Genomic DNA, 72,089 nt, shown 5'->3' with positions numbered 1-72,089 from the left:
GGAACCTAAAATATGTATTTTTATTAATTATATAACCATACAAGCAAGCAGTGACAAACTGAACTGTTTGTCATGGGATTTATTTTTTTTTTAAATACAAAAAGTACTTAGTAAAGATGAATTTAGCAATTATTTTGGGAACCAAAGAGAAATATGTTTCCACAGAAAACTGTTGTTCCTACCTTTTTTTTTCTTATTTATATGACATCATAATATAATAAACATTTTTAATATTTTTGAGATTGTAGTACAGTATTTGTTTTTATTATTCTTGTAACTGTGTTGCATTTTCTTGTACTAGATGAGACCACATAATTTTATTTTGCATATTAATTTGTGATGGACATCCATTTAAAATTAATTTTTATAAAAGCTTAAAGAATAATTTTTCTTCTGTAATAATTTGTTCAAATATAAATAGAATTTTGTTTGTCTTCTTTCTTTATATTTGTAGCTTTTCCCACTACTGTTTCTAATTTGTAATGAGCAATATTTGTGCAGAGATGTTTTGTTATGAGGACAGCTGAGCTCTGCCAAATGTTATCCTACCAGCTCAAACTAGAATTGCAAGAAAACATTCCAGACTATGCCCTTTTGAGTAGCTGCTTATTGCAAGTAGTGATAAAATAACTTCTTTCTAGCTGGTGTTGCATAACTCAGACTACTTCTCTACAAGGGTTTTTTTTTCTAAATCTGGAAAAATTATAGTATGTTTCCCCTCCAAAGCTTATTTTCTCCTCTGGAAAAGCAATAACATTCTGAAAAAAAAAAAAGATATTGTAAATGATAAACAGTCATTGGAGAATCAATTGGTAAATGCAAGATTGTACAGATGACACAGTGAAGGCACTGTTCATGCATCATCTGCTCTTAACACCCCAATCTTGAATTCCTTATTGAAGATAATGGGAATTTTGTCCTGACTGAGGAATATAGGAGTATGACAGCATTTACCTAACAGAGATAATCAAAAGTCCAAGTTACACAGATAATTGCTTTACTATGAAGGCACTCTTGTTGTTCTTCTTTTTAAAATTTATTAATTTTTTTAATATCCCTAATGGCAGTGACAGTGGCAAGATAGAGCTGGTTTTTGTAATCGCAGTCTGAAAGACCATTTAAAAGCTATCAATGTTTTGATACCGGACACAAAAACAATATATTTCCAGAGTATTCATAATTTCTAACAGTATCAGAATATATATTATTTTTTCAAAAAGCTGATCTGCTTGCAGTTGATTTACTATAAAAGACAACATCTGAGAAAATTCACAATTTCTATTGTGCAGCATTGACTAGTTTATAGTAGCAGTAGACTGGATTAACCAATATGGGATGACTCTACTCTCAGGAGACCAGCTTCCCATTCATCTTGTTATGGTGCTGACACAGTGGTCAGTTGAAAGGATCTGCAGAGAGAGCCCAAGCTCTTTGAAAAGTCCCTAATTACAAAGGAAGCAATTGCAATAGCTAAAGTTACATACCTTTGAAATTGCTCAATCATCAAAATTGTCATCACAACTAAATGATGCATTTTTAACTTTGATCTTTTAGTCTTACTACTGAATCAGTCTTAAGTTTGTGGTGCTTTACACAGAAATGTCTGCTCAATAGTTATGTCAACACTTGTTGTGATACTGACCATTATAAATAAGAAAACAAACATAAAAAAAATTCCATATACATACTAAAACTTCAAAATTAATGTTTTGTCTATACTTGTTCCCACCTATCTCAGTTTTTGAGATCCCTTCAAATAATCACTTGATCGCTGGTGGAAGTTAGGGGAAAGTAGAATACAGAATTGCCTCTCTATTTTTGGAAAGTTTATATGAAGGTTTTGGAAGTACTGGTATGTCAAGCCAATTGGAGAACAATTACCTATCAAACCTGGAAACAAAGCCCAGCAACTTTCCTTGCCCATAGTTAAAATATGTATTTGCAATCAGTCTGTAGAATTAAGCAATTTCACCATATTGAAGAGCCCCACATTTGATAGAATTGGATTTCAAATGTGTACAGCAACAAAGATGTGCTGGATGGGATGGAGTTATCTATCTCTTCTCATAGCAGCCCTCACAGGGCTGTGCTTTGTGATTATAAGTAGAAGAGTGTTGATAACACCCCAGTGTTTTGGCTGCTGCTGCCCAACCCTACTCCAACCCTACTCCAACCCTACTCCAAAGACCAGTAGGCTGAGGATGGGCAAGAGATTGGGAAGGACATAGCTGGGACAGCTGACCCAAAATGACCTAAGGGGTATTCCATATCATATGGCACCATACTGAGCAATAAAATCCAAAAGAAGGGGGAAGGAGTGGAGGGTGGTGTGTTTTTTATTAAGGTGTTTGTTGTCTGAAGCAGCCACTGAGTGTACTGAGGCACTACTACCCAGGAAGGGGCTGGATATCACCTGCTGATAGGAAGTAGAGAATAAATCTCTTTGCTTTTCTTCTCTTCCATATAGTCTTTGGTTTCCTTATTTGGCTGCCTTTATCTCTGCCCATGAGTTTTTCATCTTATTTTCCCTCCCTGTCCTTCTGAGGAAGTGGACTGAGAGAGTAGCTTGGTTCACCTGACAGACAGCCAACGTCAACTCATGATGAAAGGACAACACGTTTTTACAATGAATTATAAGTTGCTATTCTAAGCTTTAGTCCAGTCATCATGGAGAAGGCTCTGACCAATGGGTAACTTGAAGCTTTTCATGTAAGACATTCCGAAAAAATGTTGTCATGAAGTCCTACAGCTGGGGACTACACTTCCCAGGAGACTGGTAGACAAGCACCTTAACATAAGACATGTGCCTTAGATTAATTTTGGCCAATAAATTCTAAGCAGAGTGATGAAGGGATTCATGAGATGGGATAGGAAGAGTATTTTGAGGAACAAATAACTTGAGATAGTAGATTTATAGACAAAGTAAAAAATATCTTAAAAAAATGCCAAACAAACCACATTTTCAGGAATTCTCCAAATAAACTAAGAATGTAAATATTTCTAAACTATGATGAAATATTTCAGGTCTTGTTAGAAAGACATCCACTAAAAGGGATAGTTCCACCCATTCCTAATCTCATGTAGTCCACCCATTCCTCATGTCATGTAGTTTCTCCTTCCAATCCATGGGACTCAACTAATTTTCATTGTATTGGGGTTTCTTTGAACTGACACCAGCTCCTGGCTAGTTTTGAGTGCATCTGGACAAATGTTTGCTGCAGCCCAAGGGGATACATGGTGTCATGAAACTGAGCAGGCTGGTGGTAAGAAAAGGGTAGGATGGTCCTTTTCAGTCACAGCACTGTATCCTGTCATTTTAAACAGATCATGGAACTGGACTGTAATAGACATTTCCCTCAGGACATAGACATGCTGTGGGATGACAAAGTCCAGTCTCTTGGTATTTAAATGGTCTGGAAGAGTGCACATATCTTCTGCTGGACTGTGACCAGTGTTGTCAGCTCAAAATTGTATTTGCTCCAGTTGAATTGTGCTAGCCGAAACACATGACATACTATCCCTTGCTTTTTTGACTGAATCAGTATGTCTGATAGAGATGAACCAGGCTGCCATGTGCAGAATTTTGGTTCTATTCCCCAGCAAAATATAGAATGAGTTTTGATGTCTTATGGGGTAAAGTAATATGAAGTTGGATTAATCTATGCGCATCAAATTTATACAGTGTTAACCATGCAAAATACCCATTTGGATTATTTGGGAGCAGATTTTTGTAGACAGAATGGTATTTCCTCTGATAAAAATTTACTGTAATCTAGAGTTAGAATATGTGAAGGTGGATGCTTATGTTTAGAACTAAATAATATAAATTTTGACATGTAGGCCTTATATAATCATGGTCTTTTTCTAAGTATAATGCCCTGACTATGAACATAATTGAAAATAATTCTCATTTCTAAGTATTTTTATTAAGTGAATATGTTATATTAAGAAAAGATAATAAGTTTATAGTGACAGTGAGTTATTTATATTTTAGATGATGACCTACTAACCACAGTACTGACCTGCTTCTTAGATAAAGGCAAATCACTCCTGCATGTGCCTCTTCTCTTGCTATTTTTGGTATGCCTTTTTTGTAGAGTACAGATCTGAGGATCTGTTATGTACCATGTGTACATAACAACTGGTGAAATGGAGCCTGACTTTTACTTGGGGACTCTAGACATGAATAAATAATGCTAATACTTTATAGTTGCCTGACCTAATTGTTTTTCATGGGTTGAAAAATAGCAGCTCATCAGGAATCCCACAGGTTTTTTTTGTGAAACATAGGCTGGGCATGCAAGTAAACACCTGGAACAGGTGTCTGCATCTGCCTAGTAACCCCTTATCAACCCCATATCATGTATGTATCATTCTCTCTGATTTAGGAATGGGAGGTGCACAAGAATTGCTCAGGGTCCTCATGAAGGATTTCTCCTATTACATGCTGGTTTCCTAATTCACTAGGTACTGAGCAGTATACACATATGGGTGAGAGAGAGATATTTGCTGGAAAAATAGAGTTTCAAAATTAACAAGCTGTCTGCAAGAAACCTTCAGTGAACTAACTGGGTGGAAAAATGAAAGCAGTAGGTCAATGGGAAGGAGAATGAAAAGTTAGAACGCTTTTAAAAACAGGTTTTTTTCTCATTTAGCATAAGGAGATCAGCTGTTATGCACAAGTAATGCACAAAACAGAAACAGAAGTAGTTTCCTGTCCTAAAATAAGGCATCATTATGAAAGCAAAAATAAATAACGGCAACAGCATGAATGTTCATAAATGTGTAAGGTTCCCATTTCTTCTGAGAAAACTTACATTTTCTGTAAAAATGTATGCTTTATGTACTTTCAAAAATTTTCACTACAGAAAACTTGATTAATTATTTCCAGGGAAGAAAATAATTGCCTTTTCTGCTCTCTTACAAAACCTATAAGTAATTTTATAGGAATTTATGTTTCATAGAGAATGCCTTTTATTACCAAGAGTTCTTTCCACAGCAGGACTGGAAAGAAAGTTAACAGGCAAAAAATCAGAGGTAGAAAAGCAGTTACTGTTCCCTGTCATTGAACTGGCTGCTCTCCATGGCAGAACATATCACGCTTTTTGCTGAATGCTTCTAAGGGCTCAACACACCCATCTGTTATGGGGAGCGGCATAAACATGCCAGTGATTCAGTTCCTAAAATGCCCACACAGCACTGTGTTGATCTTCCCCTGTTTCCTTTCCAGATATTAATTCTACATATATATCCAGTATATTCAGACTGCCTTTTTGTCTCCATTACACTGTTTCTGAGCCAGTCTAAAGTTTTAAAATTTTTCTTAGTAAATTAGTAGTTAATCATATTGCCCTTTTCTGAAAATTCTCTCTTGTGAAAAAATTTTGCTGGTAACATGGATGTAGGAACTGAACAAGCTGTTTGAATTTCCCCTTTCACTATAGTTGCACAAGAGAGGAATTCTCTGCTTTTTCTGACTCTGTGATGTGTACATGCATAGGCATCCGCAGAATACCATTTCTAGTAGTTTATAACTTCAGCTGCTATAAAACATAAATAACTAGGCAACCCTTTCACAGTGAATCAATATTTGACCTTCTTAGATCTTCAAGATCAGAGATGGGGAAAAAAACCCACCATGCAACCTGTTTTAAGGAGTCATTTTTTCCATAACTTGTTCTTTCAACCAAAGGCTTTCTGACCTTTGGCTGTGTTGCTGATGATAATTTGTGATCCAATGGCACCCAGAATGTGCTCATCACTTTGAAATGCAGAGGTAGAAATAGGAGCTGTCTGGATCAGTGATTGAGTAATAAAAGATGGAGCAATTAATCTCCTGGTTCTAATTTGGTGAAGTGCTGGCTCAGCCTGATCATTTTATTTAGGAGTAGTAGCAAGAGTTGAAGCCACTGTGCATTCTGACTTGCAAAGCAGAAATATCAACTAGCTACATGTCACTGGACCTCTTTTGGTCCAGCCAGTTGCTTGATGGTCCCTTTTCCACTGAACCACTGCCATTACAAATGTGTCTTCCTTTTTCCTTTTCACTGCTGTCAAAGAGGATATGGCAAATCTAAGGAAAGCCACAGAATAAAAGCCTGCTCCATCCTCAGTATAAGGAATAATAATCAGAACTCAAAAAAGTGAGGAGACTCAGGCAAGTGCTTAGGATCTTTTATATATTGTAAGAAGAAAATGCAGTTACCCTCTTCAATTGCCAAAATGAGGTCCCTTGGTAATGTAGTTGCATTTATATCATTTTATGGCAATGGCTACTGAATAGAGCATTTTTTTCAACCATCCTCCTTAATACAAGAAGCAGCATAGTCTTAATGCAGATTTCTTTGATATACTGCAATATCTTACAAATCTCTGTAGGAATTTAAATGTTCAGTAATAAAACTATTTTCTCAATTCTGAACTCTTATATGAAAACTAACCTTTGTCACTCTCCCAAACACTGCAAATCCTAATGAATATCAAAAATTAAAAGCAGATAAGCTGTTTTAATTGAAGGGTAGATAACAATATTTTTTTCACTTACACATTTCTTCGGAATATGAGCATTCATTTCAGAAATTGAAATTGTCTATTGTTGCATCTCGGTTAAATGGATATTGGATTCATGGTGATAAAATATTACACTAGTCCAGTGGCGCTAGTATTTTCTAATGTAATTGAAATCTGAATTGTATATAGCATAAAGTGTAACTATCATTGTAGATAATTCCAGTGATCTTACACATTTGTCACAAAGAAAATATGTTAAAATAGCCTTAGATGACTTAGAGTGATGCATAGTTGACCTTATTACATGGTTTCTTGAAGTGTGACAGCAGACTAATACTTTCATGTGAGCAATGCAGATAGTAAAGGTCAAGGAATGAAGATGACAATAACAAATCTGACTTTCAGCACTGTAAAGTGAAAGCCATTAATGATAATGTATATTATTACAGCCAAGACATAATGTAGAGCTTGAAACTGTGCAATGTAATTTATTTGATTTATTTCAATTTACTCTTATTTTATTTGTGCACTGAAGAATGGGAATTGGTTATATAATAGGGAGGAGGAGGATATATTGTTCCCCACCTTCTCCTCGTCTACAAGGTAGTTTAAATTTTTTTTGTGTCATCTGAATAACTTTATAAAACAACGGTGCTAAAAAATTAATTTTATTTTTTCTGTGTTCAGTACAGCTTAGAAAAACTTAGTGTGATACAAAAAAGCCTTATGTTCTGTATATTAGAAGTAATGCTGTTTTCTCATACTCCGGGGATGCCATTTCCTTCTTGGATAATTACAGCAATGTTTGGCTTGTTGAATTGTCCTACCCTCTTTCAGTGTAAAAGCAACAGTCTATGGAGGAACAAAAGATAATCCCTGCATCCTGAGAATGAGCATCTGGAGGGGGTTTCTGTACCACTTCAGGCTAAAAATCAGTTCCAGTTTTTCAGCTTTTGAAGTGTTGTCAGAAATCCCACACAAGCAATGACTATTTGATTAAGTATCAGACACAGGTGTAAGCTGCAAACTATTACAACTCATATTTTACTGACTTTTTTCCCCAATTTTTATTCAAGCAATTCTGGTTAGGAAAAAAGTGATTGGTTCTCCTCTGAGTGTATGTATATGATTTCTGCAATGATAGTGGCAAATGGAGGGATGAAGGGAGATGAGAGGAAAGGGAAGGCATGGATCTTTGGGTTGCTATGAATACAAGACATAGTTTGTAGCAAAGCCTAAGCAAAACTACTGGAACAGGACAGAGGACAAAGGTCCAGGTTGTCAGTTCTGGAAAATGGCTATCAGGGCTAGTCTATCCTTTTAGCAGCATGCTCAGACCCTGTCTGTGTTTCCAGGTAAAGAGGAAATCAGGAAAAAAGTATTGCCAAAACAACAACCAAAAAGCAATCAGAAAGCAACCCTGGAGGTGTGATAATGGGATTCATCCTGTGGATAGGAATTCAAAACCACTTCTCCTACCACAGTCCTTTGCTACCCAGCAACATTTTTTGTAACTTATCTCCCACAATAGCTTGATCAGTCTCAGAGACATCTGCTCTTTGAGGCAGCAAACTACTCTGGAGTCCCAAATCATATTGTACTTCCAACTATCTTTGTATCCTGATTCAAGATACAGAAAAGATTCACGCAAAATAAAGTAATGATCACAAACTCTGGCTGTGGAATTAAATTAAACATATCTGGGAATATTCTAGATACGAGGGTCAAGTGCTAATAAAGACACTCCACCTGCAGAAGAAGGCAGACAAACGGTTGATGGGGAATTGTCGCTGGCCAGTTACAGCTGCTAAATAAGATCAGAGAATTTGAGAAGATTGTGATAGCTGGAATGTGTCAAATCTGTGCCAGGGAATATACTAATGGTTTACTACCACAGGAGCTCAGATTCACAAACACAATTTAATTTATTTGTATAGAAAAATCTAGGGAGTTCAGTGCCATCCTTGTCTCTGTTGCACCTCCATATAGAGCCTTGATTCTGTGTAGTCTGGCTTCCTTTGCTGTCCATACTAAAACATTTATATAAGAATGAGTTTAATTAAGTTATTTATTCATACTGCCAAATTGAGTCATTCCGTATGTTGAATCTGTTGGACATATCCCATCCTTCTTCCTGGGACGATTTTGAATGATAGTATATGTCACATAGGTGACATAAACACCATTTACATACACATGCTTTAAAATATCACTGAACACAAGTGCAGTGTTGTTGTTTGGATTTGTGGGATGCTGAGGCTGGGTCTTAAGCAGAAAACCAGTGATGTCAGCAAAATAGGAGGAGAATATCCAAAGTAGAGTGAGTGAGTTTGCATTAATCTCTGAATATTTTGCCCAAAGAACTCCAGCATGTCTGTATGAGGGAGGATGCTTGACTGTGCTTTCATTTGAGATGTTCTGTTTGTACTTAATTGTGTTATACAAGTAATGATCCAGTGAAGTAGAACCCTGGCCCAGACCCTAGCTGCAAAACATTGGAGAGTGTAAAACATAGAAATAAAATAATTTACTTTGCCTTATTGGGAAGAACTTTTTCACTTTAAAGAGCTTTTATTGATTAGTAGAAGAAATAGAGAGAAGAAAATCCATGTACAGTTGGCTTCACATACTTCTTCTAACCCTCTTACCGAGTAGCCTAATTTCAGTTTCCAATAGGATGACTCACAGAGTAACAGACTATTGTCTCTTTTGTCTCACTATGGCTGGCAATTTTGAATAAAAAAAATTTTAAAAAATTATTTAGAAATATATATTTAAAATATGGAAAAATTCCCACAGATTTTAAATAACTCCATATTGCTAATATTATTACTTGGAGTAATTATTCAATGAGCTCACACACCCTCTAATCTATTTAATTTGAAGGTTTTACTTGTCCCTGCGCAGAAGTGATTTTATTGTGCTACAGTTGCCTGTTTGTAATTGAATTTGTTCCTCCTATTCAAAAGCAGCTTACCATTCACATCCAGCACCAGTTTTTCAGACTTAAGTCCTTATTCTGAGCCCAGCACTGAGGCCTTATTTCTTGGCTGGAAGTGTTGAAAGAGAACATTCAGCTACCAACTAGCACATCTGCCTTCTCTGTGTGTTTGGATATTACAGTTACTGAGCTAGGCTCTGGAGGGAACTATTTTTAGCCCATATCATCAGAGAGGAGACTGCTGTGGGTTGGAGCAACTGAGGGAAGTTAATAATAAATCTAATCCAGAAGGATCCTGATGTAGGATGGGAAAACAGAATTCAGATGGCCTACTGACAGCTCTTGTGGTGTAATTCATTAGGAGGTATGTAGCGTCTCATCTATTTTAAACTAACAAATAAACCCTAAGACTAAGAAAGTTTCACTCTTATAGTAGTAAAATGTGCTGCATTTTCTGGGAAGTCATAGATACGAGATATAAAACTGCCAGCTACCATAACTTAATTTCCTGGTTGAGCAATATTAATGTAAGAGATACTGCAGTCATTTGCATTGTTGCAGTGCTAATGTTGGAGTTTATTCATATTAAAGTAAAAATAACAATTGTCTTGCTTGGGATAGTAATATTCTAAGCAAGTACTTTCGTTATAATGTTTAAAAATTGACTAAGTAGTAAATATGTCTCAGCTTGTTATGACTCAGCTCATAGAAGACAGAATATTTTAACGCAATGAAAGAATACTGATGCCTTTGTTCCAAATTTCTCCAATAATGATTGTAATAGCGCTAGACCAGAGTGTTTCTGATTGCTACTTGTCATCAACCCATCTGTCCATAAAAAACAGAAAAAAAGAGTGGCTGAGATATTCAAGGGTGCTTAGAAGGGTGAGGCACACAGCTTCCTTTTAGCTTGTGCTGGTGGGATCCACTCCTACTGAGTGCAAACTGAGTGACTCTTCTCTATAGCCATACCCTTGCTATGAGCTCAGTGTGGGCAGATGCCTTTACCAGATTAGGCACTAAAAAAAGAACATTCTTTTTTAAAGGCTATCATCTTTACTAATGTCGTATGTCCATGGGCTACACTGAAAAGCAGTCACTGGATTATTCAGCATTTACTGACTTATTAATGTTTTCCTTTTGTGAAAAGCTGTTGCACTGTAACGGATGTCTTAGTTTAGAAAACTTGCTATATGTAGACAAATTAGCAATAAACCCATGAAGAACTAAGAATTTTGGGTCTTGTTTTATACTCTCTTTGACACTTGTATCCCCATTCTGATATGATAGAAAACTGTTCTTTTAGTTTGGGCCAATAAGGATAGGGCATACAGCTACACAGTGCTTGTCTGAGAAGCACAAGAACAAGACTGTCTATTGTCTAAGCTGTATTAATAGGCAGTTGTAACCTTCACCATCACTACTCCTACTAAACACATCTAAATAATTGTATATGAAAGTGCTTGGTTTTCTTGCCCAAAAGTGTTATTATCTGCCATCAAGCCACAGGTGGAAAGGTATTCTGTCTCCGTAACTCTCTTTTCCCTTCCTCCCAAAATCTTTCTCTCCTTGAGAACCTGAAAAGACACTTACAGCACACTGTGGTGTTCATCAGGCCTGGGATTTTTCAAGTGTGGAGTAGGACACTGGGTTCCAAAGTCCTCCAGAGTTCTCCAGTTCCCTTTCTTTTTCTCTTTGCCAATTGTGCCCTGTAAACATCTACCACTTGAAGGAAACAGCAAAATAAGAATTCTGGAAATATGGCTGATATCTGTGACGGTGGTATGACTTGACACAGCCAGACAAGACTCTGTCAAGTCAGTGTGTCTGTTTAAGGACTTCTGTTAGATCCTTGCAGGTTCTTGGAGCACAGTTAAGCCAAGTTTTGGGGACTGAATAAATATCTTTATTCAGCTCACAGTATTCTTGCTGGTAATGGGTTGTTGTGAACTGAGTGTTCTGTTGAAGAACTGGCAGAAAACCTTCAGTGCGCATCCTGACAGACTTAGTGTTATTGCCATGAAGGTAGTTTTCTGGCAATTGCCAGAAAAACTACACACTGGATGACGCTAAGAGTTTTAATAGTTAATGGTCTCCTGTAATTTGGTCGCTGCTAAAGGCAAAGTGATTTTCGAGACAAATGTTGCAATAGTCTGAATGTGCTGAAATTTCCCTCCTATGATCATGATGAGGAAACGCTTAATAGTGCATGTGTTGATGGTGTAAGACCATCATGGGGTACAAGATAAAAGTGCTGGCCATATAATGAAGAATAAATATTTTCCATCCTAAAGGTATATGTAATATTGTCCCGGACTAACATACTGAGGACAATCATCTTATGACAGCGAAATGGCTTCTTCTCTCGTCTTCCACCAGACATCCTGCACGTTCATGGCTACCAAGTGAGGACCTGGTCTGTTTTTCAGTTCTAGGAAAAACGTTACTCTGACGTCCAACTGGCAATATTTTAAAGCATACAGTGAATTCTTAATTTTTTTCATATAAGTAAAGAAGAGATGCATATTTTCAATCTACATTACTGTGTATCCAGACTCACATACAAACCCAACCTTTCATCTCAACAGCTCTAGATATGCTGAATTTTATGGGAAAATAAAAGCTGCTTGATAGATTATGTAGTTGAAATGCTTTACTAATAATAGAATATTCAGGTTTCCTATACACAGTTAGAAAGGCACTGAAAGACCCTGAATATATTTTAAAAAAATAGGGAAAGTTGATGAATTTCAGTCTCAGAGGTCATCAGCTGAAAGCTTACTTAGGAATTTTAGAAATTATTGTTTTTCAATTTGAAGATCTACAAGCATTCTGTCAAGGTATAAACATGCACACATACATAACCACTCAGGCCAATAGTGGCAGGACAGTTATTTTAATAAAATATGCTTTGGAGTAAATCTAGAGAGACTTTATTTCCCTTTAAAAATCCTCTTTAATTATAACTATGTCAGTGAGTGTGGTCCATTAAAATTGCACAGATATTGAAAAAAATCCTGACTGATGTCCTTATCAGGACAAACCTGTAGTTGTTATGAACAGAACTCCTAGAAGGTAAAAGCTCTATCTCCAAAATTAAACAAAATATTGCAGAGACTAGCTCAAGGTCTTTGGAGTCTTTGGGTAAGGAATACCAGCAGCTGTAGTCTATGAGTTTGGGTGTGCAGCAGTACAGACATGTAAGAGTGGGATGCTGCTATTATAGCACCTGGGTCCATTTGCCACCCAGTACAAATGTCTAGGTCCACAATGACTGAGACTTGACCAAGGCTTCCAGGAAGAAAGTCAAGTAATGCACAGAGTATGCATAGAAAATGTTGTATGTATTTTGCCTCTTCTTTTGCTTTGGAACGAGTCTTGCCTGCAGCATGACCTTAAAGTTCTTTGTGACTGAGGGTTGTAAAATTTAAGCATTGACTGTACAGCAATTAAGTAAAATGAAAGAAATTACTGTTTAAGTATTCGTGAAATGCTTTTTATTTTCCTTTGTATGCTACTTTAAGAATATATTTGCTGAGCAGAAAAGTAAATCTAGTAATGCTTCTGAAGCAGGGGTGTTCAGATTGTTACTAGAGGCTACTTGCCATGCTCCTATCAAGAAGCTTATATTTTTCATGGAATTTCTTCAGTAGAGCTTTATGAAATATGATTTATCTTCCATTATTGATTTAAAATTAAGAACATGCTCCATTCTCCAACTTAACAAAACCAAGTTTAATTATGTTTGTGTATCCTTAGCAAAAAAATCCCAAACATATTTTAAATAGGTGCCACCCTTTGTTAAACACCACCTCCTTCTTTGCAGTTTCCAGCCCCCACCTTCAGAACTGATTTAATAGAGAAAGCTTGGGCACAGCAGTTGTTCTGCCATAGTGTTAGGCAGCTGAATGATAACTATGCAGTCAAATGTAGCTTTTGAGAAAAAAGGGGATAGGAAACTTAGGTAATAGACAGATGTGATGAGAAATTTTGTATAAAAGGTCCAAAATACTCATGGTCAAACAGCTCTGAAGAAAACAGGACATAAAAATAACAATGAGGGAATAAAATTAAAGAAACATTGTGGGGGTAAGCTTCCACTTCTTGAACTAATGTTGTATATTAGGGAAGGAGAACCAACAGTCCTATGGGTACATCTGTGTCTGTGTTTTGCTTCATATCTGAACTGCATTTTTGACGTGAGCTATTCATGTGTCCCTGACCACTGTGCTTTGGTAGATTAATGAAGAATGAAAATAACCTCAGAGATGTGCTCTGGGAATGAACATACTGAACTGCAGCAACTAATGGACATTCACTGGGAAGGCCCAGAGCAGAATCCATTTCAAGTATAAATCTTCACAACTTTTATGGTGGGAACCTGGTGTCCTCAGCAGCAGCTGTTTTTCCCTGCTGATCTGATCATATTGCTCTATAAACTTCTTGCAAAGTCCCTTAGTGTCTGAGTGCAGACATTTCTGTCCATCTCACCTAACAACAAGCATTGACCTGAGCTGTCAATGTTAGAAGCACAGCTGGTGGATACTGACTGAGCTCCAGAAAGCAAGAGAGAGAGCAGCTTAGCTCTGTGAAGATCCAAGTCAGCAGTGGATGTGTTTGCCCCTGTATACAGGGTTGATAGGTGCACATAGTCAGGGTGCCACTACCTGTATGGGAGAAATAATGACAAGAAACCTCCAGATTCTGGATATACCTTTAATAAGTCTCCTTTCTGCTATCTCTAAAATGCTCTGTAGTTTTTAAGATCATAAAAATCTCAGTTCTTTACTGTCTTCGTTTTGACTGGGAGTTTTCTTCCTGGTCACTGATACAGTGCTATGTTTTGGATTTAGTATGAGAATAATTTTGATAACATACTGATGTTTTCTTTGTTGCTAAGTAGTTTTTGTTCTAAATCAAGGACTTTTCAGTGTCTTGTCCTCTGCCAGTGAGCAGGTGCACAAGAAGCTGGGAGGGAGTGTGGCTTAAGCTGGCCAAAGAGATATTCCCTACTATAGAATATCATTCACAGTATATAAACTGGGGGGAGTCAGCCCATGGAAGCTCTGAGTCGCTGCTCAGGAACAGGCTGCTTATAGGTCAGTGAGTGTTGAGGAACTGTGTTGTGCATCACTTGTTTCTCTTGCGTGTTATTTCTTTTTCTCTGTTATTTTCATGATTATTATTTCTATTAGTATAATTAATATTTTTTTAATATTTTACTTTATTTCAGTTATTAAACTGTTCTTATCACAGCCCATGAGATTTACTTTTTTTCTTTCAATTGCCTTCCCCACCAGGGGAGCAAGTGGCTACGTGGTACATAGATGTCACTAGGGTTAAAAGATGGCATTTACCTAAGTTCTTTAGATGACCCGCCCATTCCAGCACAGGTACTTACATGTAAGACTGTGGTCCTGACAGGAGTTATCACAGTGTATGGTGATGTAAAGAAGCTGAAATTTTGGCAAAGTTCTGTTTTTTTTCTATCTCAGAGACCAGTTTGTGGCTCTGAATACAGGATACAGATTATTTAGATTTTGGGGAAGCTAATTTGGAGGCATTATTTCTTTTATTTTTAAGATTTTTCTATAGATAGTAATTTTGCAGAAACACACATCTGAACTTTTCATGAACAGAAATTGAGCAATAAGGTATTTCTGATTCCACTAAAAGTTGAAAAGTAAAATTAAATGGATTTTGGCTAGGGCTCAATGTAACATTCTTAGCTGATGGTAAAGAGTGAAGTAGGAGTGAAAATTATGAAAATTCTGACAAAATCACCCTTTGGAAAGGAAATACTTTTCATTCAGTTGCTGAAGAAATAATTTCTAAGACTAGCAGTAGACCTGTTACTCTATGACTGTTGTCATTAAGTAAATGATTACAAGAACCAGAACTGTTGTTATCCTCATAATGCACAAGCACAAGATGCACATTCCATAGACTTATAAAGATTATCTACCAAGGTTGACACTGAGTATCTTGCAAAATTAAATAAAATAATGAGCACTTACTTAATATTACCTTTTTCATTAGCTAATTTTCCCATGTGATCCTTAATTCAATCTGAGAACATTTTTATACCCAATATTTGGCTAAAGCATTAATCCCTCTTTTCAAAATGTTTTCATAGGGTTCACTATACTTATTTTTTAGTGATATGTATGAAATATAACATGAAATAATATGGTTCTAGTTATTTGATTGATTGATTGATTGATTCCAGCTCATAGAATCATGTTTTGATAGACTACAACAAACTGGAAGTCCTGAATAAACTTACAGGGGCACTTACCCACAGGCACAGCAGGGCTGCATAGGCCACCTCCATAAAAAGTAAAATGTAAAATGTGCTTCTCTTAACACTTGCAGAGTAAGAGAACCCTGAGGTCTGTCTGGGTCCTGTGAGCACACCCAGGCTGTCACCACCTCCACCAGAGACACCAGGGACAGTGTCCACTGGTGAGGGGCCTCCTGGGGTCCCATGCAGCACCTGGCTTGTCCCTGGCTTGATGAGCCTAGCAGCGTCATCCACTCAATCATGAACTATATTATAATTTTTTGAAGTCTGTTTCCAGAATATATTTCAAATGTGCTGATGGAATCTTCACTGTCAAAATAAAAACATTTCCCTAAACCAAAAAATTACTATCTAACACATAAACACTGAAATATTATCTTTCAGACCTGCATCTATCGTTAATAACAAATAACTACTCATACATCACTTTGAAGAACAAGATATATATATACAGGAATAGCTCTAGTAATATGCTCAATTGCCTGTTTAATTTATACAAACTCTCTATCTGCTCAATAGAGACAATATAGAAATTTTTGGTGTGCAATAATTTCAGAACACTGACAATTTATCTAGACTCAAGAGCTATGTATAATTTTTTCATCACCTGCAAACATTGATTACTTCTAAAGGATCCATTTTAGCTGAATGTTTTTATTTCTTCACAGGTTTTCAAAATTTGGAGTCAGCAGGTTTGATGGATAGTTGTATTATTTTGCAATATGCTGGTGATTCTAAGACTGCACCTGGCAGTATACAAGATCTTCGGCAGCAAAACAGCTATGATTCCCATGCCACAACAGTGGTAGGAAGAGCAGCAATAACAAGTTTCCTCTGCTGGTTCTTTCGCCAGAGCTGTCCTTCCTCTCTCCTTCTTCTGCTTCTCATGTCAGAAGCAACTTGATCCAGAACCTTCTCTTCATTTTGGGGATCTCAGTATTGTCAGTTAGGTAATTCAAAGGTCTGTGAAGCCCATATGATTATCAAAGCCACAATCTGATTGGGATATTTTCTTATTCTTCCTTAGAATTATGTTTTCTTTGTCACTCTTAGTGGAAATTTTGTAACTAACTAAATTTTTTTTCAGAAATAATTATTTTCTCCCTCTTTATATGTTTTTTGCAGTCTGAAATTGCTTGTAGATGTAACGCTTTGAAATGCAATCAGTTACCAACAGTCAAGCTGTTTGTTCTAGTCCTTTGCCATTAAAATGACCACATATAAACAAAAATCAAGAAAACTTTTATCTCAAACAGTATATATCAGATATTTAAACTTAAAATATTTTGAGAAGATCATTTGGACTGATGTAGGTGTTCATGTGCATTAGTTGTGGAGTTGACAACCTCTAAATGATGAGCTCCAATGAGAAACTAGACCAATAATGTTTGTAAATATTCCAGATACAAGATGAAACAAATTTTTCTCAAAACTGAGTTCTGTTTCCTTTAGAAACTGTTCTTCCAAAACCATACAAATGAATTATTGTTTCACATCTTGATATATAACCAAGAAAAAGCATTTATTATTTTTATTTGTAATTACTAGTCACTGACATTTCTTTTAGTTACAAGGTCTCTTGTGCTCTCTGCTTTAAAAGTTTTTATAAATGGACATAAGAGGAGATGTGATTAGAAAAACCTTGCTTACAGTGCATCATGCATAGCATATTCATTAGTGCATATACTACCTTGCAGTTTTCGAATCATCTGCTTTAACCAACACCTACCATAGCATGATTCTGGAACATGAGAAGCCCTCATTTTTAAAAACATCTAGGAATATTTTCTATTCCCTTTTTATAAATAAAGTAATTTATATAACCATAAAACCAAATAAATAACACATAGCTGCCTGGTTTTAATATTTACAAGCACTAGTTTGCACGTTAGCTACCAAATCTGTAGCATCTTTGCATAGCAGATAAGGATGATTATTTCCATTTTACTTGTCAAGAAACATCTAAACAGACAAAGAATCTACTTCCTCTACACACTATTGACAATGAAAGAAAAACAAGCCCAGGAATCAGTTGTTCAATTCCAGTTAGATTTGGGATTACAGTCAAAGCATGTCAGGACTCCAGTGTTTTGCCCAGACCAATGATAAAATTGAGGGGGTAAAATCCTAAATGAATATTACAAAAATAAAATTAAATCAGCCTTTAATGCAGATGCTGTTCTCATCAATTGTTTACAAATTCTGTAAATAACCTCCTCTTATTTTAAAGTCTAAACAACAAACTTGTTTTATTTTATAGTCTTATTAATTTTTATGCTTGGCTTTTTTATCTACATTATATCTGTAAATACTGTAATAATTAGAAAAGATATTTGCACTGGAATTTTTTCCATTCAATAAATATCATGGATTTTTAATGGATCTCTTAATTAGGCAATGGTATTAAAATACAGAATGGAAGATATTAACATATAGTAATGCCTAAAGTAGGAACATGGTTTGATTAAATTTTTTATATTTGCACACTTTCAATACACCAAGCTTTAAAAACTGCCCTAAATGGATTCTACAAAGTATCAAACAATGTTTATATCTTTTGAATATGAGCCAACTCTGCATTTTTTTCCCATTTTGTGATTTAAGGTACAATGATAGAAAACATTTCTGCAAGAAAGAACTGTAATTATGTAAAGGCTTTAATTATGAAGCATTCTCGGTGAACACAAAATATTGCTTCAGGTACACAATGAATATGCATGTGTATATATGCACATATACACATCTCTGAAGTCAGTTGGATTCTGACAATTGACTTCCACACAGGTAGGATTTCATCATCAAACCATATGTTTCCATCTTTCTTTTTATTCCAGAATTTGTCACCCCTGCCAGAGGTATGCTGGTTACACCCCTAGATGGTATAGTGATGTTTGTGATGGTCATTTCAGATGTTGGCCTTCTGTTGACTCCATGGGAAGGACTAATGGATGTACACAGTCCCCTTTGAAGCAATATGTGCTCATGGTTTTTCAGCTGCACAGTCATTCAGGGTCACAGCTTTTCTTGCAGGTGCAACTGCTACCAAGGAACTAAGCCTGGAGAACAGGAAGGGGAGAGATGACAAATGCTGGGACAAAGAGGACACTTCTGGTCTGGCCTACTTTCTCATGTGGCTAATAAGGCCACTCAGTGTTACATCAAAAGCAGAGTCAGCAACTGACTCATGGAGGTTGAGGAGACATTTCCTGGCAATTGCTAATGAGAGTTAAATATCTGCATATATGCTATAGATACCTTCATATACACTATAGACTAACAGCATTTGTGTAACATGCTTGCTCTTAATGATGTCTTCAATAACATTGACTATATTTATTTCTGCTCTCTGAGATTTGCCTTAAAATAATTTTGACTTCGTTATTTTCTGTGATTAAGTATCTGATGTTAGGTACTCATGTTTTTTTGCCTTCTTATGCTTATCTGCCTACTTGAATGACATTTCTGTGGTTGCATATTCTTAACTCACACATGTTTTGAGAAAAAAAAGACAATTAATTATTAGAGTGTAGCATAACTATGAAACTTACGTATTCTTTTTTTTCTCTGCTCAGGCAGAACATATGACCAACAGAAGAACAAGCAAAATGTGAACACTGAACTATTGAGATTTTTTTCTCTAAAAATGGAAACTAACCTTACTTATTTACAGCTGTGTGGGGAAAAAAAAAAGCAAAAACAAAAACCAAAAAGTAATACAATTTGTATTTCGAATTCTTTGGTGGAATGATTTTTTACTTGCTCAAGAGGTAAAAGTTTTGAACGTGTAGGCAACATTTTTCTCAGAAACATGTAAAAAGACAAAGAAGATCCCTTCCTAAACTCATTCTTTTAGAAAAACTAGATTTGATAAATCAAGAAATGAGGAGAATGTAAAAAAAAAAATAAGAAAAAGAATATGTGTCTAGGAGGGGAATTATATTCTCTTCCATTCCTGACAGAGGATCCTCAACAAACATGTCTGGTAATGTAACATCAGAGCAAGTAACAGAACACCTAGCTAAAAATCAGATTACTGAGCTGAAATTCACAGGGCTTAACTTCAAGGAGCAGCATCTACAGTCCACAGGACCACATCAGTAATGATATAAAAAGGTACGTAGGGACACATGGGCAGCTATCCATGCCATACGGAATCTAGAAATAAAATGTTTAACCATTCGGCCTAAATAGGATAAGCTTTGATGGAAGGCAAAGATTTTGTACATCGAATCATATAGACCTGGAGTTAGTAGTTTCTAAGTCAGCAAAATCTTGGAAAAAGAAGAAAAAAAAAAGGGAGAGAGAAAGACAAAATACTCACTTCATTTCTTAAAGAATGTTTTTAAATCTTATATTTATAAAAATACTTCATTTTATTATAATAGAATAACGGTTATAAAATATTTTTTATGAGCAATAAGCAAGGCTAAATGATCAGTAATTAAAAAAATAAGAAATGCTCAATGTTCAATTTGACTTTTCAAGTCCTAAAACACGCTTAAGGTTCAGTTTATGTTATTCTTAATTTGAGAATGCAAATGTAAATATAGGTAGATCTACTTTTTTTCTGCCTGAAGAGGAGTTACCAGTGTCATGTTTTAGACTCTGTGCGTCCCTGCAGTTCATCTGCAAGTGCTCTGACTTTTGCCTGCTTAGACTGAGACTGAATCCAATCATCTGTTTCTTTTTCAGTCTAAAGAATAATGTGAAGTAAAAGCAAAACTTAAAAATTTATTCTAGGAACCTAATTAATACCATAATAGTAACTACCTTGCCATGGTTAAAATAATCTACTATTATAGAATAAGATTATTTTCTCTTCAATTAAAACCCTAAAGCTTTGGAGGACTTTCAGCTACTCTGAACAAGATGGGCCTGATGATGTGCTCTCCTTGTGGTTGGTGACTAAAAAAGGTCTGTTTGCAGATTTTTCATTCCTCATAATGATCAAGACCATTTCTGCATCAGCTGCAATGCAGATCCTAGCAGCTTACAGAGTGCTTTGAACGTTTTGTTACATTAATCTCTCAAGGACTGAAGATTTGCAACAGGTCTAGCTGTATGCCTTACCCAGAATACCAAATATGTTGGAATGCTCAGGAATGTATAATGTAGTATTATATGTATAATGTAGTAGTACACATGTTTATCTAGTATAGGTACAGCCAGTTCTTCTCTTCCACTTGGAATCTCTTTACGCTGGGTAATATGCATCGGAACGAAGGCCAAATTTCTTTGAATCACCAGAATATAGAGATACAAAGCTGAGAATCTGACCCAAGACTCTTAGTAGCAAAATTTTATATCTTCAGTTAAATCAAGAATTTAACACCCAGTTCTCATCCTGTGGCAATTCACAAAGAACCAGAACCAAATATTCACATATTGTGAAGTCAGTGTGGGGTTATACCTCTTGTCCTTATCCATAATATTGTCAAAATACAGGCAGCATGGAGACATGGCTAATTCCCTGTGGTCCAGAGCATGTACAGTTACAGATGTCTACAGAAAAGAAGTCAGTAAAAATCCCACTTATTTGTAAGTTGCACAATATCAGAAGAAAGCATTGTCTTGTTACAGGCATCTGAGTAAAGCCAGAGCTATAAAATACTGTTCAGAAGCTCAAAAGGGACTGGGGCTTTCCCAGAGCTCAGCTGGTGTGAACAGTCAGCAGTGGAGTTCGTATCCAAAATGCCCTGAGTGCTTTTGGCCCTAGTGCCATGTTCATGAAATTTGGATGAACTAAAACTTGAAATCAAAAAAAGAGAAAGCTGGCTGTCTTTGAGTTTGTGCCCATTTCCTAAGGGCACTGTGATCTGTTTCCTTGTTCATATTGGGGTGACAGAATGGCATTTAGGTGCAAACATAGAAAGCAAAGCTTTCTAGTCTCAATCTGTTGGATATATTTCTCTACTTATACTTAGTGGTTGACTTCTCACTAACAGTACAGTTTTCCTTGGGGAAAACTTAGGAGGTTCCTGTCAACAGTAGTTAGTTTCCATGGTCCTAACACATCCATCTTGGCTAAGGTTACCAGCTACCTTGTTTTACAAAGTCAGCCTATTTGTGGGTTGTGATCAAAACCAGACCTATAAAATGATCTACTAAGGGGAAAAAGAGGCTAACATAAATACCTGGATATTTAATCCCACATTTCTGTTGATTAGTGTCTCCATACAAATTGCAATATCAGTATGACTGAGGAAACAATAGCTGCAGGACGAGAGGGGAAATAAAAGTCCAGGTGCAGGCAAGGCTGGTACCTTGTTAATGGGCTGCTGTGAAAGGATTCCAATATATAACCACACTTTTGACACTATAAAAATATACATGACAGACAATTTGCATTAAGGGATAACTCTATCAAAATGAAATCATGCTGTGGATTTCATTCTTAAATGAGCAAAAAGTGGCCACCAGTTTCTGAAAATTAACTTCTGCCATTTCTATGCTATTGCTCATAATGCCGATTTTCATTATTCCTGGAAGTCCTAGCATTAGAATAGACCATAACACCCAGTACTTTCAGTCACTAGGTTTGATTGCACTTACAGTAAAAAGCTGCACTGGGAAATTGACTGGAACAGCTTGCAACAAGAGACTTTTTCTGGTTATCTCAAGTGGATTAAGGTAAATTTGAAAGAGGGACAAAGGAAGCACTCTGCAGAATAAGAGTTCCCGCACAAGGAGCTACTTCAGAGTAGCCACTGTACTTTAAAAGAGGCTCTCTGGTTTATTTTGGAATAACTTCTACAAGTAGATTAGCCTAAGTTTCTTTCATAGCTCTGGTAATGTGAAGGACCCTTAAAGAGGGCATGAATGTGATTAAATTGAGCACCCATATCCCATTATAATTAACACCTCCTTTCAGGCTGCAGTTCACTGTCAGAAAGGTGCAAAGAGGCATTTGTATCAATTCCAGACTATTTTATTTGTCAATGATTCTGATTGCTGCAGTGATGCTCTAACAGCAAGCAGTGTAGCATTAGAATAGGGCCTTACAGTCTGTATGGTTGGGTATTTCATTGGTTTTGGTTTATGTTTGTGTCTTCTTCCCCAAATTGTTGACTTTTTTTGGTGTTAGAAGAGGACCTTGGTTGTGGCTCATGGGAAAATCCTTTGCACCTGCGTGTGCTTCAGATCTCTAACCGGGGATCCCCGTTCTAAAATGGTCTACACTCTTAATACTGGCTGTGTTACCACAGCAATGCAAACTCTGTTTGATATGAGCATTCTTCCCTACAATTACTACAGCTGAGGAGCACAGTAATTATCATAGCTTCCTAAGGTGCACTTAAAATAGCAGAGGAAAGGGAATGCATTCTTGGAATATATGGTATGTTCTTTGCAGGCTGTCCTGAAAAATCTCAGTGGGAAAATTTTGCTTGTCTTCTGTGGTTATAGATGCGATATTTTAGATTTTTCAGGATAAAGGTTATACTGGGACAAGATACAGCAATAAGCATATTAAATGTTCATTTACTGTAACACAGGATGATTTATATTATCATTGCTTACATTATCTTATTGTTACCGGTTCTACATTCTCTTAGACATAATAGAACAGTCTCAAGAGCAACATAAACTGTTGTGACACCATGGAATGACATAACTAGGAGGTTTTTAACATCAGAAAAATCTGTACTTGTGGTACACCATCTAAAAACCTCTTGCATCTTCACAGGCTGCTGAAAAAGACAGAATTAAGACTTTTTTTTTCATAGCAGAATGGCAAAAAATAAGCAAAAAATCCTCTGAAAGAAAACCTGAAAGCTTTTGTAGACTGATGTTTATAACATTGTTTTCAGGATCTTAAAGGTTCACAGAATCTCTGGGACTAATCTGCAGATTTTCTTCTTAATATATATATTTAAACATAAATTCTCAAACTATGATAATGTATGATTCATTAAAAGGAGTTTTGAGATACAATTTTCTATCTACATTTTCTTCTTGTTTTACAAAATGGTGAGCTCTAGTAGAAATGCTGCTTTTCCAGGGAGCTGCTTATCCTGTCTTACCCTATGAAATGCAATACCACTCATATATTGCATATGATTATAACACCACAGGTTTTTTCTGTGTTGACTCAACAGTCATCAACAGATTTAGCAGGAAGATCAGCTGTAAATGAAAAGTAGCATATTGAAGAAGGAAGGCATCAGCTGGACAAATGAAGAATTTGCCTTTAGAAATGACAAGTGTTTATTAATTCAAGACATAAGCAGATTTAATTGGTAGGGTAGTAACCAACTTGCAACTGAAGAAAATAATTGAGTATTGTTTGGGGCAAGTGAATGAAAAAATCTGGGAGTGATAATGACTTGGCTACCCATAGTTACATGTGCCTTAATTCAGATGCCTTCTCATTCCAATAGGTTTGATTTCTCAAGCTAATGTCTAGTATCTTGTGATTTATAGGAGTGTAAACTATTTTTTGTGATTATTATTGAAGTATCTTCATTAACAGGTCTTCAAAACTCACCATTTCTGCTTATCCTTTCCAGAATAGATACAGTAGTGTGTATGATATTCACAGAACTCTTTAGGTATTAATTAAAGGGGTAATAAAAAGGTATTGAGATACCAGGGGTATTGAGATATCAACTAACAACACCCCATGAAAGTGCATTGAGGTATGAGTTATCTATGTCAGTGTACAGTTCTGTATGAGAAAACATAGAGGTGATCCCTAATTCAAAGGCAAAGTGAAAATCTGTCTTATAATTGAGTTCTTCTTGAATAACCTTATCTGTTCTGTCTCCACTTTTATTTCATACAGAGGTGATGACCTCAAAATGGGTGTAATAACATAACAGCAAACATTTTTAGGACAGTAATAGGCAGAAAGTATCTCTTCACAGTGCCTATATTTACCTCTATCCTAAAAACATATTCTTTGTGCTCAGGGATAGCACAAAAAGCTCAAGCAAATGCTGCTTCCATTATGGTTGGATGTACATGTCTTTCAACATAATTCCTTTTCTTTCAGGATTCATTCAATGTGTAAAAAATGGTAGTAAGTTTAGTAATAAGTCAAAAAGAATAATGAAGTGACAGAGTACCTCAAAGAAGACCTACTCTCCTTTACAGCCATTTATAATTTATATGAAAAGAGAAAAAAAATTAAAAGTTAGCATAAGTAAGAATTTTCATCCAAATCAACACAAAATTTGGATGTGTTCTGCAACTTGAGCGCTGGTTGCAAGCCAGGCTGTATAGACCAAAGCGGTCATGTTTTCCATACCACTTTAGAGAAGTATAAATAGTCAGGACAGAGGTTGCCTCCTCAAAGGACCAAAGAGCAGGAATCTCAGATATCAGGAAGTTTTAGCAAATGGCTGCTATTAAAGTAATTATTATTGCCTCGCTTGTGTTATATATGCAGGAAATATATTTAGAAAATACATTAGATTTATAATTTTGCAATTTCTTTCTAGATTTTAATAGACATAATCACTACTTAAATACCAGCCATTTGCTGTGACACACAAACAATTCTCTCGCCACAATATCTTTAGGAATCTGTTATCTTTTAAAAGACCCTGAGTGTACATAATCTTGTCTTATGTTACAACACAGAGATCATTCTCTGCATATTGCTTTGACATGCTTTTGCTCTCCTCTTTTTGATTGATCTTTGAGTAACCATATATATTATTAGAGAGATTTTCTGTAGTATACCATTGATTGTTCATCTGACTTGCTAAAAGGATTTTAATAATTTACACAGCTGAGTCATTATTTTCCTTTTGTACAGTATTGGCTTCATGTTTCCTTTTTGATTTCTGATAGCCTATATCACTATGGATTCACTGATTCAGGGATCTCTTTCTCATACAGAATGTAGAATTCTAGTGAAAGCTTATTAACATGATTTTACATCACATTTTTCCTTCTGCTTTCTTAATTTCGTGGTCATTGGCAAAGTGCCTAAAATGTGACTATGCTTTGAGCTTAGTTCTGTATGTTAATGTTCTTCTTGTTATCTAGATAACAACAAATACCTGGATGTAGAATCTCCAGGAAACATGACACATAGTTGATTTTTGCCTTCCAGAAAATATCATTTTGGCTTTTTTAATTTAGTGTCTGATCTGTGTGAAAAAGGCTTGTCATTTGTTTGTTTGTTTGAACATTCTACAAGTTTTCTAAAATTAAAATCCTTTTGCAGTCACTACTGTAGCAGTTAGTCTGCCTACGAAAACTTTTATATGTGGAGAGTGTTAGACTCACTGCACTGTGAACCTAAAGAGAGAGCTATGACCATCAACAGTTTTCTATCTGTCTGCTGAACCAGGCATCCATGGTTATGTGTACTATATAAAATAACTGACCTTATTTTCTGTGGCAATTTGTCATGAGGTTACTGTGATGAAATTGCTTCAGTGACATCTTCAGAAAGAGCAGAGAGTGGTGGTCTAACACTGCCCAGCATCGTGTCACTGACAGTTTGTAAAGTAAATACTGTCTTTGTAGGATTCTACAGGTCTACTGCCCATATTCCAGTGCAAGATTGCCCTCACTGTAAGTTAACCTGTCAGGCTTTTTTACCTTTTATCCAACCTCTGTGACCTCCTTTTCAGATGTAGTATTTAGAGACTTTCAATACTTTAATTATTTGACCATAAGAACCTTTACCACACAATGGAGACAAAAAGTGATGTTCACCACTATCTCTCAGGCTAATTTTTCTTCAACCTACCTGGTAATGGGTTCAGAAATCTAATAAATAAATATATTAACATCCATTTAGCTATAGTATGCCTTAGTCATATTTCTTGACTCTTCCTCCAAATTGTTATTTTTAAAAAATAACCCTAGGTAAAAGTAATTTTTAATATAAATTTCTTCACTCTCATTAGTTTGAGCATAAGTCTGAAACCCATAGTTTGGTTTTGACTCTGTAGCATGGCCAGATCCCTTCTGGAAGCTGGTTGTGCTGAAATGATATGAAGGGTTGGGGCATACAGGGGTTAAGAAACACCCAGACATTACAGAACTCCTGAATGGCACTGGTGATCTGACCCACAAAAAGGGCTCTTTCAGACAATATTGCCCAGCATAGAGGCCAGAAGTCCTGGTTTTCAGACAGGGTAGAACTGACTGTTTGTGGTTTATAAAGAAGCCATTGCACACAAGCAGGCCTGTAAACCTCAGAATTTCAGCCACACTGTGACCAAAGAGGCTGTAGAGGCTATGTCCCACTGCAGGTATGGGTGTTCCTTGCTGCTGGTCTTACAGTGCTCCAGCAGCATCCCCTTTATCCAGCAGTATTCGAAAACGTATTCTTTTTCCTAACTTTTGTCATGCATATGTCTTTATATAACCTGTTCAAATAAATTTCTTAAGACAATTTTTACGTCTTCTCTGCCTAAATCTTTCAAATAAGCAGCAGGTATCTTGATGAATGAAGAGGTAAGTTATAATATGCAGCACCTATTAATGGATTCATTAAGTGAATGCAGATTCTTTTTTCTCTTGTGTTTTGATGCATGAATAATTATTCAGACCAACTGTACATAATCTGAACTGGGTAATGTATTATGTGATAGCATATGACTACTATATATGGTTAGGAGAGGCTGATCTATGGTAATATGAAGTTAAAGAATTTGTTACTGCTTCCAGGACAAGTACATAATTTATAGTTGCTTGGAGTAATTTTTAGCACATGCATCATTTATTTCTGTGATTATCTGTTAGGAAAATATGTGTAGATTGCTAACCTTAGGTTTATTTTTTCTTCATTCATCAGCTGTTTTGTACTATGTTGTTACTTGCAAGAGTGAAAATTTTTAGCTATGGTCTCAAGAAAAGTGCTGTTAGTTTTGAAATTAAAGGAAGAAGATCTTCATCAAGTTCCAAGACAGGACTGCTATTGTGTTTTGAGAGGGGAGGATTATACACAGTCAGTGAACTATGGTGGTATGGGAAATTCATCAACTTGAGAGGAATAATAATGACAAAATGCTGACTAACATTGACTTCAGCCTTTGCCTACGCAAACTTAGCGTTGTACTTCTGTTATAATCCACTTGTCCCTTACCCAACTCCCAATTTCTCCACAGTGATATTTAAGGTTATCAATAGAAAATTTCACTGCTTATTAAAAACTGAAAATATTTTAAAACCTTTAAAATATGACTATGCTCTTAATTTTATGTGTAATTTATCAAAATCATCTTCCTCCCTCCTTTGGACTGTATTTACAGTTGTCTAGAATTTCTGTGAGAAAACATTTTCTACATGGAGTAGGTGACCTTGCTAAGGAGCACAGAAGACTTTGACAAATGGAAAAACTGACTAATGTTCAGTACTACCGACTGTTTTTGGTACTGACTAATTTAGAATGCCTGATCTGATATTAGATCCTTTGATTAGTGGTAATTGGCTGATAATGGTTAAATTTTTGTAGAAAATAATATGGTTATGGGGACAGAAGCTATCTGAGGCTTTACCAAAATCAGTAGGAAAAACTGAAATAAAAGAATGGTATTAGAACTTTCAAAGTCTAGGTTAAGAAAGTTATTGCAGTCAAACATTTGTTGAAGACAGTAGAATTGAGCAAGGATATACGGGTCAGGCCTGTGGACAGTCAAATGCTTATCAAACAGATCCTGGAGGTATTTAGAAGCCACGCAAATGTGCCGCTTAGGGACATGATTTAGGGGTGGACTTGGCAGTACTGGGTTAATGATAGGACTTGATGGTCTTAAAGGTCTTTTCCAACCTTGTAATGGGTTTATGTAGTCAGGTTTTGGTAGCAGTGGGGCTACAGCTTACAGCTGCTGTAAGCTTCCCCCATCTCCAGAAGAGCCAATGCCAGCCGGCTCCAGGACGGACTTGCTGCTGACCAAGGCTGAGCCAGTCAGGAATGACAGTAACGTCTCTGTCATAACATATTTAAGAAGGAAAAAAAGTTGTGCAGATGAAAATTGCAGCCAAAGAAGAGTGAAGTGAGAACATGTGAACATCTCTGTAGATACCAAGGTCAGTGGAGAAGGAGGGGCAGGAGGTGCTCCAGGCATCAGAGCTGGGGCCCTGCAGCCCGTGGTGCAGACCATGGTGGAGCAGCTGTGCCCCTGCAGCCCCTGGAGGACCATCGGGGTGCAGAGACCCACCTGCAGCCCATGGAGGAGACCCATGCTAGAGCAGGTTGATGCTTGAAGGACGCTGTGACCCCATGTTGGAACAGGGTCCTGGCAGGGCCCTACTGACCTGCAGGGAGATGAGCCTACATTGGGGCAGTTTTTTCCAGTAGGACTTGTGGCCCTGTGGGAGGCCCTTTTTGGAGCAGCCTGTGCCAGAAGGACTGTACCTATGGAAAAATTAACCCCATTACAGCAGTTTGTGAAGAACTTTTGCCCCAGGATGGACTCAAGCTGGAGAAGTTTGTGAAAGACTCTCCCATGGGAGGGACCTCACTCAGGAGTGGGGAAATGACTCCTCTCACTGAGCAGTGGCAGAAACAATCTGTGATGAACTGACTGTAACCCCCATTCCCCATGTCCCTGTGCTGCTGGAGAAGGAAGGAGGGGTGGGGGAAGGTGTTTTTAAGATTTATTTTACTACTCATTATCCTGCTCTGATTCTGTTAGTAATAAACTTAATTAATTTTTTTACTTTAGTCTGTTTTGCCCACGATGGTATATCCTGATGGAGCTCTGGCAAAAAACATCAGGAAAAACCCAAGGTCAACCATTAGGGTTTTGGACCCAGGGTTATCGAGGATCAGAAGTCCACTACATTACAATTGAAAAGGAGATATTAGCAGTCTATGAGGGGGTTTGAGCTGCCTCAGAATTTGTTGGACAGAAGCATATCTCCTCTTGGCATTGAGCATGTCTGTGCTGCACTGAATGCTCAAAGCAAACATCCCCTCAACACATCACACAACCAACACTATACGGAATAAGTGGGTAGCTTTGATTATACAATGGGTCTGAATGGAAAAGCCCAATATCCCAGGAATCCTGGAAGAGATTATGGACTGACCAGAAAGCAAAGATTTTGGAGCACTTCCTGAGAAGGTGGAAGTGTCCAAGAAGCACCACCATCTAACCAGTTACCAGAAAATGAAAGAGGATACACTCTATTTACTGATGGATCCTGCCGTGTTGTAGGAAATCATAGGAAGTGGAAAGCTGCTGTGTGGACATCACTTACTAATGGGAAGTAGAAGATAAACCTTGTTATTTTCCTCTTTGCTTGTGCATGTGCAAACTTTCATTTTTGCTTTAGTAGACTGCCTTATCTCAGCCTATGATTTGTTTTCCATCTTATTCTCTCTCCCTTGGCTGGCTGCGAAGAGGAGTGATAGAGCAATTTAGTGGTCACATGGCATCCAGCCAAGATCAATCCACAACTAACCTAGAAGATCCTATGTTTCTATGATTCTTGCTCTCTTGTAGCACATAAATAGCAAAGCTTTAGTGCTCTCCACTGTTAAAAGCAGAAGCATTCAGGTCGCAACTCAGAAAAAAGTTTGGTAACACAAAATGTAAATATGACAGGGAATTTGTCCAAGTGAGGAAGAACATTCTGCTTCAGTCATGTCATTTGTCATTTATAATCACTACGTTACCTGAGAATATGACCTTTAGTATTTGCTGTATTTTGATAACCAAACCTGTACAAGACTTTTGTTAATACTTGGAAACTTCACTGTTGAGCAATGTTAGTAGACTCTTGGCTTTTGTGCATTCATTGTGTCCTTTAGACAAATATTAAAAATTGCTCTTTTTTTATTGCTTTTGACAAGGAAGCCACAGTTTCCTGGTTTCAGTATAATTTCATCTGAAGTGATTGTACCTTTCCTAATCTGGATATCAGTTTAATTGAAATGCACATACTATTTCAGAAGAGAAGAAATCTTTACAAATAAATAAAACAAATAGAAAAGATTTATGAAAAAGAGCTTGTTTGTTTTCTTTTTCCTCCTTTGGCTACAGAACAAGGAAATAAACCATTAATTATTCCTTAAATAAAAACCGTAAAAGTTTAGTGTCATTAATTCAACTGGAAAAAAAAACCAAAAGTCTTTGAGAGATCATATTTTTTGTACAGCAGTTATATTCAGTGCGTAATTGGTCTTTAGGTTGACCTGCTAAAAAATATTAGGTGAGGAAAACAGTGGGAAATTTTGTAGTTTTCTGTTTTCTCCCTTTTCTCTTTCTTATTAATCTAAAATATTTGATGCAAAAAGTTTATATGGTTTGTTAAAATTTGTTTTTCTTGCACTTGTTCTTATACCTGGAAAATAGGAAGAATGTTGTATTTTAACTTCCTTTTTTGTTTAATAGTTAGACGGAGGACCTATTGATGTTCATGGTCTTTTTTAGACACAGTTTTTGAGAAAGGTTATAAGTTTTCCTTACTTTGCAAAACTTGAAAGTCCCTTGGTTGCGTGTTCTAATTATAAAAAAATATTAAATGTTTACAGTTTGGAATCTAAGGACTTATTCAAATGGTAAAGGAGTTTAATCTTTAATAATGACCGTTACTTTAATATTTTGTTAAGTTTTGTGTTAAATAAATATGGAAAATAACAAAAGACATAATGATCAAACTGTCCAAATAAAAAAGTTGTTTTCCTTTCCCATCTGTTTTTAATTGCTTTGTAGTAAAAATTGAATAAAAATTCCAGGTCTCTTCTCTATTGAATCTGGTTTTGAATTTCTGGCTTTAGAAGTGAACATGAATAAAAGTAGAGTGGGCAGGGTAGAAGCTGACTTTACACAGTCTAACAAAGTAAAAGAAAACATAAACCCAACTTTTAGTTCAATTTCTAGATTTTATTAATATTCTAAAGCCAGATAAAATGAAACATATTAGTTATTTTACAATTTAGTATAATAAGATTGGTTGCTTTTTTTTGCCTTTAGACAAATATGCTATTGTTCCACCTGTCAATTGTTTGATGAAATAGCCAACACGTTCCTTCTCTGTAGGTGTGTGATATTATACTTGCTAGAGTTTTAGGTTGGTGATATTTACTGAATAAATTGTGATATTTAATGAATACTTTATTGGAAAACAATTTTGCCATTATTTACTTAACAATTTTAGTTTTGTTACTGAAATGAAATGCATTAGCATATTTTACGTTCCCATCTGAAATATTTTTCTAAATGAATAGGTTAATTTACTGAACATTGATCTCGTCTATTTCTGTTTCTGAGACTTCCTCTATGTCTGCAGGAAGAAGTTATAAATACCACGGAAAAAGGAGAAGTAATGACAAAATCTAACTTTAGTCCAGCATGCTTGACTTTCTAGGATTCCTCTGGGATCAGTGAAGAAAACCATTCCTGTCTTGTCAGAGCCAATGCCTTCATCAATGACCTAACTATCAGCAGCCATCAAGATATGACATCTCAGTCTCTCTTCATCTTACCTGTGGCTGAGCCTTCCCGTCTGTGGTGGTACAATCTGTTTTCCAGGCTCTACAGTTGTGAATATGATCGGATCATCTCTCTCATACAAATGAAAACCAACACTCCAAAACACACAAAATAACCTAACAAAAAACCCCCGTGGTTTTAGTCAGATTGGTACCACAAAAGTGAGTTGCTAGATCCAGCACAAGGTTCTGTGAAGTACGGAGGAGGAGGGGCAAGTATCTTTGCCTTTTGGTCTCAGGTTGTAGCTCACAGTTAGAACAGATAAACCATGTTGTGAAAATGTTGCTCCACTTAGACATTCCAACTCCCTTTGGAGGAATGTATCTCTCAGTTGGGAGATGCTGGTGAAATTAGCTTCAGTAGACTAAAGTAATCTTGTAAACAATCTGCTACTTAAATGCAGTAAAATATGAAAATATTAATAATTGTTCAGTTAGAAGACCTGCATGTCTACATAGATCAATACATACAGTTGCCTCTAAGAATTCAAGAACCTAAACAAGGATCTGTCACTACTGCTTAGAAGAATTTTCTTAATCAAACCCAGATGAATAGATACTCTCTGAGGAAAGACAACCAAAAATGCTGACTAGTAGTCCTGGAGCATTCTTCTTGGTTTTTTGTTGTTTTGGTTTTTTTCCCCCCAACCATCAAGAGCTGTCTCTGATCTCACATGGAGAGAAGAAAAATGTGCAGTGAGAGGTTTAGTGGATTCAGATGTTGAAAGAGGAGGCATCCAGACATATCTGCATGTGGAAAAAAGACTGATAATGGCTGAACAAAGCTAGGAAATGGATACGCAGAAGAGAGGAGAAAATGGTCAGATGTAGAAGTCATGAGGAATAGCAAAAGGAAAGATACAGCTGCAACATGAAGAAGAAAAACCAAATGAAATTTAACAAAGTAAAAGCAAAAGAAGCCCTATATATTAATATACACAGAAATATACAAATAAATAACTGGATCTAAATTAAATAAGCATGTGCATATATGTATTTCACATATGAAGAAAGAGCAAAGACAAAAATATTATAGACCAATGGTGTCTCCTAATCACATTCTTTTCATATGGAGATCAGTCTTAGAAGCCAATTTATCTAATCAAAATCATCTACTATTTCTCACAGAATTGCTCTGATCAGTCTTAAAAATCTCCCAAATTCTCTGCTTTTTAGGATTTTTCCTGAATCAAAAATTACTTTTGACCTGTGTGAAAATTCGTATTTATTGATATGTACTTTGTTTTCATCTTTCTATTCACATTAAAACCTAGAAGTCTAGAGGTCATTTGGTTCCAATCTGTTTTCACAAACTGGTAATGGTTTGATGTACATTTTCACTTCTCTGACAGATGGATATGCTCGACCTTATCAAGGAAAGGCATAAAGCAGTCTTACTCTGAAACTTCTTGAGATGCTTGCTCCAGGCACAGTGTGTGCCCGATTAGTTGTGTACCACTGGTTGTATTTAAACATACTGCATAGACTAATTCAAGACATTAATTATATGCTACTTTGGCTAATTCAAGGAATCTATTAAGGAACAGAAAGGTTCATTTCATATAGACTTAGTAAAAAATTCCTCAGAATTTATTTCTTGAAGTGATTAGGAGAAAATACTAGCCTGTTGCAATTAAAGACTTTTTCCTACTGTATAAAGGTTAAAAAAAAAAAAAGTCTGGGCTTAATGCCTGAAATCAAATACATTGAAGTGACATTAGTAAATCGTATGACTGAACAGAGCCAGCCATGTGGAGCAAGCCAGCTTGTGCTGGTGATGTAACTTTCACAACATCTGCATTTAGAGATCCTTCATCCTCACCTGGTCTTTAGACTACCTAAGAGAGCTCCAAGGGTCAGAAGGGCACATTTGAATCATTTCATTCATTGTCCTCTACAGGGAAGCTAGTTCTCACACTTTAAGAATGCTTCATGTTCTGAACCAAAGTTCAATGAGAGACTCATTGAACTCCAAACCTGAGTATCTGACCCTAACTAAAATGGCACCTTAGGTGCAATTCTGGTAGGTATAAAATTACGTTATTGTTATAAAACATAGTGTGACTGGTTTTCTAATATGTTACTCAGGTTCATGAAGGAGTTGCAAGGGCTGTATTTCCGAGGAGAACAGGGTGTAGGATTCTTTAGACATAGCTATCAATTTCACCTGGACTTTGGTTCGATGGCTTTAACTTCCAAAATATCTTCCTAGAGCTAAGATTTTACTTAGCTCTACTCCCAGCTCAGTGAAGTGTTTCTTCTGTATACTGTAGGTGGATTGTGAGAAGCTGGAGACGTACTGTGTCTCAGATTGTGGCAAATTAATACCTCTTATTGGATTATAGTATTCTTTGACTTGTGGAATTACTTTTCAGCATTCCAGAAATTTTATTACAGATGTCTCCTCTCTATTCTGAATTTTGGACATTTTTTAAATAGTTCTCTGTTTTGGAGCTTTATAGAAAAAGCTATGTAATCTTAGTAATTTGGTTCAAAAGAGGTCCACATTAACATTTTCATTTCATGTGGATTCATATCTCCCAAATTTAACTTTGAGTACTGAGTTCAAACAAACCAAAAATTCAAAGGAAAGCTCCACCCATATCATTGAATTTTGTCTCGGGAATGTTTTTCCCCTCTGAGTCATAACCAGGATAATTCTGAGTAACAACTGGTTTTCATCCAAACAACGAATGACCTGTTTTTGCTAAAAATTAGGTCTTCTCTGTCTGGGAAAGCTGTAAATCTTGGTGACAGTCTTGGTTGTCCATGTTTAAATTTTAATGTTCCTCTGCAAGATTGATGTAATTATTTTTTTTTTCAACTGCCACATGCCTTCCATATCTTTGTGAATTTATTTATTCATTTATTTATTTATTTTTATAGGAAGGATGATTTATTCATTTTTTCTCTTATGATATTTTTCTGTATGGTATGACTTCATCATCAGGTTAAGAGTACTGAGTATGGCTTCTTTCACAGTCTACTGCCAAAGGAAATATTTACGAGTGTAACTGGAGAAAGAAGGACTCTGTGAATGCTATAAATTTATTGCTGGCTACACAAATGTGTCATGATATTTAGTGGTGCCATGTCTAATTTAGACCAAATGTAAACCTTTGTATAGACAGTGCTCTGACATTCCAGTTAAATCTGTAGAAAGACTAGTTACTTGGGTAGAAACATATGACCTCATTCTAAGATGTAAGTGTTAGTACCAACTTGCCAAAATTATTTGGGGAACGATTAAAAGTCAGGCATCCTTCTACACGGGTCTCATCCATACACCATATGGATACCCATATCTTTGTTTCCTTTGGTTTCAAAACCCTTTCACCAAACTTATTCCATATGCATACTTAAACTTTTACAGATCTCATAGGCATTTCCATGGGAAGTAAATTTTTCTTTACTTTTTTTAGTTACAATCACTGATTTCTTCCAGGATTCTAATCTAATATTCTAATCTAATATCCTTCTCTGCCTGTGTATATGTTTTATTCCTATACTAAATAATCCCTCAGTTGTTTAGTAAGTTACTATCACTAGAAAAGGTGGATTTTAGTATGTAATTATTTAGTAAAGATAGGCTTTTTTTCCATCCTAATTTGATAGGAAAATTTAAAATTGTGCAAACATATTTCTGAATTAATATGATTATACTTCACAAAAATATTGAGTATACATATTGTGAAGGGAAAATATATCACTAAATATACTAATAGAGTAAATAGAAAGTAAAGTCTTGACTTCTTTCAAAAATGTCATGCCCTATGAACAGTCTTCAAACACTTCAAAGCAACAATCTCTCTGTGCAGACTCAGAGCACAGTAGGCCAACTTTCTTGCCACAGTAGGCCTCCTAAGCTCTAGTGGAGGCTTCTGAAGACCACGATGATACTCTTTTTTCTCCTGGATGAACATGCCACATATGGAAACACTGGACTTTGATTTACTGTCCCATACATGTACACATATTTATGTGAAGGCAACTTTTGTCTTCCCATTTGTACAGCTTCTGAAAAAAAGAGTGGCCAGAGGTAGCATGCTGTTACTTGAACAGTACTTGGAGTTTGTTCCTGATCCCTTTCTTTCTCAAAAGAACTTTAATCACTGAAAAGAAAGTGGTAGTATGGCAGATTAGTTATTCTGGAGACAGCAGTTTGTATTTGGTCACCATCTTTTTGCAGTTCATTGGTCCATTGGGTCCTTTGGGACCACTGGATCCACTAAACGCCATGTGAGAGTAACACCTGCAATTTAGTTGTGTGATGGAATAGAGCCTGTACTTTCCCAAGAAAAATAGCATTAGAAAACAATTTACCAGAGCCAGAACACTTAATCTGCAGCTTGCTCCTGGCTGGTATCTCATGAGCCTTCAGGAAGGAGGGCACTATAGTTGAAATGAATTGTCATACTCAGAGACAGGCTGTGTTCTTCTGCTTTTGTATGTCTGTGTATTGAACAGAAGAGTATGATATCCATGCTGGTTTTAATTTACTTATAATAAAAAACACAGACTTCATCAGGAGGGAAATATATGGATGTTTTCTTATGGCTCTTGGTAGTTCTATAGAAACTATTCTGAAACTAATGTGGTCTCATCTTCATTCTTATTGCTATCTGTACTAACCAGATTAAACTAGTACAGCTATGACTCCTGATGTAAAAATGTCTTAATTTGCAGTGTAGTCAAGACCTAAGCCCTTGAAGGGGCAGAAAATGAGATAACTGAATTTTCATGAAGAGCCATTTTAGTAACAAGAAGGACTGCACTAACATTTAGTTTTATTTTCTTTTGTTTATATTTTTGTTGTTTTATTTTAATCTTTCATATTATGTACAAGTCTCAAAGTAAAGAATTATTTCTTGCTTTATGGAAATATTTTCTCCACTTCCCCTACTCCCTTCCCATTTTTTGCTACTTTATTCTGACCACTGGAACTAGATGCCCAGAGGAAATATTGTTATTGGATTTATTATTATATAATAAATTAGCAGATTTATCATTAGCGCTGTGTACAGATGTCCAGTGGATATTTCCAGACTATGTGTAGGAAAAGCTATTGGAAATCTTGTACAAGGGATTAAAATATCTCTTTGGTTTCTGCTCTCAACGGATCAGTGTAAGATTTGAGTAACCTTTAAAATATTTTGGATTGGAAGTTCTGGAGGAACAAATAATTTAACATATTGTTTCACCATCAGTAAGAACCTGGATCAAATTAATGGAATTCCAAAGAAACTCTGCATTTGCATAAAGCTGAGTACTCAAGAAGTGTCTACTCATCATCAGGGGACAAGTGATGATAGCACAATTCAGTATTGTAACACACTCTGTAATACTGCCAGTCTTTTTTGCTGATTTTTTTATAAGTAGTTTGCTGCTTCTCTAATATATAAAAAACAAGTTATGTTGCAAGTTAGTACAATACATTTTTGTTCTTGTCCTGTCCTATTCTTTAGCAGGTTTAGAAATTTAGCTATAAATAGGTTAATCATTTGCAATAATCATTTTTCATTAAATTATGTCTAATCTATTAAACATGAAATGTATTCAAAAAGGACATACATGTTTCATAAGAGTCCCTAAGACTGAAATGTTATAGACTAATAATAGAGGAAAAATTAGATAGAAAATTGAATATAAAATAAAAATGTTCCAACTGGGAATTTTATTTTCTTTAAAGACTTCAGTACAATGTATTTATTAATTTCTTCACTCTCTTCTGACTTATTTTCTCTACAATTATCAAGGAGGTTTAATTTTTTTTTCTGACACTTTATATGTTTTTCTAATTCTTTTCATTTAGTTACTTAATTATGAATTACGGAAAACACACACAGAAGCCATATGAAGTTGTCTAATAATTTCCACTCTAGTATTCTATTTTTCATTTGCTTATAAGTTTGACAAACTTTAACTGTTTGAACTGAAATATTATCTCCCATGTAATTTCATTGGTGAGGGAAGGAGAAAGTAGTTTCAATCAAATATGATTTTTCTGGGGCTTTTTGAGGTCAAAAAAACCTGCATCTAATTGCGAATGTTGGCAATGCAGTAGAAGTATTGCTCTGAGTTATCTTATGTTTTCTGTCAAAAAAATACAGTGAAGTTATTCTGATGTCAGAAATACACTTAGTGTGACATCTATGGATATTTAGCCAAATTGTGAGCCTTCTTAAATCTCAAAGTCTCATTAGAGCCACATTCACAATAGACTTTATTGGTATTGAGAAACTGTCTGAAGATTTCCTTTGAACTGGGCATGCTGGGAGGTTTGAGCATAATTTTCCTTACAGCTACCACTTTCAGCTATCAGGGATTATTGTCATATTAGGTACTGAAAGATGGGTATGAACTTGTCCTTTGTTTCCTATGTGCTGCCAAGAAAGGGAGATTGCATCAATGTGTAGAATCAACAGTTGTAAAGAGCTAAGGGAAGACTAAAAATTACAAGATTAGGATGAAGAACTAGGTGAAGGTTAGATGAAAATAAACGTTTTGCTTAGGAATGTATTGGAGTCTTAGCAACAGTCCTCCTGTCCATAAGACATGGAAATAATAATGCCAGTAAACGTCACAGAGGTGCTGTCAAGAGTGTTTCATGATCATTTCCAGTATATTCAGGTATTACACTGATAGATGCACAAAAAAGATCACAAGGAAATAGACAATGATGTGTTCAGAGGTGAATGACATACAGTAAACACAGAGCTCCAGACTGAGTGATAGAAACCACAAAGCATCAATTACAGTATTCAGAGCATCTTTCCATCATAACTACTAAATAATTAGGTACCCTATGGAAAAATAATTGTAATCATGGCATTTAAAAAAAATACTTAAGAACTGTCAGATACTTATGAAACCCTGATTCATAAAATGTCCTCAAATCTTAGCAGAAAAGTGAAGGATTCACAAATCAGAAAGATATCAGTATGTTCTGAGGTTTCCAGTTATCACTGTCAAATGTCTTTGTAACTTACCTTTTGCATACTGTCTGTAGCACAAGCAGACAAAGACCTTTGCTTCCTGTCAAGAATTCAGTGTGTATGTTACCATACTTCACACTATTGTATAAGATTTTCCAACCTTCTTCTGAAGACAGACTTTTTTTTTAACATACTATTTAATCCAGTAAAATATATGGAAGACATTTAGAATTAAATGCTGCTTTATCACTTCAATAATTAGTGTACTTTATATGTCCTCTGTTGACTCATTTCTCTTTAATTTTTAGAACATTTTCTTTACACTAGTTTTTGTTCTTAAATGTGTCCTCATTTGACTTTTGGCTCAAGTAAATAACTCCAGAAATGAAGGATATGCCTACTGAGATCACTTCCTGCTGAAGTCTGGTTTCTTGGCTGGGAAACTGACTTCTCTTGTTCCTGCTGGAAAGTATTTACAATGGAGATGCTGTAGTATAGTGGCAAAGCTATTCCAGGATATGTTCATGAGTATAAATAGACATATGAGTAGTTATGCTGAAGAATCTTAGAAGGCAATGAAACCAAAAGCTACCACTAATAATTTTCAGTCTAGGTTTTAAATTGCCTTGTCAGAAATCTTACAGGGTAACTCATCACTAAAGGATATTGGTATCCCAGTCAGGGAATGACCATCCTCTATTTCTATTTATGAAGTGGCTTTTATGATTGCCAAATTATCTAAATACCTTGAAAAGTTATAGTGATACATCAAATCACAGAGAGCAGTAAAGAGGACCACTGCACTATGTTGTTCTTGTCAAAGCTAACATTTATGTCAAAATTCCTTTGAGTACTCTTAATACACACAGAGTCACTGTGTTATGTTTACTCTTGTGCTGCCGGTCACAGCACCAGTGCTACGTACAACAGTGCTGAAACTCAGGAAAAGCAGTGTCTGCAAGGCATGCCTGGTCTGTGGAGCAGGGCCTGGAGGCACAGGTACAGAGCTGAGGAGCTGGAAAAAGCTGGAAAGAGAACTGATGCTTGGTTGCATCATTAGACTGTTTCTTCCTCACCTCAGGACTGGTGTGAACCATTCTGCACCAGCTTTCCTAAAGGTGATACAAAAAGGGGTTTTCCAGAATTGAATCTGTGATTGCTCGCTACTTGCTATCTTCAGGTATTTATGTGGCTCAGAAAGAAATGAACTGCCCTGTTTGCAAAGGAAAATACAGAAGCCTTAAGCAATATGTAGTCCATTTTAGCTTTTGATATGAGTAACTGTGTAGTTAAATCTGATGGCACCTGTTTTATGTAGTTGACATTCTGGCATATTTACTTAGTACCTTTTGGAAAAATGCCAGTAGATTCTTTTGAATCCCTTCAAACACAACCGTATGATTTATACGTATGGTTATTACCACAGTTATTTCATGTGTTCTGCTGCTTATTATGACATCTCTTATGCATATCTACTTCTTTTAAACCTCTGTTAATTGCCAAAAAATTTAACAATCCAATGAAAACAAATGATAGCCACTTTTTATTAAAGATAAATTTTACTTACGTCTTCTCTAAGTTGGTGCTTTACTTTTCTGAAAAAAAGATCTATCAGAAAATCATAGAGAAAATATTGATTCTTCAGAAACATTCCATTAAGTATATGATAAGAATTAAGAAAGTCTTTTACCCTTATGAATTAATGTGTTTATAATGCACTGTTATCCAATGTATACAGGAATGTTCAAATAAATATTTAGCTCCTGCTCATATTACTGTTGTTATCACCATTGTCATGTTTTTTCTCAGAAACAGATTCAAAATCCCTCTGGCTTTTTCCTCTTTCTGAGTTAACCAGAGTCTTGGACAGCCTGCCGAGAAGATGAGATTGCTAACTTGCATATCTACACTGCTGATAGTTTGTGCTCACTGTCTCCCTGTGACTTTGGTGTATTACCTTTCTCTCATAGAGTGGTAGAGATTTAGTGCATTGGTGTAAACCCTGAGTCAAAATGAGATGCTCCAGCCTGTGTCCTCCTGTACGTAACACATCACTGGCCTGTGCTCATAGGTCTCCAGTGCACTTCCATAGCACGTATGTACTAGACAACATGACAGACTGCTGATATGGATGTTGCTAAAACTCTAACATTAAATTGTGATAAAGAAGATCATACCACCCTTTACTTCCAGATTTATACTGGTGGGAAAAGAGACATATCTCCCCAGTCCATAATGAAGTGTATTAAGCTTGATGTTAAACTGTTATTTCTGTGCAACAAAAAAGTTTATATATGAGGTGAAAACCCAGTATCAATAATAAAGGCAATTTGCATTTCTGTAGGGAAAACCTGGCCTTTATGTAGGTATTCAACATTAAGAAACATTTGTTCACAAGAGCAAAAAGACCCAGTGGAAAGGCATCTTTTCAACTGGCATATTTTCAACTACTTCTGATGAATTAAACTGACCTTTAGAAATACACGTCTGGGCTGGCACTAAAGCAGGCGTTTCTATTTTTTTAGTGTGTGTATATATGAAAAACACAGTAAGCAGGGTTACCGAGCTATTGTTTGTGCTCAGGCAGGTACCTGCAGCAGGTACACTCTGTGTGCACACTGGTGAGTGATGGCAACTCCTCTGTTACGCTCCCTTCCCGGATGCAGAACAGAGTGTCAAGCTGTGCAATCAACACTGCCAAGGTGTTTGAGGCAAGGAACACTGTGATCTTTCTTAAGGCAGCTCTGGCATTTTAATGATCTAAAAGGTTATGTTGAATTATAACAATATCTGTAGACAGTCCGCTGAGGAAAGGAAGAGGGGGGGAAAGTCTCTGGGTATTTTTTTTTTTAAGAAAAATATTCCAGGTAATTTTTATTTTAAAGACTAGAGTGGATGGGAAAATTCTAATTAGAATTCAGAAATTTGTTACCTAAATAAAACTTTATATACATACACAGATTTCTGTCTTGTATCTAGTTGTCTTATTTGTTGTATTACAAACAAATCAATGTAAGGACAAAGACCTTAAGGATCATACTTTTAGTGCTTATAATGAGGACCATATTTCCAGAGGAACTCAGATTGTGTTCATAAGCTGGAATGATTAATTTTTTTGAGGAAAGTTCAGCATATGTGTTGAAAATCCTCACTTGGAAAATCTTTGAAAAGCTTGAAAAATACTGTTTTGGAGCAGTTAGAAGCTTAGGCCCAATCTCTTTTCAAGGTGGAGCTTGTCAAAGGAGAGAAATCCAACCGTATTTCCAAAAATTGCTTTATAACTTAATCAGTTCCAAAGCCTTGATTCATGTTACTTGATTTTAGCCTCCTGAATGAAATGTTTAAATTAGAATCAATATTGTCATCACCTCTCTCTACAGACAGTATTGAGAGTGAGAAGCACTTCAGATTTAGTGACTTCCAACAGGGAAAACTTACTCTGAGTAGAAACTTTACCTAAATTTTAGTCAAATCTGCATAGAAGTTCTCTCCTTTCTCTCTAATTTCTCTTTTTTTTTATTCCACAGGTGGACTTCTGACACTTATGTACCATCAAATTGGTGATGGAAAAGAAATAATCTTCTGTCTAAAGCACTGTAGGTTCATTGACAAGAGGATCAGGTGTAGGTAGTATCTTGCCACATGAACAGGACTATTGCAGAAAGCAGCAATGACGAAAGGACACAAAACCTTTACATGTTTATTTGCCTATCTCCTAAATACATATGTATGATGAAAACTCAAGCTTAGAACAAATACTCAGATGAGACCACCAGGTTGTCATCTAAGCTTCAGTTAAATGTTAAGCATGAAACCTTAAAAAATCATTTGGACTTTTAAACTACATTGCAGTATAGCTAAGACTTTTACATTGTTTTTTTCTATGCCAGAAAAGAATAATTGCCTTTGTTGGAACTAAGAGTAGCTGGCAGGTATACAAAAATTTTGTTAGTTAAAAGATGTTTGAAGGTTGCTTATGGCTACATGTTGTCCTAGTTATGTGAAAGAGTGGGGAGAAAGAAACTCAACTGATGTAAAAAAAAATATCTTCAATCAATTTGGTTAGATTGAACAGTTAATAGTGGGGGATACATAAGTATTGCATCTTTGGAATGGAGCAATAGATGGTTTCAGGATAAGTACAGGTATAAATCTTTTGCAATGGTTGCTAAGCCATGTAATAGCCACAAAGAAAAAGAATGTCCATGCTTTAATTTGGCAGTTGAAGGTAATTGTGAAATTTCCAGCTACATCACTAGAAAAGGGTGCTGCTCTAACGACTGGCTGTCCCTTGTTTGGTGTTCAACTGTGATTGAAAGATTTCAGAAAAGAGACTATGTCTGAGTTTTTTAACTTTCTGAAGGAGGATCCCTCATGATTTTGTGATCTGAGGACAGAAGCTGAAAAAAATAATGTATACCAGGTTCTGCAGAAACACTCAAAATTCCATGTGAAGAAAGAGTTAGTAAAATACCAAAGTACAGTATTAACTTACAAATTACCTATCTTATATGCTGTTATTTAAGCAAGTACTTGTAAAATTTATAAGGAAAAAAAAGTCATATACTGTTAAAAGTGTAGATTAATACTCAGGAAATATTTATTTTTATTATTTTGATATGTGTATGCTTTTGAGCTACTATGTTCTATATTGTTTCTTGAACAAACCTGCAGTAATGAGTTGAATCCTGAAATGGTGAGGCAGAAATTAAGCTGAACAGATATTTCCCCATATCACTGTGTATCTTTATAAGGACACTCTCTACAACAAAAGGGATGCCAAAGAAAAGAGAGTCTGTGTTAATTCATAAGGAAACCTGAACTCTCTCTATATATATTGGTGAAGCTACTAGTGCCTCCTACCTGGTATCTTATTTTTGAACTCTGTCCTTCTTTCAATTGCCAGGTGACTGTTTTCTTCATTGGGAATAACAAAATGCTTTAGATGATGCAATGCAATACCAATCCACTTTATAGAAAGCCAGAGGTGCAATACTTAAGTGAAAAGTCTGCATTAATATACTGGATTTTTTCAGAAAAACAAAGCCAGGATACCACAACATCTATGTATAAGAATAACTTATCCAGAATTCTACAAATAGGTCCAAAACATTTAAGCTGCAGTGCAGCTCTACTAAGGAGCTACTCTACTTCTCCTTGGGTCATTAATGGTAGCTATTCTGAAGTGATCAATCAACTGAGTTCATATGATCTGTAAAAAAATCATCGGGGACGTAAAATGAATCAAAAAAGCAGATAAAAGCTCTGTACACATATATAGTGCAAAGGGGTAGAAGTATAGATTGTCTATCTTTGTACAGGCAAGTAGAGATTGTAGTAAACTGATCATTGTCTACCCTTAAAGGGAACATGCCAAGAATAGAAGGGAATGTCAAAGAAAAGAAAGGATCTTTGAGTGGATAGGTGTCGTGGTTTGAAAGCTCCCAAAAATCCAATTTCCAAGCCCCCCGCAATTTATTTCAGTGTAAGAGAAATTTTCAGACAGGCACAACTCAGTATTGGGGAATTATATTAAAATTTATTACTAACAGAATAAAAACTATAGAATCTAAAAAGCAAATAAATACGCAGTATTAATACAATTTTTACCACCCCTGAGGCCCTCTCACATCAATCCAGAAGAAGAACCTTCAGGGCTATGGCTAAAGTCTCTCTCTCATTGGGGTATTGGGAAGGGGTCTTCTGCACCCCCGCCAGCTACTCAGCCTCTGCTGAGGTCTCGTCCTGGACTGCAAGGGAACACTTGCTACACCAGGTCCACATCACGAGCTACAGGGAGTCAGCTTTTGAGTCCTTTCCTCCTGCTTTGAGAAGGTTCCTCCCAGGGAGTAAGATTCAGGGTCTTCTCCACTTCGGGTCCACTCTTCTAGCCAGGTTGCAGGATTCTCTGGGTTTTTGCTCAGTCTATACTCCAAATAACTTTCATCAAAGTCCTTACCCAGAAGAAGCCTGCTTGGTTTGGTTTCTCTCTGTCCCAGCTGCAGTATCAGCTCGACTTGCCATGTGGCAAAGGGGCATCCCCCGCATTCCTCATCCTTCGGTTTTCAGCTGCCCTTGCTCAAACCTCACGTAGGGCACCTCTGAGCCCTCAGCCCGTCTCTTTTCTGCTTCAGTCTCAACTGGAGTCACTCCCTCCCCCCACCATGGTGGGGGAGGTGGCAGCAAGACTGAAGTTTCTCTCTCCGCCTGGAATTCTTTCTGCTCTGCTTCACCACGATCGCTGCTGCTGACTCCCCTGCTCACAGGGGGGAAATGGTGAGGAACTACCGCAACCCTGGCCAGGGGCACCCCGAACTAGGGGCTCCCCTCAGCTACCTCATGGCTCCAATTCTCTCTGCCAACAAATTCCCTTCCGGTCTGTTGTAATATGCTAATTTCACAGGGGCGAGTAGTGGCTTCTGATTGGCTCTACACCAAGAACACTACCTCTGTGGTTAACCACTTTCCAGCCCCAGGGGAGGCTAGACAAGTGAAACCATGACAATAGGAAATAGATCAAAGTACTTGCTCATCTAGTCATTCTATCTTCCCAAAATCTGATATAAGAAAGGGAATTTAAGACAGTCCTAAGAGTATTCAGTCTGCTTCAGAGTAGGAGCTTTAGACATTTCCTCACTGTTAGGATGTATAAAGATCAGACACAGAAAAAGCCCACCCCAAAACCTAAAACTGGGCCTACTTGGTTTATGGCCCTGGTAATTCCTGGGAGATCCTTAAAGAACAATGTGCTTGGCTGCCCTAGGACCTCTCTACAGCAGCTCTCTGTCACAAGAATAGCACAAAACGGGTACAGCAGGTGGTTAAACTTTCTGGTAACCTTTTTCCCACTGTGTTTCCAGGTGAAAATTGAGGAGCACAGTTAATTTTATGGCTCCATGATTTCCCTGGCTCTTCTGCAGTTTTTGTAAGCTGGAAATTTTCCTTGTGAACTCTTTGCACACATACTTCCCATCTGCCCTCACTCCTTGCTCATGTTCCCAGTTTGGAACTGTTGTGGTCCCTGGAAAGCTGGACAGGATGAGGCCCCATCTCTCTTTGTGTTGCTGATCAGCTGTGTAAAGGATAATTTTTAAATGGTCCAAGATGCATTTGTATGTTGCTGCTTTAAGTTGTCTGTCCAAAATCTGCAAAGCACTGTATTCAAGGGATAAAAATTAAAACCAATAATTATTCATAAATAAAAAGTGATTCTATTCCAGACATAAGCATTTCATATTTAAACCAATACCTCCCAGGAAGATGGTAAATAAAGTGGTCCAAAATCATTCTAGGGAAATTCCAAGAAAGTATGTAGAATTCTGCCAGGGACAAGACTGACACTATAAGTATTAATTTATCAAAAAATTCTACGTTAATGTATTCCACCCAAAATTTTCATATTCTTCTGTGGATCAAGAAGGAATATTTGTAAAGTGCTTTGAAGAGGACAAACACTGTTTGAATACTGCACATTAGTCATTGTTATTATTATGGATAACATTGTTGACTTGATTTTGAAGAGTTCCATGTGATGACTTTTTTAAAATAAATTACTAGTGAAATGACAACTGTACAGTGTATGGAAGCAAACTCAAAACAATCAGCACAGTGCTCTATATTCTTCTTGAAAACACACTGATTTTTACTTTTTGCATGTCTTTCTTATTGTGAATAAAAACATCTGTCTGGGATTTCTAAGAATCTGGAGAACAAATGGAAATGAGATGCAGGATTCCTTTATTTCAATTGCACTTTTTATTAATTGCAGATCAGACTACAATCAAAATCCAGGTGCAGTGATGTTTTTAAGGAGAGGGCCCCAAACAATCCACACGTGAAATGTGTGAGAACATGTCTATGCCACTCTGAGCAATACAGTGCCAAGAGTCCTCAACTAGCTCCAGAGGGACCCATCTATCCAAACTACACAGCTCAACACTCTAAGATGGGGTTGTGAGGACAGTGAGGTGGGGTTAGACCACTGCTGTGCCCTAGCAAGTAAGCCTCTTTGTGGCTGACATGTCCATACCATTCCCATTCTGAGCATGAACGCTCTTGCAGCCAAGTCAAAGATCTTTGCAAAAGTCTCCATTACTTGATGCAAACTTGCCACCAGTCCTTAGGGATAGTACTCATCTGATTTTTTTTTTTTTATTTATTTTGCTCAGTATAAAAATGAGAGATCTGGAACTGGTTCAGATCTGGAACTGTTCTTCAAAGGAGAATGAGGATTCCTAGTGCAGACTAATTCAAGTCTTTCTTGGTTTCTGCCAATCAATGACTTCATTCTTTAGGCTCCTAGGTGTTTTTCTTGATCATTCTTTTACCAGAAAAATGTTTTGATTTGTCATTATATTTACAAATAGATTTGTAAACAGTGCCCATGAAAAAATCTGAAAATTCTGATTGCCACCATGCATAATTTTAAATTCAGGAATGCTCTTTTGAAAATAAACTGTTTCTTAAATTAAGAGAGAAAAAATATTGGATAGACTAAGCAAGAAATAATTTGTTAACTAATTATTCATAAAGAAAGAGCTTTTATACAGATTATTATAATTCTTTTAGGTCAGATTATTTTACAGTTTGATTACCGGATGATGATTATTAGCATACGCCTTCTTCTCATACTCATTCATTTTTCCTTTACTTTTTTCTTCAATAACTTGTTAAATACATCCCCCAGTATGAAATTTAGCCATGTAATTCCTGTAATACACTAAGATGCAAAGAATCCAGACTTTTACTTTGAAGTTTATAGTTTTGTAAATAAATTCTTTATTTTTGTAATTTTGTGACATGAACACTTGATCTTTTCAAGATACACCCAAGACTTAATTTGGCTTTAATTTATATTATGCAAGTATTGTCAAGCTTTGCTTTTAATAAAAAAAGTTTTAGTGGTAAAAAATATCTGATCAAAATGTTGTTTGGTGGGGACTTTTTAACCCATTAAAAGAAGATACAATTTACAAAGATGATTGTGCTCATTGACAGAATGTAAGCATTTACTTTTCTGCTCCTCCTCTTAACCATCTTTAATGAATCACCTGCTTTATTAAATACTTGGCAGTTCCTCGGAATAAAGCTTAAGTTCTCAGGAAGAAAAACTGTACTGAAGTCATGGTGATAGTAATATCAATCTGTTACTGATCACATAACTTGCAGAAGTTCATTAGAAATAAATTACATATTTGAAAAGGAATCTCATACCAAAAAAGCTTGATTCAAAACTTGAGGTCTGTAAATGCACCTGAAAAGAACATTTAGTGCTTAATTCATCCCAAATTAGGTAACAGCTTTGCTGTAAGATAAGGCAGATTTTGCAATAGGAGTTCAGCTAAAATATATGATCTTTACTCCAGACAGGGATGACAGATAATTAGATGCAATACCTACTGAATAATACTTTAGAGTTGAGAAATCAGAATTGTGAAATTATGCTTAACAAAGCCTAATGGTCTTTAACTATTTAATACTCACAGAACTCATGAGAGAAGGTAATTGTATTTTCCATTTACTCTAAGTTCTTCATGCAAAATTCATAAAGGAAATCAGCATATTCCAAGACACATGTAAGAAGATGAGCCTTACTCTTGGCACGGTGGCTCTGCACTGCCCTTTCTGCTAGTCTTGAGATCCACAAAAAAAAGGACAAGCATGGGGAGGGTGAAGGAAGAGCTGGAACTCTGGGAAACAGGCACTGGATTGTGAGGCACATCTACTTGGTTCCAGGGTTCTTGTGTGAGGACAGATGCAGAAAATGGAAAAATGAGGAACCAGGATTAACTGCATGAACTCAATTCAGAGGCATAACTAGCCTTTTCATAAGTGGGTGAAAAGGTCTTGACTTTTCCTCTTGAGATCACAGACTATTGGTTCAACCCTTACTACCAGATACTGAAAACTTTTAACTGAGGTCTTACAGCCAACTCTGAGGCAGAGAACTTCTTGCAGCACTTGAGAAGTGTGGGGGCTACATCTGTAGGGGAGCGAGAGGATAAAAAGCTTTAGAGAATATTGCAGGGTTTTTTAATCCTTTCTAAAAGTATTTCTGTAGGATGTTGCAATCCAGTTCTTGGGGATTTACCATGTATATACAGCTTTATTGTCTCTGTTCTACTGTTGAGCATACTGAACTACATAGATGTTGACTGACTTGCACAGGGTAAAACTTAAGAGTCAACATCAAGATGAGAGAACAGTTTTTTGTTGTCTGTGAGTTCTCCTACACTGGACTTTTCAAATTACTTTTTTATTACCATATGCCTGTGCTTCTGAATAATAAAAAAAACCAACCAACTGAACAAACACAAACAACTTAGAATGGGGTTTTAATAGAAAACTTAGATGTCCCTGATTGAGAAAAATCAGTACACTAGTATCACCTTTATACAATTTTCTGGTGACAGCATAAATATGATAAATCTTAGTATTGTGCTAGATATACTTTTCTTGTTATTCTGAAATGTTACACATTAGTTAGTTCATGTGCACTCTTCCTTTATTAATCTTTGATGTGGTTCTAAATAACTTCCAAAATTCCTAATTGGGCATGTATATTTTTAAATATGTTGACAAAAAATGTCTTCTCCTTACTCCCTTAAATTGTAGAGGCCCCAAATCACATAGTACTGATACACTATCCTTGAGCAAGACAGAAAAAAATCATGTCCTGTTTCTTTACTCTTCCAGTACACATTCCTTTTCTGCAAAAAAAGAGATTTTCAGGTTCCCAGTGGGATTTTATATTCACCTCTAGCCCTGGAATGTCCCAGCAATACCATATTTTAAACCCACAAAATTTTGCAATTCAAGAATTAAAAATAAAAAAAATAATGGTATCTGGCAACACTTCTAGAAAAGAGTCTGATGGTATCTAGGGAAATGGTTTTATAGATGAAAGGCTGCAACAAGCAGTCACAATAAAAATGCAAATGCTTTAAAGTATTCTTAAATGTCTTTTTGTAATAAAGGTGGCATTTGCCACCCATATAGTATAATGTTTTAGTCTAGTGTAATGTTTTATTGTTGATAATTTGGTTCTCAAATTGGAAGGTAATGAAGCCTGCCTGAAATGATTTATAAACATATATATAAATATATCATGCGCATGTGTGACTCCTTGTATGAAAATAATCCTAGTTATTCAGCTGAGATCAGTTCTTTCATAAGTCCTTCTCAGAATCTGGCTTAAGGTATCATGAAACAGCTTGATTTTCATATGGGAAATGTATGTGTAATAAATTAAATTCGCTTTTTTCTTTAGATGTCCTGTATATTGTGGATTTTTCCTTCCTATGGCATAACAGTAATTTTAAAAATAACTCTCTGTTACTTCAAGATACATTTTTCTCATACATCAAAAAGTACAGATTCAGGAAAAGCCTTTCTACAAGAATACTTTATTTCATCTTTTCTTGACTATAGTAAATAAAACAGGAAAATAGAAAAGGATTATGTTTTATGGAGTGACCTAAACTAGAATTAGATGATTGCTGAACATGAAACCCCTTCAGCTGTATGGGATGAGAGATTTGTGTGCATGCTTGCATCAAGCGTGACAAAAATGCTGCTTCAGGAAATAGCTACCACTCTATCCCCAGTCTACTCCACTAAATAGTGATGTTGTTGATGGCAAGTGAAAATGGCAAACAAATTAAGAGACAGTTGTGGAAAAATCCTGGAAAGCTATGAGTTTTGCTTGCTTGCTTAAACACTGCAAAACAAAGACAGTCTGCCAACCATAATTTCAAAAAATATTGTGGTTGGTTTATGTGTGGGTTAACAGCATGAATGGCACCTACAGTCATTACAGAGATTACAAAAGTGAAATTGAATAGTACATTAAAGCTCATAAATGTTAGTTCTGGTCACAGAGCTATATTCTGTAATATTATCAACATCAACTCTTTTCTATTAAGCAATGGAAAGAAAATGGCACATCCTGACTTGACAATTTATTACCGTCTCCAGATGCATCAAATAATTTCAAATTATGCTCTTTCTCTAAGTTTCCTTGCTTTAGTTTAAAAACTAGTGATTTAGTTTTTATAGCTCCTTCTTTATTCTTTCTGCTTGAAAAATGATCTCCCTTTGCATTTGTTTGGTGTTGCTAGCTACAGTCACTCTCCAGGATACTTTGAGAATGTACTTATGCATCTGACATATGTTGGAAAAGGCACTACATGGACCCTGTCTCACCTACAAAGCAAATTGGTTGTAGTGTCCGTTTCTCTTTGATAAATGTATCTAGTTTTTTTAAAAAAGTAAGCTAGCATTCTTTTAAGGTAGTAAAGATACAACTTTCCTGTAATAGAAAACATCTGTCTTTTATTTGAAGAGACACCAGATATTTTTTGTTCATTTGTTTGTTTTTAAAGATTAGTAAAAATCAACTTTTAGGCAGAAAGTTTCCAGTTGACTTGGGCAACAGCAAAAATTTATGAGATTAGCGTTAAGGGGTCTTTGCCACAGCTGTCTGTAAATGGCTGTGTATTGTCAGCTCACATTCCAGAATTAGTGCAAGGACTTTCCTTGCTACCATTCCACTCACTCCAGGAGTGGGGAGAGAACTTTCCTTTGCATTTTAGGAGTGCTAAGTAACTTTCTCTTTAAAGATCCTCTTGACATAGCACTCTGCTTGCTGCAGATAATGACTAAGTTTGGAGACTGAGTTTCCCATGCAACAAAGTATGATATGAACTCTTCACTTAACACTTTTTTATTACTTCATTCATAGCGATTCACTGACCTTGAATCCATTATAATGGGTTAGACCCGCAAAAATGCATCTATGGTCCTGAGGAATCTGCCATACTAACTGGTTAAGCCACTATCCATCATATTTGAGAAATTGTGGCAATCAGTGTAGCTGTCTGTGCTGGTTTAAGAGTTAACCAGCAGGGGAAATGAACTCAACTCAAAGGAGAGATTATAAGTCAGAATAACAATTTATTAAAATAATACAGTAAGTACAATCATACAAACAAACAATTGGTCTTAACCCACAAAACCCAGATGTATAACCCAGTACCCTGGGGCATGAACAAAGTGGTGTTCCTTGGGCCCCCCTTGAGTCCAAAGTAAAGGGAGAGGGGAAAAACCTGCTGGTGGGAGAGCTGTTGCAGTCTGGTCAAAAGTGGTGATTGCAGTCCAGCTGAGGGTGATGAGCTGCAGTCTTCCTCTGGATCCCAGGAGTGGTAGAAAAGTTCTGAAACTCCAGGTTTATATATTCTCCAGTTCAGGCAGGAATGGTCAGTACTTCCCTCAGGGCGGGGAGTTCCACAAAGGGTGTGAGGACAAGAGCATCCTCCTATCTCACAGGCCTCTTAACACCTAGTTTATAGCCTGAGGAGTCAGGCTCTATGGGCAGAGGGTGCGAATAGTCTGTTGACAACAGTTTCTGGGTAATGGCATGGAAGGCTATAGAATACACAGTTTTGGGTTACACCCATACCATGATGAACTGGTCTCAGCTGTCCTAACTAGGACATTATCCCTTACTAGAGAAGAGAAACATAAATCCCATTTTTGGAAAGGAAAAAAGGAAAACAAAAGGGAAGGACTATGGAACTACAGGCTAGTGAGGTTCACCTCTGTTCCTGGCAAGATAGAGTTGATCCTCCTGGAAACTATGCTAAGGCACATGGAAAAAAAGGAGGTTATTTGTGACAGCCGGCATGGCTTCACCAAGGGCAAATTGTGCCTGACTAATTTGGTTGGCCTTCTACAATGTGGTAACAGTGTTGATGGATAAGGAAAGAGCAGCTGACATCGTCTGTTGCCTTAAGAGAGCATGGAGAAAAAAACTCCAGGCCAATTTAGTGTATAAGATAAGATAAAGAGAGCAGGTCCTTTAATCTCAGGCCTGAGGCCCAGGGAATACACATGACATGCGCCCCCACTAGACAGTGGTTCTACGATTTTATAAGGTCCATCCAATCCCAAATCTGTCCACCCTTGGTTCTGCCGCGTGATATGCCCCTTTGGAATTGAGTTTGGGGTCTTTGGGACCCCTTCTTCCTCATCTTCATCTTCTTCACAGCATGCACAGTCCTTGGAGCTCCTCCAAAGTTCTGGGCTTGAAGGTCGCTGTGTCTGTATGATACCTTCTGGTCCAGGCCTTAGGGGGTTTTTCTACAATTCTCCCTTGAAAAGAAGACTAAACATGCTAATGCAATTTAGAGGGATTGATATGAAATGGAGTAACAGGGTTGGGTAAATGTAACTATTATTCTAAGGGTAAGGGATATAATACAGCTACATTAAAATCTACATTTACTACACCACTACTTCTAAAATCTACAAAACCTAAACAAATCAAAAAAACTGAGACATCAATCTACCTGGACTTGTGCCAAGCATTTGACACTGTCTCACATGACATCATTTTCTCTAAACTGGAGAGACATGGATTTGACAGATGGATAAGGAAATGACTGGATGGTTGCACTCAGAGAGTTGTGGTCAATGGCTTAGTGTCCAAGTGGAGCCAAGTGACAAGTGGTGTCCCTCAGGGGTGGGCATTAAAACCAGCACTGTTTAATATCTTTGCTGGCAACATGGACAGTGGGACTGAGTGCACCCTCAGCCAGTTTACCAATATCACGAAGCTGTGTGGTGAGGTGGACATGGTGGAGGGAGGGGATGTCTCCCAGTGGGACACTTCACAGCCTTGATGGGGCTATGATCAACATGGTCTAGTGAGAAGTGTCCCTGATCATGGAAGGGGTTTGGAACCAGATCTCTAAGGTCCCTTCCAACCTAAAACATTCTATGATATGATTCTATGCTAATTCAGGTTGTCCCTTTCAATCCTGCCAGGATGTATGTGCAGGCATGCCCCCAAATGTGAACTTTAGATTGTTAGAAGGAAAGCTGGCAGATCAGAGAGTGGGCTCACATCACAGTGTCTTTCAGTGCTGATCATTAAAGTATAAACTGTTAGTCATTTTGTGTTTCTATGAGCCACAAATCGCTTGAGTCTTGAAAGGTCCTGCGAAAACATGATTATATCCCTACCCAGTCCAAATATTTTGCTGCCCAGGTTTAGATCTCATATGATCATTCAACTTGTTCTCATGTTCTGACAATCTGAAAAAAATATAATCTCTAACACATCTGAAATCAATGTCACATTACCAATGAGCAATCGAGGCACTTAACACTGCGGAGAATTAACAGACCAGTGTTATCAAAAGTAAAGAAGCATGGTTTCCTTTGGTTCTCTCTGTTGTCAATGGTGAAAGACATCTCCTGTAGGCAATTTCAAGATTTCTCAGGGTTGCCTTTTTAGGAAGTCTATCTTCCCTGGTAAAAAAAAGAGCCTACAGATATGGAGTCTTTCACCAAAACTGGCCTTGGTGAACACTCTCTCTCCCACACTAAAGCAGAGTGTGAGAAGACAGGGCCACCTCTGATAACACAATTTTTGTTCCAGTGTATTTTTGGAAAGTTACTGTTGTAACAAAACCTGTATGCTTCCTACGCACATTAAAAGGTCGCCCTCAGTTCTGAAATTTTCTTAGCCTTAGGATAAATTATAGAGTCAAGACCCTTGCATATTGTAAGAATAGTCACTGAGAATAACTTTTTGTCACTCACTTGACCCTGTATACACATTCAGTTAGCCCAATTGATAAAGGCAATTTAGCAAAGCACTTAAACATACCTTATGTGTAGCCCGAGGGTATAAAATGGTAGAATAGCCTTTCTTTTGCTCCCCTGGGGAGCTCCTGGTCCTCCCACTTTATCCCTAAACTACAGAGCCACATCACAGAGAGATCTGTTACGTCAGGTCAGCTGGAGATAATGTAATTGAAACAGCACCTCCACAGAAACAAGTACATACACATATGATAAACATTTTGAAGCATGGATGTCCCCTTACTGTGGGTAATCCTGTTAAAACTCAGGACACATCACATCATCTGATTCAACAGCACTTTGCAAATGGACTTATAGAGACAAAAACACCAAATGTGCTCTTAATAATTCTCCATCTATGTACCATATTATTCTAAACACTGTGGAGTACTCCTGTTATTCTTGAGCTTTCTCACAGATGCAGGGACTAGGATGTAAGATCTGGAGACTACAAATACATGCTTTCATACCTTATCACTGCTTCTTTCATTTACATGAAAAAATTCAAGAAAAAAAGGCAGTTTTTCTCAAACAGCCAGAGTGCTTGGACAGGAGCATTGTTGTGGAAATGTATACGTGTAATTCTTTCTTTCTTAACATTTTTAAGCTCAGTGTAGATTTTCTCTCATAGTGTAGACTTAGTGATAACAGCTCTGGTTCAGGACGGGAAAAATGTCATATTGGGAGAATTTGTAGACAGAGCCATCAGATAACAAATAACTGAGTAGAAAGTGAATTGAGAGTGACAGCAGCAACCCACTGGAGGTAACAAGCTAAAAAGACAGGAAGCCAGTGAGACATGACAAAGAGAGTAAATGAAATTAATCTTCTTCCTGCTGACAACAAATTTCAGGCCAGCCACAGTCACTCAACTTTACATTACCCATAATTATATTCTGGATAAATTTATTTCCAAATTAACAGGAACTTGCTGTAGGTTTCAATCGACTGGATTTTTGATATATAGGAATAAAAAGTAGGGGTTTTTTTTCTATATAGGTTTGTAGATGTATTTTCTATAAAACATTAAGCTCTTGTTATACACAGTATTTTACTATCAGATGTTGTTGGCATCAGAAATGAATAGAATTTTTTGAAAAGTCACGGGGCAGCCACAGAATGTCAAAGCAAGAACAACAATGTGCCACTTTGAATGACAAAGGTTTCCCTTCTCTTCCATTAAAGACTTTTGATTTAAGTCTCTTGGCTTAATGTGAGATAAGCATGCAGGCTATAACTGTATTACATTTCCCTCAAGAGATTTCTGTGAGTGGTCACTTTTGCAGAGTGGTAAGCAAACACAAATCAGAACTAAACATTTGTTTTAAGTAAGGCATGATCTACCATTTCTTTACACTGTCATGGTCATAACTGATAAAGAAAATCAGAGAATCCAGGAGCATAGCACAGGATGGAAAGGTCTGACTTCAAATTAGACATGCACTGATTGAATCTAAATTATGAATAACTGGAAACAATCCCACTTGCTCTGACAGAAGTAATTGTTTTTATTGGTGCTCTTCCTCTGCTGAGTTTGCCTGATATTTCCCTATCAGTCATTCATGACGTGAAATTGTTTCCAAAGAGATAATCTAAAGAATGCAGTAGTTACTGCTAATATATATACTGCTCATCTTTATCAATGAATATGGTTAATTTCAATGAATAATATTTCAAAATGAGATCTGTCAGACATACTACATCAAGATAATTTTTCTCTTTATATATGGACCTGAATGCTCAGAAAGTTGTATGAGTAGTCTTAATTGTATTGATCAACACAATTTAATCCAAATGAGAATGTGTCCCATTCTATCTGGTCAACACAGACATCACTAACTAGTTAATAATCTAATGAAAAAAGAGGACTGTATGCCAGTTTTGCTTTCTATGCTTAATTGCTTTTGGAGAGTTTTTTTCTTTTTTTTCATTTTGTTTTTTTCAATTCTTTCACTAACATAAAGCTATAAGCCACTGCTTTCATCATACAGGAAAAATGGCCATCTGTTAGAACTCTGGTTTTAAAGTGTTGTTGCTTTCACAGAAACTATTTTGTAAAAATAAGCTATAATATATGAGCGATACAGAGGTCCGAAGTTTCACCTACACCCTTTTGTGTGTGCTCATGCGTGAAAATGGACATATACTTGCACTGGAGAAATAAAAAAACATTTAATGTGGATGTCAATGGATGCCTTTACGAAAAGGTTAGACAAACATCTGCCAGTATTGTCATAGGTATAAGCAGACCAAATCAGGCAGATGGACTAGATGACCTTTCTAAGTACCTTCTTATCCTTATATTATGATTCTGCAAAGCATAATAGTACTGTAGAAACATAGGTTTCATATCATAGAACAGCATCATCATCTCTCACTGGGACTAGTACACCTGAATTATTTCAACAGCTGATAAAGCAGTTGCCAGAAATACATTGACTGCAAATTCCACAAAATGCTGGGAAAGTTTTGAAGCAAATGAAATCTGGAAAGCACTATGTTTGATTTCTCTTAGCAAGCATTAAAAGAAATAGAGCTGTTTAAGATGTATGAGCACATGATAACAGAATAACAATTTGGAAATTAGGTGGATATATAGAAAAAAAGGTTCTGGATGTAAAAAAAGATGTCATGCTCAAAAAAAATACAAGGCAATAGAAAAAACATCTGGAAAAATAATATGAACACCCTGTCACACATATGAATTCTATAATTAGATGAAAGTTTGAAAAAGATGTGTTTTAAAAACAATCAGTTGCTAGACAGTGACAGATAGAGGTTAACAGTATTCTAAGGCACCTCTTCTCTTATCCTGTGACTGCTCCAGTTGCAACACAAAATATAAGGCACCCAACAACACAGTTCCCAGTCTGACTAGGAGACACAAAACGTATATTGAAGATCTCAGCTCAGGTTCAGAGTTGGCAAACATCGTGTGTGTAAACGGCTGACCCTTCATCTGAACCATAAGACATGTGCTGCAGCCAAAGCATTGTAGAGGGTAATGGTTATATGTAATAGATACGACACAGGTTACAAAGTGATTTGAGGAATTCATCTTCCTAGACAAGACATGGGAAAATAGGAAGAAAATTCCAGATGCTTAAACATTTCTCTTTTTGGTAGAATCATATATAACAACTTCAAAAGTACAGCATGTTTTGAAACAAAGGCATACTAAATTAATTTTTTTTGAAGCTAGGGGAAATATTTCAGTTCATTCTTGACACCAGATATCTGAAATGACTATAAATGACTTTTTATGCTGGTTGAAAAGTAAAGTGCTATGTATCTCCGAGTTATTCAATAGATTTTTCAATAAAGATTTTCCATTTGAGGCTAAGACATCCCTCAAGCCCTACTCAAACTTCAGAATGGGGTAAAAAAGTGTGAAATGACCCAGAAATGATCTATGAAAAGCAGAATGAAATATTTTAAATAAACAGACTAAACTTTACAAATGTGTGGAACACCTTACATAGTTATAGATCTTATCCAGCAGAAGAGTGCAATGAGAAAATCCCTGGCCCAACTGGGTTTGAGACATATTTTTATTCCAGGGTCGAGCAATGCTTAATGTTGGATGAGACTGTTGCAAGTCAACAATTGCAGAATAATGTGTTGTAGTAACACAATATAAAAACACAGGTCTGGTTTAATTTGTGGGTTCAGTCTGCATATAAAAAATGCTTAACTCATTGCCTTCAGATTCCTTGTCTTGTATGAGGGTTGGATTTCTCTAGAAGGTCCTGTCTGACACTGAAATCCCTGTTTATGCCTTAGAGGGGCAAAAGGAAAATGAGGCAATCCCTTGATTTTCTTGCCTCACAAGATGTCCAGAGCCTGAACATCTCTGGTAAGCTGGTTGACTTTACTGTTTGCACTGGCAATCTCTTACAGGGTTTCTGTTTAGCTCTTCCTTGCCAGTACTAGATTAGTGGTTGGAGTCAATAGTCTTAAAGGTCTTTTCCAACCTAAATGATTCTACGAATGTATGATTCTGTGGAATGGTCCAGCCTCAAGGTCAAAACATTGTAAACTAAAACACGATGAAGAGAGGTATAGCTCCATTCAAGTCAATGTTCAGTGGTTATAAGAGAAATACACAAAGGGGTTTTTCTTTTAGCTAGGCATGAATTGCACCACATATATGTGGTTGTGCCACATACTTTTACTATGCACACAGCAGGTATGGGTGTACCCTAACAGAGGTTTTAGTGGGAAGGAATTACGCTAGCATGATCTATCTTCCCAGGTGAATAGTAGAGCAAACACATCACTGTAGAGATTTTAAACTCCCTCAATCTCTTCCATATTTGTTACCCAGTATCATTAGTTTTGATCAAACCTTGAAAAATTTGTCAGTTTATTTCAGCTGAGATACAGAGAGACTTTGCCAAATCTTATCTGAACTAAGCATAAGAATTCTGCAAAAAAAGAGCTAGAAATGTTTGCCTGTATCTCCATGTATCATTTGATTTTATTTTCAGTCCAGACCATAGCCAAGCAGGTCAGTAACTGAATAAAAAAAGGAAGGGAGGAGGGAGGGATAAGGTTAATTATTAAACTTAGTTTTCATCTCTGAATATGGCAACAGTTCAACATTTTTTCAAAGATTCAAATAATTTGCTGGTTTTTTCAGTATCCTTAGATCTTAGGTCTGTAAAAAATTATGAGGAAAAGTTTAAACTTAGAGTTGCAAATTTTATTACATTAGAGTTGAATTATTTGATAAATGAAGACTTGTCTTTATTGTATCTATCAACTGAGGAAAAGGTCCATTAGGAAGTAAATCAATGTGATGATTTACTTAAATAAGACTTCAGAAAGTGTCTCAAATACATTTTACTTCACCGAATGTTCCATTTTTTTACACTTCTAAGTTAAGTGAAAGCCAGGAAAATTTAAAGGTAGCCAGAGACCTTTTCATTAACTTTGAAAGGTTTGTGTGTTATGTATTCTAGTGAATTTATATAAGATATTGAATGTTCACCGTATTCTTCTGATAGTATTATAATAATAAAGTACAGTGGAAGACAAGCAACGCTGGCTTTTCTCAGGTGTAGAATATTCTTCACCAGCATACATATGTCAGGAAACCTGTGAAAATACTTAGTTGTAAAAGGACTGTTACACCAAGATTTTCGTTTTGCTTGCTTCTCACAGGAGTCCACAGGAAGTTATTTTAGCAGTCTAAAACATCTATCTTTATTCTACTTATGTCTTCTAGTCCTGGGTTTTCTTCCAGTACAAAGGCAAAAAATGTCTTATCAACACTGAAAAGGCCAAATTGCCTTGTGACTGTTCGTATGGAGGGTTCTGCCACCACTGAAACTGCTCCAGCTGTGGTGTCAGCTGGTAGACACAGCCGAGTTAAGCACTTTTGATGATGGTGGAACCTACAACTCACCTTTTCCTAGTGCGCTGGTCCCCAAAATTGCTTCTGTTGAAAATCCAAACACTATCCACAGCCTTCAAACACTGTTGTAGCCCTGTGACTTAAAAAAGAAACTCTTACTCAAGAACTTGGTTCCTAATTAGTATACAGGTGTCTGATCCCTGCTGGTTTTTTTCTGGGAGCAGTGAAGTCTGCCTTGGCAGCCTGTGAGCTCTGGCAGCCTGTGAGCTCTGTGTCAGCAGGGGAAGCCGTACTTACAGAAACTCCTGCCCTGGACTGTCTGTCACAGCCATGGACGATATGGACTGTCCAGGGCAGCTCTCCCCTCCTCTTGGTAGCCAGGACTAGCTGCAGTGAGCCCAAAGAAGTAGTACAGAAATATATTTCAGAGCTTGGGATAACAAAGGCAGCTACAGATGCATTAAACAAGCTTGAGAAGAGGCCAGATGTAAATGTTTTTTCAATTCTAAACAGCTCCTGTGCCAAGTATTCTAGCTTGACCACCCCATAGCTGTCTAAAGCAAATGGAACTCATTTTTCTATTCTTTCTTTCTGTTTCTTTAAACAACAGATGGCAAAGCTGTTCACAGTCTCCATTTAGACTAACATTTGCTGTATTGTAAATAATCATGAACTGAACTTTTAGTCTGACCATTCCTCAGTCCTCAAATATTTTTATGCAACATATGATAAAGGGGTTTTCAGAAAAAGTTCATATGCTTCTGTTGTTATATTGGGATTTTGGTTTTGGGATTAATTGTGTCAAGTGGATGAACAGCCTGCCAAAATCCAGGAAGCTAGAGCACAAGGCCTTGTGAGCTTTTGCTATTACCACTTTATTGCAGAGTAAATATCTGTGCTAGAAATTGCAGATTGTGATATTGCCTTCGGGGTCTAGTGTATTAACAACAATGTATTCCAGTTTTCAAGCTCTGACATAATATGCTTTGGTAATTTGCTGCTTTGAAGTGTGGTGACATAACATGACAACTATGCATATAAAATGATAATGAGTTGATCTACATTTTCTTTTTCTGTGTGCCTTTGAAATTTGAACAGGGATAGCTCATCCTGTCCTTTCTCCAATTCTATTATTGTACAAAATGGCGAGACACTAATTGTAAAGATGGCAAAATTACAAGTGTCTTCATGATGAAAATCATCTTACAATCTTACATTTAAACAATTTTATTTGGGTGGTAAAATGTCTCAAACTGTACTTTCTTTTTTTTTAATAGCAAACGTATTTTCCAAAACCAGTGAGGTTTCACAATAGAAAATGGACTCCACAGCTTGAAAATACATCTAATGGACTTTATATATATATATTTCCTTGGAAATATTGATATATTAAATTCTCTGTAGGTTTCCAATCTTTTATCATGAAAAAAAAAGATAAAACCAAATCCAAGTTCTATCTAAACATAAATAGTCGAAAAAAGATCAAATAACTGGTGTTTGATAAGATTTGGGTGACAGTTCATGCCATCTCTCACATGGGGAGAGAGGAGGAGGAGGAGATCCTGCACAGCCCTGAACTTTGGTGCATCATGTGAGAAAACTGTATTTATGTTACACTAAGTGATGCTAATAGAAGGGTAATAGTTGGCTAAATCCTTTTGTTGCTCTTCCCTACCTAGACCAGCCTGCATAGCATAAAGATGCAAAAAAATTTCATATGCCACTCACTGATTTTAATTTCAAATAAGAATATGGTTAGCAGTTCTTGCATTTTCTTGGTGAATTCTAGTGTGGGCTTTTAGTCATAAGCCTTACATATGCATTGTAACTTAATGGTGCCGGGGCCTCTGGTGGTCTAGTGGTTAGGGTGCAGGACTCTCACCACTGCGATCTGGGTTCGATTCCCAGCCCCCCGGGCAGATGGAGCTCGTCAGCCTTGTAAGGCAATCCATCTCTAAGAGAAGGTCACTCTAAACAAACCTACGTCCTGGGGACCTCACTACCACTGTCCATGTTTGCTTGGCCCCGGCAGATGAACCTCAGGATTAAAGGGTGGGCTCAGTTCAGCGCACGCTGTGTCTCACCTAAAAAAATCCACTGCTCAGGCTCGAAGGGTTAATGACCTTTCCCAAATCTTCGCTCGCGAAGATTGGCCATTATATATTATAACTTAATGGTAGACACGCTGACTAAGTCTAAAATGTGGGACATGTGTTTTTCCATAAGAAATCCAGTTTTCTGGATCTCCCACGATCCAGAGCCTGTACGAGTTGCCCTCTAGTTCCCATATCCTTGAGACCGACATACTGTTGAGAGTAGGAAGACCAGTTCCTGAAGTCTTGCCCCACTGTGAGGTCAGAAGAAAGCTGACATTGACCTGGGATGTGGGAAGTTCTAGTTGGTCCCAGAATAAAGATGTAGCCAGATGTAAAGGTTAACATACTGCTGTGTGATAGTGCTCTGAACTCAGTAACCTGTATAACTGCTTCATAATTTGTGTCCAATGTCATGACAGTTTTTGTTAGGGTCATTTTCTGATATTTTCAAAAGTATACTGTTTTTTAGTCTTAATATCCATACTCTTAATGATTGCTATAACAGAATGAACAAGATAAAAAAAGCCAATTCAATTAGTCATATTTTATCAAAGTCCACTTGGTTTCCACTTTTTTTCTCAATTAAAAATGCAAATCACTGCCTAATGTGATGATCACATTCCACATTAAAAAGCACTCAGATGATGAAACAGTAAAGTGTAAAGAGGAGATACAAGGACTCCCTGAAACAACATCTCAGCCTTGGCCATATCGATCATCATCACTGGTCTACTCTGGCCTCCAATCACGAGGTCTGGAGACACACTATCTATAACGCTGCTGCTTCCTTTGAGAACGCCCGCAGGATCACTCTCGAGGAGAAAAGACAATGCAGAAAAACCGTGTCTTGTTGATATCACCTAAGGAGTCTTTCTCGCATTGGTCTTTTTAGCCACCAGTGCACTTGCAGCAAATGAGGGTAGAGTCCTTCCCAAATCTTCGTTCGCGAAGCCTAGCCATGATGACAATAACCATTAAAATGTCTAGAAAGAGAACTGAAGATCCATAGGAAAACAAACAAACAAACAAAACAACAGAACTCAAACCAACAGTGTTTTTCAAGCATTACAAAGGATTAAGGTGCTACCAAAAAAATTGCTGAACTCACTACCACGCCCTGTACAGGGAAATTAGGAAATCCCTCAAGAAACTTCTGTAACTTTCTAAAAACATGGAGATATCCTTGCTGGATTCCTTGTGGACAGTTTCTAGAGATGTTGCTCTTTGCTGCAAGGGAAAGCTGTGAGCTCATGGACAGTCATCAGGCTTTTGGAGACAAGTCCTGTAGGACTCATTGAGTGTTGTTTTCAGCTTCTCTTCCCACTGTGACATTTAGGAACTGGATTTAGTAAGTGTATTTTGGGTCCCACTTGAAGAACTTCTCCAAAAGAACTATGAAAGTTTTTGCTCATTTTGGGAAGATCTGAATCCCATAGCCCTGGTTAGGATGCGTGCCTGGTTATGCTCCGATTCAGCTGACTGTTGGTTGCCTGAAGAGAATACCAACAACCTGGAACCTGTTGGATCTGCACACACTGGCAAAAATGCTATACCTATTTTGTCCTTAATCTTCTGTTCACTAGTCTCGTACATTGCAGATAAGAAATGAACCTTGCTACTTAAACCTAAAAGAGCTGTGACTGTCACAGAGCCTTTAGATTCAATGCTGTAAGGCACTGAGTACCCTAACCCCACTCCATTAATCAATATCTACTGTAGTAGAGCAGGGTTGCTCTTAACCAGATTTAAATATTAAAAATATATTTTAAAAGTTTATATTCAGGTTATGAAGTACAATAGGGGTCAGTATATCAATTTAGCAGTATGAAGTCAGTTATTTTTGTCATTGTTGTTAACATAATCACAAAATCTCTGTGAACATGTTTGTACACAAGTTTGACACAAGTCATACTTGCAGTTAACATTGGACAAAGTTCTGTAACATATATAAAGTTTTGTAATGCATATACAAAGTTTTGCTATGTATATAAAATGAAAAAATGGTATCTATGTACAAATAAAGAATAAAAATATGGAGTGAAAATTGTAAGGTAATGAAATACAGCTTTCTATATAATTATTTATTTTCCTTCTCTTAAATGATAGATTTTTTTTTTTAATAGACAATTCTCAAAAGGACCCTGGAATAAGAAGATGAAATAAATAAATATTCTATTTATCTACTAAGGCACTAATATCTGATTTTTATTTTTTCTTTTACTTCATATCTGAGAAGAATGAAGAATGGTGATTGTAAAGAAAATTTTGTGACCAAAATGACTAAGACTTATTTCTTTAAACTGCATTTAACTCTGCAGAAGCAACGCATGATGTAATTTACTATTATTTTCATTCTGAAGTACTTACGCAAGATGTTTCACTCAAAGAAAAAAAACAAGAAAAGTTTATAAATAGAAATAACATTTTGTATAAGACTCTTTATCATAATAGAAGTAAAATAAAGCAAAACTGTGGATATAGAATTCCTTCTGCAGGTCCTTTTTCTGAGTTTGAAGGATGAAGTGTGAACCTTCTGAAATCTCGTGAAAACTTCACCTGTACTTGTTGATCTAGTGAAGTATAATATTTGTTGGTCTACTTATGAACTTTGCTCTACATATGTCCTAGCTGCAGTGAAATATTACTCACACATTGATTTAATAAAGACATAAAAAATGATTTTGTAAACATTGAGACCAATTACTCTTTCTTATAAGGATACCTGTGGAACTGGTTGGAGTGTTCTATGCGAATTTCCCTTCTGATGCTATGGGGAGGTTTTCCACTTGGTGAAAATTTCTCCTCTGAATCCAGTGAGAAAGAGATGTACTGCATAGTTTCTTCCCAAACCACAGAGATCTTTACGTAACTATAGATGACAAAGAAGAAAGACATCCTCATTCTCTCACAATTCATATTTATCAAAGCTGGCATCACTATAACTTCATAGTCAGAGATGAATATGATCCTTAAACTACACCAAAAAAGTCTTGTATTACCTTGTATTCTTTCTATATTTTAAGAATAAATAGTGCAAGACACTTTATTGGGAACTGGTTGAGGGAAGAGGAAGAATGCATTTTGACCCAGTCAGCTCTCACTTCTGATACTCAACATCTTCACTTAGCAGCTGGATACCTGGAGCAAGTTTCTAGCTTTCTTGGAATCTCACAGATTCTGGTAATGTTTCTGACAAATGTGTAGTTTAGCAATTTTTTTTCTACTTTTATTTTTTTTGTCACCCAAATGGACACATGAGGGTTGACTAAAACCAGAATGTGAATCTGAGGAAATTTTTTCAGGAAGTAAAAAAAAAAAAAAAAAAAAAAAAAAGAGAGGAAAGGTAATTCAATGTACTTGATTTAAGTAATTTAAAACAATCATTTGCTTTCAAATGTGCTTAAAATGTTCTTAAAACCAAAGCAATTGGGGGAAAAACTTCCTCAATTATCCATTTAAAATCACTGAAACTTAATAAAAAACAACCTCCAAACATTTTCTTATTCCACATTTTTCAGAACTTTTAGTTTTGATGGACCAAAATCTCATTTCAAAGGGCTGTATCCAGAAACTCAGAGACAAAATATTCAATCCCAGAATTAGTAATTCTGAATATGCTAGGAAAATACCCTTTGTCGCAAAAGATGATTCCTTTGGACTGAATTTGGCTGAGTTGACTGTCTTTGAAGAATGAAATGTTGCTACTTCCATGGACCTGTTCTATCACCTGCCAGTCTATCTCTTTTCACAATTATAAGACATTTAAAAGTAAACCGAAGAAAGTAGACTACAAATAATATTGCCTCGAGCTTTTCAGCTGATTTTTTCCACATCTCTGTCTATATATGCAGACCTTGTGGTTCGTCTATAAAAAGGGGAATAGTTTCGTTTTTTAAATGCAATCAACACAGATGTTCTCATGCTATTCCCAGTCAATGTTTCAGGAACATGTGGCAAGAAAGTAGGAGCAAAAATAAACATTGAAATAAATGGAGGATGATCATTTATCATCAGAGCACATTTTACAACTGCAAACCAACACTAAAATACTTTGAAGAACTAGAGCAACAAACAAACTTGAAATTGTTCCTTTTTGGTAAGAGAAATACACAAGTGAAAGTTGATTTAACAGTTTGCCTAAAGATACCAAGAGAAATTCACAGTAGACCATCCCTGTGTCTACTTCCTTTATACTTCCTTTTGCATTTGAATTCAGTCTGAAGTTCTCTTTCTGGCCATGTTGGCTGGTGGCAATGTAAACAAGAAGCTGAACTTGTTAATCATTGTACTCTCTTGCAAAGAAGGTGGCCAGCTGCATACTGGTCTGCACTATTGGGAGCGTAGCCAGCAGGTCCAGGAAAGTAGTTATTCTGCACTGTGTGACACTAATGAGATCTCTTCCAGAATACTGAGCTGTGTTTGGGAACCCCACGTACAAGACATGAAGATGCACATACTGGAGTGAGTATAGTGAAAGACTACCAAGATGACTAGGGACAGATGACACACAGGTTGAGAAATGTGGGTTTGTAAGGAAGAACTGGTAGCACAAGAAACAATCAACGCAAACTGGAATGTGGCAAATGTTGGTTAGTTATAACCTTTTTCACCATACAGCATTTTCCACCATGGGGATGATCAAACATGGGAGAATGCTGCTCCTTGGAGATGTTTAAAATTTGATTGAATAAGGCTCTGAGCAACGCACTCCAACTAGACCTGCTTGTAGCAAGAGGCAGGGCAAAGTGACCTTCATAGGACTCCTACGGTTGAAATTATCTTATGGCTATGTAACATTGTAGCAGACACAGAGAGAGGTTAAAAGCATTTACCCTCTCATTACTTCTAACATAATTTCTCTATCCTAAATACCTATTGAAGGCCCAACCTTGAGTTATAACTTTGAAGATATCACCTTGATGACTCATACAAGAACATTAAACTATACTCATTTCTATGTAGTTGTGTGAATTTACAAGACTGTCTTAATATTTACATTTTTATCTACTTTGTTTCAATTTTCCCAGAGTAATATTATCAAAAATTACTTACTATATTTAAATTAGTGCCTTTTAATACATAGGAAAAACTGTTTTATAAAAACAGAAATTTCCTTTCATTTTTTTTTTCACTCAGTTATCGACATATTATGAGAAGAGTTTGTAAGGTATATTCAAAGACAATATCAATAATAAGTGAGATTCAAACATAAATGACTATAAAATACTGACTTGGTAAAACCTTTACTGGTATCCTAAGGTGATGGAAGAGATGACAGCATTCACCTCATGTAACTTTAGCCATTTTAAACTAGCTGTTTTAAATTAATCTCTGCCCTTCTGAGTTTAATCACTGAGATGAGCAGGTGTATCATCTATAACTACCATTGCTTCCAATCAGTTTAACAATGCTCATGACTTCTATCCTATGGAAGGCCCACCAGGCCAGTTTCCCTGTTTATGGCTGCAGGCTTTCACAGCAGCCCAGTGCTATTCTCTAGACTAGACACTTCAAAGGTAACTTTCGGTAAACTTAAACTAGCTTAAGATTTGAAGAAACCTTAATTGGCTGTGTGGCCTATTGGAAAGGATTCAGGCAGTTTGAAACCATCTTTTATTTCCTTACAATCACTGCAAGTATATATATAAGTAAATAAATGAACGGCTTTATATGTTTCTCTCTAACATGTCATTGTTGAAGGTGGTCATTAGGAACAGGCAAAAGAGAACAAGTTTCCATAGATTTTCCAGTCTGAAGAGGTTGCTGGTGATGAGAAAGGTGATAAGAGGGATTGCTTAACTGAGGACAAAGGAGATGAAAGACTACATCCAGAGAGGCATCATGAGGTTCTACAAATGTATATTTCATAATAGTACTCTGAGTTACTTCTCATCCTATGAGCACATCAGTACACATTAGTACATGCAACTCATAGCATCTTGCTTTCCCTGATAAGATGCCAAAGTCACCTGCATTTTTATTCCCACCACATTAGGTATGAATGCAGAGAAACACAAGGGCTATGACTGTAAATATGATGCTGTATAATCAGTACTAGAAAGTGTTACTCTACCTTTTTAAGGAACATAATTGAGGGTCAATAGCAATGTTTTTGTAAGTGCTGACACATGTCAAAGTGCATCAGTTTTAATTCAGTTACTCATTGTTTTGCTATCCAAAAAAAGAATGTTATGAATTTTTGATACATTTACTATAAAATAAAATGAATTATAATGAAGCAAGTTGGCACATACAGTACAGATCTCATAATAATTATTTACAGCTGAGAAAGGTAATACAAATCTTGAACAGAATGTTAGTCAGTGAAAGTATGTTATAAAGCTGGTATATGGTGAAATAGTAGTCACTGAAAGGTCCACAATATTAGAAAAAAAAAAAAGGAAGGAGAGTCCAAGGGTTGCAGGAATCTTAATGAGATTATATTCTGTACAGAACTAGGAGTCAGCAGCATAGTCAAAGAAGAAACTGTTCCTCAGTCTATTTAAAACTGAGACTGAAGAGGCAACTATAATTGCCTTTGAAAGTTGCAGGCAATAATTATTTACATTTGAGACAGGAATTATATATGGCACCAGTGAGTTGCATGTTTCTTTTGTTATACATATTCAAGAATTAAATATTCATATTGGATCTTGCCACAATAATTATCAAGGGATTTTGTGTCTACCTTTTAAGTAGGAAATGCAGATTCGCAGTTGCTTAACATGACAAAATAACCTTAAGATTATTGATCTCTTGAAATACAAGTAAAATAAACTTTAGGGAGGGAAAAACAAACAAACAAACCAAACTAAAACTGAAACCAAAACAATGTGATCAACATTTCATCATCATAATTATATAAAAAAGATAAAAGTTAAAGAGAAAGGTATACAGTATATATAATGTAACAGGTTGGAAATCAGAGAAGAATTGGATTCATTGAGTTGAGAGATTTCTTTCAGTTCTACATCCCTAAACTAACTAAACTAAACAAAAAAATATCAAATGGAAAACTGTATATAAACTGAGTAAATGGGGAAAGGAGTTTTCAAGAACAACAAAAAAATTGCACTAGCAGGTTTTTTCATTCAGATGTGCACCATGGTATATACCCGTTTGCTCATATCTTGGACCAGGATGACAGGACAGGTATGGGTAACTGGTTTATGAATCCCTATAGCATATACAGATTTTCCTTGTTTTTTCTTTAGTTCATTCATCTTTTTTGTAGTACTGAAGATCAATAGGATGGACATTGGTATTCTGCAAATATTGAAGAACCATGCACTCCAACTCTCAAAGGAAATAAAAAAGAATGGTATTAATTATGCAGTTCCATATTTCTGACAATAAAAGCACAGCAGAAATCCTGCAGACTGGCAAAACAAACTGTAACTACTGAAAAAGTACTTCAAAACTTCAGAGGTAGAAAAAAGGAAACTGTGAGAAACTATAGGAAACTGTGAGGAAACTGCAAGGCCTGAGAACTAGTCTGGGAACACACTGTATACTTAAAAATAGGTGTTTGACACTCAGGAACTGACCTATGACACACTGTGTGCCTTGGTACCTCTTCAATAAAGCACAGGGAACAGGGAAGGACAGGGAACAGCAAAGCACATGTATCCTAAAAACCGTACAATGTTGGCAGCTGTGCACTGACAGAAGTCCTATTTGTAAGATTTTCACAGGCATGTCTTGTGCTCTGTATATGTTGAAAGCAGTTTTATACTGATATAATCATATATTAGTATAATTGTGTCCTTATCAAGTGTGTACCACCCAGTCATTATGTTTATAGTTCTTCTGTCAAAGGAGTCCAACAGAAGTGGAGTAGCTTTGTACTTGACACTGAATACTCAACAGAGCATTTCTGAAGGTAATAAATAATTGTACAGGTATTTTACATGCTACATGTACGCCTAGCATTGTGGCACAGAGCAGAGATTTCATATGTTTGAAAACACAATTTACTTTTTTTTTTTCTTTTTTTCATTAATTTTTTAAAGGAAAATGTTACCAAATATACATAGTGTCTGATATATGACAAGTAATCTCGTTTCTGTAGAAATACATAAATTAGAATTCAAAGCACAAAATAATGTCCCAATATATCTATTTCAGTGCAGTACAAAAGGCCTAAACTGGTGTGTTACTAATGACTAACACAAGCTAATAGCTGTTTTTCTACTTCAAGGTGGTTGAAGGACAAGCAATTCTGTTGTAATAGCAAAAGTAAGTCATTAACTCATGGAAAGTCTCAGCTAACTTGGAGAATAAAGAAAGAACTAAAGAAGCAGCTCATTTTGCAAGGCAAAAGTGGACATATTTGGTTTTAATGAGTTTTGTTAATTACAGAGATAGGCAATTTTACTATAGAAATATAATCCTTAATGTTTATAGAAACTTCCCAAATCTCTGACAGTCCTGAAAAGCCCTGTATTTTCACTGAACAGATGTGAAAGGAGCAGTCTATGGCAGAAGTCTGAACAACCATTCTTGAAGTGCAAGAAACAAAAACAAGCTGCTTATTATTTGACTGCTCTAAAATACTGCAGAGCTTTGTTTTACCATGGTATAATAATGTGTACTATTGAAAAAACCAAAACACCTTAGGCTACATAACTGTAGTTTTTGTCTAATTCTGTCAATACTTATAGTTAACCTGTTCTTGATATAATCCTCTGTTCTGGAATCATTGTCAGAGTTCTCTGGGCAAAACATTGCTTTCTCCCTGGTTGCCTTTCCTAAGAGGTCAAAAGGCTGCTACCCTCCAGGAAAACGTTGGAGTGATCTTACTAAAGCTATAAACTGAGACTCAAAGATCTCATTAAAAATAAAATAAAATAAAATTTAACACGGGAAGGAATAGTCACATAAATATTTGATTACATTCTTTGCTTGTAATATATTAATAACCCCAGAAGTATCAAAGCCCCATTTTGGCTAAATGCTATGCAAACTTACAGAAACTGCCTGTGACAGTTGTTACAGTAATTACAGCAGAAAGCCCAGCATTGTAGAAGGAAACAGTGGGAGTGGAGTCTTTAAAAAAGATAATGGTACATGTGTTAAGGGCTGACAGGGCATATATCTTTGCAAACTCAGCAAAAACTAGTTCAAAAGGTACCACTGATAGATATACAAGAAGAGGAATATTCTGTTTGTCAAACATCGGCCATTCCCCCTGGCATGTCCTGTTCCCCTGATCCTCTCTGTGAGCAGCACACTGTCTATATGGCCTGCAGTCCTGATGTCTATTGTCAGCATCTCTCCAGACCTGACTCACTGCATTGCTACAATTTTTAGATTTCTTTCATGTGCTTAACTTATGATGAGAACAAATAGCCTCCTATAAAACCGAGTCTCCAGATTTCTTCAAAGCTCAGTGTTACAGTGATTCTTTTATACTGTGTTCATGGCACATTTTACAAAGTTATCCCTATTGTAATTACTTTTTCTGTTGTGTGCTTTACAAAGACATATCCTTGTTTAATTTGGCATTTGTTTTTGAAACAGGTCGATTAAACCAGTAGAAATACTTTTTATTTTTTTCAGAGTACATAAAGCTTATTTTAGTTTAGTTTAGGTAAATTAAGAGGAAATGTGAGCTAAGTGAAGCAAAACAAAAGAAGAAATAAATGAAAGCAAAGCCTAGTCTATATGCTAAAATTATACCAGCATAGCTAAGTAAATTAGGCACATTAAAAATCACTGCACTAAGAAACATCACTATCATAGTTGAATAATGGTAGCATAGATATACCAACAAAAATGTCCTCATAATATGGTTTATTTCATTCAGGTACAACCTCTTACAAACTGTGAAACTTATGTAAATGCAAAGTAATTTCCAAAGTGGAAATTGGAGTTAATAGAAATTGATAT

This window comes from Lepidothrix coronata, unplaced genomic scaffold (genome assembly GCF_001604755.1).
Source record: "Lepidothrix coronata isolate B3197 unplaced genomic scaffold, Lepidothrix_coronata-1.0 Scaffold66, whole genome shotgun sequence".
Classification (NCBI taxonomy): domain Eukaryota; kingdom Metazoa; phylum Chordata; class Aves; order Passeriformes; family Pipridae; genus Lepidothrix; species Lepidothrix coronata.
Note: the sequence above shows the minus strand (reverse complement) of the source record.